The sequence below is a fragment of the Silene latifolia genome, chromosome Y, assembly GCF_048544455.1.
Source record: "Silene latifolia isolate original U9 population chromosome Y, ASM4854445v1, whole genome shotgun sequence".
Lineage (NCBI taxonomy): Eukaryota > Viridiplantae > Streptophyta > Magnoliopsida > Caryophyllales > Caryophyllaceae > Silene > Silene latifolia.
The window spans coordinates 390,310,167-390,382,255 of NC_133538.1; the positions used below are offsets into that span (position 1 = coordinate 390,310,167).

Here is a 72,089-nt window from a genome sequence, read left to right on the forward strand (position 1 = left end):
TCGATGATGAAATGCGTCGGCGTTATCTGGATGTAGACTATATTATATTATCCTTGATCTGAGACAGTTTTGTTTTCATTTTTGAAGGTTGTTATGTTTAAAGTGTGGAAAGACGAAAAGGATGAAGAGGTGAGAGATGGGAGTTAAGAGAGAGAGAGTATTTTTTTTTCTTATATGATGAAATATGAGAGGTTGGTTATCAACCCCAACGAAATTAAGTATCACGTGTCTTTTTTCTTCTCTAAATCGTAGCTGCTGATTATCTCATATCCTACGGTCCAAAAAGGTAGGACGGCTCATTTAAAACCCTGAACTCACCGGATCTCAGCGGTATATATATATATATATATATATATATATATATATATATATATATATATATATATAGAGGCAAGTTCAAATGAGTCTACCTAAAATGAAACTTTGATTTATGAGTGGAACTTTAATACTTTACAATTATAATTTTAATATTTAAGGTCATTTTATTAATACAAATTTAAATTTATGTTATAAAATTTTATTTTAATGATTTATAAATGTAACTTTAATATTTTACGAGTGAAACTTTAATGCTAAAAATTAAAACTTCAATTTTTTTTAGCAAATTTCTAATATAAAAATTTAAATTTATTTAATTTTGCACATTTATAAATGTAACTTTAATGTTTTACGAGTGAAACTTTAATGCTAAAAATTAAAACTTTTATTTTTTTAGACAATTTCTAATATAAAAATTTGAATTTAGTTAATTTTACTAATTTATAAATTTCATGGAAATATTGTAATTATATGAGTGAAACTTTAATATTTTACGATTGTAACTTTAGTCATAATTTTTGTAACTTTATTTTTCTTTAGGATTGTAACTTTATATTAATTTAAATTTATGTAATGTAATTTTAACGGTTTATTATGAAACTTTATTCTCTTGGGAATGAAACTTTAGTCCATGTCTTGTGAAAATTTAGTCGACTATCAGTGAAATAAATTTTAAATAAATTTTAGCCGTCATGTGAAACTTTAATGAATATTAGTGAAACTTTAGTCCATATCTTTGAAACTTTAGTCCATATCACCTATCATTACCACCACCTTCACCCCCAACAACACCACCACCATGTCGGCCCCACCTTACCCGAGCCACAACCACCACTAAGACACCCACCGAAACCGTCACCACCCCCACGACATACATCTCCAATCCGCAACAACAACCGCAACAAAAAAAATATAAAACGATACATTTACAAAAAAAAAAAGATCTGAAAACCTACACCACCGACATAAACCACACCCACAACACCTCCACACTGACCAATACCCATGACCCCATGACCCCACTACTACCACGACAACACACCCACGACGCCGGCCACCAGCAACACTACCGTCACCATCACCACGCACCTTTTCTCGCACGTCTTTTAAAAACAAACACGAACCCCACCACCAACCATCACCACGGCCAACAATAACAACAACCACCACTCGTCGCCTCCCTCTGAACCAGATCTGGAGAGTGGTTGTCGAAATTTTTTTTACAAAAAAAACAGATCCGACATGTTGGTGAGGAAATGAGCGACGGCGGTCGGTGGAAGGAGATAGTGCAGCGGCGGTGGGTTGTTGTAGGTGGATGTCGGGGGGTGGTTTCAACAGGGGGTGGTGAGGCGGCAGGAGGAAAGGAGAGGCAGGGGGCGGCGGAAGGAGAGAAGAGGCATAAGGCATGGTGGTGGCGAGGGCCGGTGGAGGCGGTGGCGGCGGGAGGAAAGGAGAAGCTGTGATGAAACTTTAGAATTAGAGAGAGAGAGTGTGTTTTTAGAGAGAAGAAAAGAAGAGAGGAAATAAAATGAGAGGCAGTGTATAATTAGGGTTTTTTTGTATTTATATCCCATCCTTTTTTTTTTAAATCTTAACCCTTTATTTTTTTGATCCAAAGGCTTAGAATGGGACTCATGGACTCATCTAATCTAAGAGGACTCACTTGAACCTAATTCTATATATATATATATATATATATATATATATATATATAGGATCCGGTGAGAACGACTATTCGGTGAGAACGGTAAGAACAACCCTCATCCCTTAGATTAGAGTGAATCAACGCCTGACAATAATTACAAACTAAACCCAATTTTTAATAGAGCCCACGCACCAAACAACCAATTCTGAACTCCCTCCCCTGCTTATGTCGTTTTATTGAAAATTTAATTGACAATTTCATTCTAATTCACCATTGATAACGATAAGTCAGCCACACATTAATTTCAGAAAATAATTTGGCTATGGACTTATAAGGATATTATTTTTGTCTAATGCAATCATTTATATACATTTATCAACGAAAAACATTTATCAACGATACTGAATGAGAGCATGAGGATGAGGGTTCAGCTATAACTGAGGGTACTTTGATCGATAAACTAGGAATCGGTATTTTCGCTAATGCTCTGCAGACTAACAATGGAGACTGAGCCCTTGGCTCAAAGAATCATCTATATCTTTTCCATAATTTGGTTCGAAAGTAGTGCTTTCTGGTGTATTGTTGCGTCTATGATTGGAGCCGTAATTCACAAAGTGGAACCCGAATCAAAGCTCGTTGTTGTCACATGAAAAGACGCAAAAGAATACTCTGATGAGAGACAGTAATGCTAATGCGTTGAGGCTGTGAACTTGGAAAAGATATCATCCTCTTCTTCGGCACGACCACCACCGTGAAGACCCCGTCAGTCAGCTCTGAAGACATTGTGGCATCACCGACGACGACCGGTACCGTCATCTAGCCCAGAAGTTGCGCTGCTCATCAGTTGGCGTTTGCGACCTACTAATGTATCTGATTTCTAAATCGATGTATCTCAAACCAATTTTAATGTACCTCATAACTAATTTTGTGTATATATGTTGAGATACATTAAAATAGAGTCTAGCTACATCAAATTTTGAAGTAGATACATCAAACTTTGAAGTAGATACATCACAAATTGGTGTTGATTAGTTGTTGCGACGACTTGTCTCTCACTAGTGTGAATCTCCGGCGAGTAAGGACGGAGATAATTGGAGATGGTTTCGATACAGTCGGAGCTCCAACCACCATCACCACTGTCATTTGTAAATCTGAAATCCACCAACGAGAAAGAAGGGACGAGAAGAGAAGCCTTGGGGTGGACGCCGAAATGACGCCGTGGGTGGCGTCGGCGCAGTTCGAGTAGGGGTACGACGGTGGAGCGCCATTTTAACGTCGTTCGAGCTCCGTTAGCATGAGATTTGAGATGTGGAATAAAGACGACGAGGGATGGGCAGCAAAGGTGACGACGGCGGTCGTCTCTCTGCCAGCGACTTGTCGACGGCGATGTGTGACGAGGTCGGTGTCGGCGGTGAGTGAGTAGGTCGCCGGAATCTGGGCTTTGGGTATTTTGCGTTGTGGTGGGATGATTGGGCTTTAGATATTTTGCGTAGTGTGTTTTTAAAAAAAGGTTGGTAGTGTCGTTATTTATTAGTGGGCTGGTAGTTTAATTAAGTAATGGGCTGGTTAGTTCGTTCTCACCGTTCTCACCGAATGATCGTTCTCACCAGATCCCACCTCTATATATATATATATATATATATATATATATATATATATATATATATATATATATATATATATATATATATATATATATATATAGGATCCGCTGAGAACGAACACTCAATGAGAACGGTGAGAACGACTAACAACCGTTAGATCAAACTAAAATCCTACGGCTGGTACAACAAACACAAACAAATAAAAAGAATGACTACAGCCACCCTTCCCCTTCTCTTACTACCTTTCCATTAAAATTTGGGGAGATTCTCCAACAAAACGACGCAGTTGTGGATCGAAATTGAATTAATTGATGCATATTATTCAACGAAATTGATAAACATCTCTTTTATTTTCAAGCTTTACTAAATAGTTTATGTATGTATAAATAATTGTTCCTGATTTGATTTCTTTTTTCTAGGGATTTATGGAGATTGAAGGTTCTAGTGAATTAATTGTTTCTAGTGATGCAATTATTCCAACTGATAGGAATCTTAACGAGAAAACGTCTACTGATTAAGGTATGTATCTATGTTTCATCTTTTCAATCTGTGTTAAGTTTGTGTTTGTGATACTCGCGTATCAATTGCGGTCAAATTCATGTGGTTCAATCGTGTTTGCGTTTCATCTATTTTCATATTTTTGTTTGTGTTAAATGTATTCCAATTTAGCTTTTTGTTAGTGCAATCATTTTGCCTTTGGTTTGTCAAACATATCATGTCATGACGTTTTTCGTATTTGATTAGCGTATCAGTTTTAAGAAATATTAACGATAATTCGATAAATAAGCTCTGATATTTTTGGTAATCGATTAGCGTATCTAGCGATATAATTGATGCTTATCAGGTTGAAAATCAGACGATAAATAAGGTATGTTGTTTTTCGTATCTAATTAGCCTATCTAGTGCTACAATTGATGCATATAATTTTTTTTTTAAAAAAGTAGACGATAAATAAGCTATGTTGTTTTTCGTATTTGACTGGCGTATCTAGTGATATAGTTGATGCGTATCAGTGTGAAGAAAATTAGACGATAAATCAACTCCGCTATTTTTTGTATTTAATTAGTGTATTTAGTGATTTACTTTATCCGTATCAGTTTGAACGATTAATAAGCACGGTTGTTTTTCCTGTGTGATTAGCGTATCTAGTTATGTAATGGTTACGTCTCAGTTTTCAGAAAAATTGATAATTCATGTACTCTTATAATGTATACCTTCATGGCCACATGTCTTTCCCAGGAACACACGGGCTTAGGTTCTGTTCAAAAGCGAATCAATCAGAATGGACGAAATAATGTACTTTCCGACTCAAGCAAGAGCACATTGACTACATCATCCTCTTTACCATTTTGGGAATTAAGAAGTTCAATGGCACCCCATAAGGAGAAAGCTATCCGAGAACATAAGAAACCACCGAGAAAATGCAATGCTTGTGGTGAAGTAGAATTCCAGGATAGTCGGAATTGTCCTGGGAGATTCATAGGCAGGTAATATATTCAATCTAGTATATTTTTTGTAAGTGAGGTATATTTGTTTTTTCTATATTTGTATTGTTGTATCTAATTAATTGTGCAATTTTACTTATGTTAGTCTTGAATTGTTGAAGGATCAAAGGGATAAAGATTACTGACATTAGGATTGAAGATTTGATTACTGGCACAAGCATTGGAGGATTTAAAGATTTTAGACAAACAATTTTTTTTTAATAAAACGCGCATCTACACGGATTATACATGTAACTACGTAAGGCCAATAGTGTATCTACCATAATTATGTATGGTAAGAAACATTTTTGTCGTTTTTTAGTACTAGTCATGGATGATTGTTCCTAGGTTGTGTTTTGTTGGTGTTATGATTAATTGATTATGCTTAGGTTGTACTATCAGCTTGTCTCATTGTGTTAATCGGATATTGCATTTAAATTTAAAATCGTATTCAGTTTGCCATTGTTTGGGTTATTTATACATAATAGCTTGAGTATGCTAAAGTTCAAATCGTCTGAGAAGAGTTTGGCACATTTGCGGCATATAACTTGAGGTGGCTGAGATTAACACTCAAAATATCTACCATATGTTCAAGGCAGCAAACACACGGTTCTTTCGGGTTTTTAACCCATATGACATTTTACAATTCTAAAAAAGAAAACAACACTCTAGACATCATATGTCAAAAATTCAATCAAGAAGACGAGAACGAAAAAGTTGGAAATTGTTTCAAACAATTCCAACAAAAAATGAGGAAAAAGGAACCACTGCCTTCATGCATATATGTAGTCTCTTTAAATTAATTTGTATTGAAAAATTGATATTTACGATGGTTCATGTGGCACAGCTCTTCTTGAATGGACAAAAGTCAATTGTCGCAACAATTCGCATTTTAAATTGCTAACGAGGTTACACTACATTTTCATGACAATCCTAAATGAAACTATTACAAAACAACGACCCTAATTGAATTGAAGAGCCATATTTGCCACCATGGCACATTTCGAAAAAGACGATCAATATCCTTGCTTAATTGCTTGTAGTCGGACTTCCACAAGCTCACACTTCCACATCTACTTAAAATATCTACAAAGCAACCATGTAAATGAAAACATCAGGCTATAATTTAAGAGATTTCAAAAAGAAAAAAAATGAGAATGGGAAAAAAAAATAAAAAGTTTATACCATCCTATTAATTTCTTGCCATCGTAAAAAGTTGTCTGCCACTGTCTTTCTATAGCACGCGAAAACCTGCGTATCGATAACAATGTTATAAATATTGTACTAATAATTAAAAATACCAAAACTAGACTTCTATTGCCAACTTTCCAGGACTAGACTTCTTGATGACTACACAAGTAAACAAAAATTGTAGCTACTAGTATATTTGAAGAATACACAATGTAGCACAACACAAAACTAGAAACGTACCTAGTAGATAATTAAACGTAAGTAGAACTCGTTAAAACGTATCTATTGGGTATAGAGCCCCTTAAATGTATAGAACCACTGAGAATTGGATCTCACAGTATACCCCACTAAAAATAGATGTTGTCACATCTTTTTGGTGAATTTTTATTCTTAGCAACTATCTCGCATAACTCATTTCGTTGAGAAACCAACCGACACTACCAATAACGACAACAACCTACGTTTAGATGCAGCAAGCAACAATCAATTATGAAGAAGACTAAAAACGTATCTAGTAATAAATTAAACGTAACTATAACCCGTTAAAATGTACCTAGTGGCTACAGAGCCCTACCTTGAGTGTATATCTCAAGGTATACCACTAAATATAGATGCTGCCACATCTTTTTGTTGAATTTTTATTCATAGCAACTATCTCAGATAATTCATTTCTTTGAGTAACCAACCAACACTACCAATAACAACAACAATCTACGTTCAGAGGCAGTAAGCAACAATCAATTATAAACAAGACTATAAACGTACCTAATAGTAAACTAAACGTAACTAGAGCCCGTTAAAATGTACCTATTGGCTAAGCAATCAATTATAAAACTAATATAACTTCACAATAGACAGGGAAAATTAAACAATTCAGCTAAAATTAAGTAAACTTATTGGTAGTGAATAAGCGAAAACAACATGTAAAGAGGAAAACATAGTAAATATACGAAAAATGGAAGTATAAATTAAATGCTAAGCAATTGATGAAACTAAATTCGCAAACAACGCAATTTCCAGGAGAACAACACAAAAACTGAAGAAATAATAAACATGACGGATAAGAGCAAAAACATCGACTATCAGAGTACTTTAACTGGAAAGAAAAGTATATGCAATCAGGAAAACAACAGTGAATACATAAATAAATTAAATGTATAAATTAAACAAACCGAGACGGAAAACTAATTAATCACGAAAATGAGAATATTACCTGATTAAGAAAACCTCAAAAGGAAAAAAAAAAAATTGATCCTGCAAGAGTGATTTAAAGCATGCGGAAGAAGTTAAAGAGATATTTAAGATCAAAATCATAAAATTGGACAAATTCGAGCAACACAATTAAGAATAAAGCTCAGACAAACACGATTACTTACAAAAATGAAAGAGATTGTTCGATTAAGGAAGCTAATATGAAAAAATTACGGATGATTGAGCGTGTTCGTCGCCGTCTGCGATCTATTATCTGGAATTTTGACAAGAAAATTGAATTGGGGGAAATATGGTAGAGAGAGATAGTGTGCTGGACAAATGAGAGGAGAGAGAAAGTAATATGAACAAAGTGATGTTTTATACGTAGAAGGTAGTTGTATATGTGTGCATAATCTCGGGCGTTGGATTTTTTAAATCCATGGTTGTAAATCGTTTCACCGCTTCACCGAAATGTGCTGTTCACCGGATATATATATATATATATATATATATATATATATATATATAGAGAGAGAGAGAGAGTCAAGATCCGGTGAGAACGATCACTCGGTGAGAACGGTGAGAACGCACTGCCACAATTACTAGTAACAATACGGAGTATCAACAAACACTTCCCCAACTTAATTTCCTTAACCTCATCCACCATCACCAGTAGACATTCCGATCAGCCACCACCACGACCAACCGCCGGCGACAACCACCACGAAGACGTCGGCGACCACCACCACAACCGAACACCGATGACCTCCGCGACCACCAGGCGGACATTTCCTTCCCGACACAACTTCTTCTCACATTCTCTTCTCTTTCTCTTCTCTATATCTACTCCGGCCATCATTCTTTTCACAGTCGAAATCAATTAACCGAACCTCTGTCTTCCCCAATCTCATCTCCGGCAATGAAATCAGATAAACAATCGTTAAATTGTCCGAGAGCTTTTCGGCTTGGTGTTCGGCGCTGTACGCCATCTTCGACAACCACAACACCTTCTTCTTTAATCCTTTGTTCGTCGGAGATGCGGCGCTGAAGAATCGACGGAGTCACGCATAACAAAGCAGGTAGTAGTACAAGCCGACATTTCAGCTTGAGCATTATCCACATGATTAATATTCTCACCTTCATTGGATAAGGGACAGTGTTGCTATTGGTAGTTGATGGGATGAATCAATCCCATTAATTTAATGAAGTTGATTACTTGTTTGAAGAATCTGATTAATTTAGTTTTTTAGTAAGCAAGAATTGATTAAATTAGTGAAGTTGCAAAATGAGGTTAAAGTTGGAAAGTTAAATGATTAAAGTGGTACTGGTAAGAGATGGAGATTAGAAGTCGGTAGTTGCGGGGTTAAATTTTGACTATTATTTTTATTTGAAACATTAAAAAAGCTAAGTATTTGATACTTTAATTATCAAATACATTAAATATATCTTGTAGACGGTGTACCTATAGTAGAAAAAAGTGTACCTACATTTTCAAAAGGTGGAAATGAAGTAAAAAAGTGTACCTACTATAAAAAAAAGTGTATATAAAATTCGAGTGAAAAGTGTACCTATGATGGTCAAAAGTGTATCTGAGATTTGGTAAAAAAAAAAAAAAAGTGTACCTACATTTTTAAAAAGTGTATATATAGAATTCAAGTAAAAAAGTGTACCTACGATAAAAAAAAGTGTATATAAAATTCGAGTAAAAAGTATACCTACGATAGTCAAAAGTGTATCTGAGATTTGGTAAAAAAAAAAAGTGTACCTAGTATATATATTCTAATTTATCAAGTGCGTTCTCACCGAAACGATCGTTCACCATGGATCCTATATATATATATATATATATATATATATATATATATATATATATATATATATATATATATATATATATATATATATATGATAAGATCAGATCAGTGAGTCAAATATGCTTACATTTGGTCCCACAGTTCTCCTTAGAGCCCTTGGATGAGGGAAAAGGATGGTTTGAGATTAGAAGGTAAAAATGATCATTATTAACCTAATTAGCACTCTATCTCTCTACTCAACCTAATCAATTACTAACCAACCTAATCAATCTCTAATTTATTATATATAGTTTTCCTTCAACTGTTTCTCTCTCTATCTCTCATAATTTCATACCTCCTCTCCTCTCTCTAAAACTTAAAAACCCAAAAATATTTACACTCACCACCACCGAAAATATTTAAAAACCCAAAAATATTTCATACCTCCTCTCTTCTTCCTCACCACCACCGAAACCCACACCCACCTCCTCACGGCGCCTCCCCCCACCACTCACCCCAACCGCCCACCCCCACCCCAGATCTGCCACCACCCCGCCACTTACGACCCACACCCTCACCCCTCACCGAAACCACCACACACCCACCCACCCCAACCTCCTCACGGCCTCTCCCCCACCCCTTCCCCAGATCCGCCACCTCCCCATTATCACCACTCCCTCACCCTAACGCACACCACAACAATCATTCACCTTCCTTCGTCGTCGTCCTTTGCTTGTATCGTTCCTGTAATCGATTTTTTTTTTCCCGTTGGTGAGGGTGGTGTTGTTGGAGAACTCGGATCTAGTTTCAGTTTTGTTTTTCTTTTTTGTATTTTTTTGTTTTCGTTGTTTTCGTTGGTGTTTATATGGTTGTTGTGGGTGAAGTCGGTTTTCAGATCTCGTTTAACTTTTTTTTTTTCTTTATTGGCTCGTTTTTTTGTCGGTGATGTCGTTGGTGTTGTGGGTTAACTCGTTTTTTTCAGATCTCGCTTGAATTTTAGATCCCACATTTTTTTCTTTATGGTTCTTTTCTTATTGCTGATGTTGATTTGAATTTTTATTTTTATTTGTCTTTTTATTTCTTTAAAACTTGGGTTCTTTTTTGGTTGTCTTAAAAAAGAGATGGTTCTTTTTATTTTAATTCTCTTAAAATATGGTTCTTTTTATTTCTCTTAAAAACGAGTAATTCTTAGATCTAATAAATAGATCTAAGGTTATTTGTTGATTTTCATCTTAGATGTGCATTTTTTTCTCCTAGAATTACTCTTTTTCCTGCTAGAATTACTCTTTTTTTCGTTGAAATTACACTTTTTTTCCTACTAGAATTACAATTACTTTTTTTTTTTTTTTTTTGCTACAATTACTCTTTTTTCTTCTAGAATTACTGTCTTTTTGGTTGGAATTACACTTTTTTTCATCTTAAAATTACACTTTTTTTCTACTAGAATTACAATTACACTTTTTTTCGCTATAATTACACTTTTTGGCTAGAATTACACTTTTTTCTGCTAGAATAACACTTTTTTCGACTAAAATTACACTTTTTCTGCTAAAATTACATTTTTTTTGTTAGAATTACACTTTTTTCTGTTAAAATCACACTTTCCTCCATTAAAATAATACTTTTTTCTGTTAAAATTATACTTTTTTTTGCTACAATAACACTTTTCTCGGCTAAAATTACACTTTTAGTTGTTAGAATTACACTTTTTTCTGTTAAAATTACACTTTTTTTTTTCTAGAATAACACTTTTTTCGGCTAAAATTACACTTTTTGTTGTTAGAATTACACTTTTTTCTGTTAAAATTATACTTTTTTTGCTAGAATAACACTTTTTTCGGCTAAAATTACACTTTTTGTTGTTAGAATTACACTTTTTGTTGTTATAATTACACTATTTTCTGTTAGAATTACACTTAGCTCTATTGGACTAATGTTATACTCTCAATGGACTTGGTCATATTCTCATATTCTCATTGGACTAATGTTACACTCTCAATGGCCTAAAATTACATTCTCAGTGGACTGAAATTATACTTTTCTGGACTAAAATTACACTTTTCTGGACTAAAATTATATTCTCCTTGACTAAAAATAACAATCTCATTGGACTGAAATTACACTTATCTGGACTAAAATAACACTTTTTGTCATTAAAATAACACTCGTAAAATGCTAAATTACAATAACTTGTGATAAAATTACAAAAATTCAAAATATTATTCGTTAAAATCACTCGGAAAAAATTGAAGTTAAACTTGTAAAACGCTAAATTCTCGAAAATATTCCTTAAAATTACACTTTTTGTTGTTAGAATTACACTCGTAAAATCCTAAATTGTCGAAAACTTGTCTCGAAAAAAAAACGAAAAAAACGAAACAGTCGAAAACTTGTCTTGAAAAAAAAAAACGAAAAAACCGAAACAGGAAAAATGTTAACAAAATTTTCATAAACTTTGAAGTATAAGACAAAATATGGTGTTAATTGTGTATGATAATGAATTAGTGAATGTATTATTAAAACTAGAGAGAGAAGTGAATTAATTAGTGTTAAGTGTGTTTTTTGCTTTCAATCTCAACCTTCCACCATGCATGATCCAAGGGTTGTGGGAGGGACTTATGGACTAAAAAAAAAAAGGGACTTAGAAGAACTTTGCTATATATATATATATATATATATATATATATATATATATATATATATATATATATATATATATATATATATATAGGAATGGGATCATGTGAGTATTACTTATATATTTGAGGATTGAGGATTAATACTATGATAGGTATTTAGGATGAAAATAAGCAAGGGCAAATTTAAAATTGAACACCTGCCTATATAAACCACTTTTTACACCCAAAACCGTTATTTCCTCCTTTTTCTTCTTCTCCCTTCAACTTCTCTCTCTACTGTAACTTCTTCCTCCATTGTTGAGCTGGAAAACCCTAGAATTTAGGCGTCATCTCCGTTTTTCGTCCTCATTCTTCACAATTATCATATTATTCCAATTAGTTCGTTTGCTCAGGTACGTAATTGCCGTTTTTCGTCCCTAAGTTTCGAATTCGTTGTAACATTACTCTGTTTGTTCTTCTTTCGTTTGAATAATTTGAATTTCATCTTGCTTTTGTTTGTTATTTTCAATTTAATTTTGTGTTTCCTAAAATTCGGTACGTTTTTGTTTTATTTCCAGGTTTTGCTGCTCATTCTTCACAATTATCATATTATTCCAATTATTTCCTTTATTCAGGTACGTAATTGCCGTTTTTCGTCCCTATGTTTCGCCTTCGTTGTTATCTTATTCTGTTTGTTCTTCTTTTCGTTTATATGCTTTGAATTTCATTTTGATTTATTTGTAATTTTCAATTTACTTTTGTGCTTCCTAAAATTCTGTACGTTTTTGTTTGATTTCCAGGTTTTCCTGCTCAAAATCTCTGCATATTCAATAATCATTGCGATGTCTGGTATGTTATTCTTCTTAATTTTGTACTTTCAGCGTATTCTCGAATCTCTGCGTATTCTCTCTTTATTTTGTACTTTCAGCTTTCAATCACATGTTCGTTATAGTTTTGGTACATATTTTTTGTTCATTGACGTTCTTTTTTTTTCTCAATATGTGATATTGTTTTCTACACCCGGTGATATTGTTTATGTTGATATGTACCATTGTATATTCACCTTTATGATATTGTTTTTCAACTTCATGTGTGATATTGTTCCATAGTACGTGATATTGTTTTCCTGGACATGTGATATTGTTCAGCCACCTGTGTGATATTGTTCCTGCAACATTCCTTGTGATATCGTTTTCCATCTTCATGTGTGATATTTTTCCCAAACAACGTGATATTGTTTTCCTGGATATGTGATATTGTTCAGCCACTTGTGTGATTTTGATTTCGTCCATATCTTTTAAGCCTTTTTCTTGTTATTTTACATTTAACTTTTCTTGCCAGATCCTACAAGTAATGTAACTTCTTCTTCCTGTAATGATCTTCATGTCTCTGCTATTACCTCTAAATATAGTAATGATATTGTTGAGTCTTCAATTACTTCTACTATTCTGATTGAACCACCTAATGCATCTAGTTCTACTCCACATGTTGAACAACATTCTGTTCCTTCTCGTGTGCATCAACTACTTTTGGACTCCACACCTGGTGGTAGTAAATTGTGGACAAGGAATGTTGCACCTGAGTTTAAACCTTATATTGGCCAGTTGTTTGGGACGTTGGAAGAAGTTATTAGTTTTTAGGATGTGTATGCAGAAGCATGTGATTTTGAACCTAGGAAGTCTTCTAAAAAAAGGTCTGTTTCTGGTGATGTGAAGTATAAATTTGTTGTTTGCAACCGTGAAGGTTTTAGAGATCGTAAGAGGAAGGCTACTGTTTTAGATAGTGGAAAGGAGCAGGCAACTCCCAGGCCTTTTGATATCAGGAACACTAAATTAACTAGGATTGGTTGTACTGCTATGATTGAGTTTCGCTATAATGGGGATGGTTATGTTGTTTTTCAGTTTCGTGAGTGGCATAATCACCGTCTTTGTTCACTTAGAAATCAACAGTTTCAAAAAAACACAGGCACCTCCATCTTTACCATAAAAAGACAATTATTGATCATTCAAGGGTTAATCAAGGGCCAACAAGGGCATTTAGAAATGTCAAGGAATATGTAGATGGCTATGAGAATGTTGGAGCTCAACTAGTTGATTTTAAGAATTTTGGAAGGGATATCAAATGTTTCATAGGAGACCAGGATGCTCAACTATTTGTTAACTATTTTGAGGATAAACGTGATACCACTGAAGGTTTTTACTTTGCTTATGAGGTGGATTCTGATAAATGCTTGGTTCGTGCGTTTTGGTGTGATGTAGAGTCTCATAGAAACTATGCTTTGTTTGGTGATTACATCACTTACGATCCAACTTACAGTACGAATAAGTATTGTATGCTTTTCACTCCTTTTATCGCGGCGTAGACCACCACAAAAGGTCAATTACTTTTGCTTCTGCCTTGCTATTTCATGAGGATGAAGATTCGTTCACGTGGGTCTTTCAAAAGTTCCTTGATGCTATGGGACAAATGAGAGCCACACCGTATAATAACCGATCGGTGTCTTTGGAATAAAGCTGGGTTTGCGTCTTTGTCTTCAAACATGCTAAGCGCAGATATTGCATGTGGCATATCATGCAAAAGTTTACTTGATAAGGTTGGGCTGCAATTTCGAGAGAGACCGATTTTGTCGGCCGTTTGAATGCTATTGTTTGGGATCTTTGAGTTAGAACCTCTTGAATTTGAAGAAAAGTGGTGTCAGTTGGTCAATGAGCATAATCTTGACGGTAATTTCTGGTTGTCAACCATGTTTAGAAAAAGGAGGAAATGGATCCCAGCTTATTTTCGTGATGTTCCTATGGGTTGTCTATTACGAACAACTCAACGTTCTGAGAGTCAGAATAATTTTTTCAAGCGTTTTGAAAATGCACATGGTACACTTGTTGAATTCTTGATGCGGTTTCAAAGTGCCATTGATGTACAAAATGAATACTCAAAAACAACTTGATAGAGACGATGATTGTACTCTTCCACAATTAGCGACTTCTCTTAAGTTGGAAGCTCATGCTTCCAAGGTTTATACAAATGCTTGCTTTCTCGATTTTCAAGTAGAAGCTTCCGCTTCTATTTGTTCCCTTAGTGTTGGTGGCTTCACACCACCTGCAAAACATGTTGAATTAATTGGTATTGCTTGATGCCGAACGCAGAAGACCTACCAAGTCGTCTACAATTCTCTAACGAATGACGCTGAATGTTCTTGCAAGTTGTTCAACAGGAAGGGTATTATTTGTAGACACATTATCTGGCTTTACTCTGGAAAACAAGTCCACACTTTGCTCGATAAATACATTCTTATGCGGTGGACCAAGAATGCACATAAGATGCCTCTTTATGGTCCACATGGTGAGTTAATTGAGGATTTTGACGCCACTGATTTACGAAAGATGGAAATGTGCAAGTTATGGTCAGAGTTCTACGCGACCATAAGTGTGCTCAAGAATGTGTCTACGAAGGACATCATTGATCTTGTTGACACACTTAAATAATTCAGGGTGAAACTCAATCCGCAATCAGAGTCAATGACCAAAGAGCAGGAGTTGGAGATGCTTCTTGGGTGCAGTTCCTCAACTGAGGTGAAGATTCTACCACCTCGTCAGGCAAAGAACAAGGGTAGCGGGAAGAGAATGATCTCCAAAAAGCAACAATGCATAGCTAAAGCGGAGAAGCCTAAAAGGCTTTGTCGTAATTGCAAACAAATGGCTCACTATGATAAACGTAACTGTCCTAATGCTTTTGTACCTGATGCCGACAATAAGGTATGTTCACCATGAACAGTCTATGTATGAAACTTTTTATCTATGCTGTATGGTCACGAGTCAGAAACAATACCACATGTTATTTAAAATAATATCACATCTTATACTAAACAGTATCACTATTTGACGATACCAGAATGTGATATTATTTGAGGATAACAGAATGGGTCAACACATCTGTCTCAACTTTCTTTTATATTTTCCTGGTAATCTTAGAAACAATACCACACCTTATTAGAAATAATATCACACTTTTGTAGTACACAGTATCACTGCTTGAGGATAACAGAATTTGATATTGTTTGTAATTGTTCTGAGATAGAAACAATATTACACTTCATTTGAAATAATATCACTCCTTATATAAAATAATATCATTGTTTCACCTTTTTGTATTTTCAGGGTAGTTCAGATGAGGATGACGCTGATGATGGTTGATCGGTCGAAGGAGTTTTTGTTGATGGCGCTCATTAATTATAGCAGCAACAAATAGACGACATTCTTTATGACTAGTATATTAATATAGACCACAACATTCATTAAAGTATAGATTATACTTTATTTTATATAGAAAATACTCGTACTCGGAGAATATTTGATTATTTTATTTTTCTCAGTTGTCTTGTTTTTGTATTTTGTGATACTGAGAAACAATATCACACCTTATATTTATATATTTCACATCTTACTCTAAACAATATCACTATATCAGGACTACTATATATGCCTTTTGCTTTAAGATTTTCACATCTTGTGTTTTGTGTGTTGTCAAAATATGGCAGTTCATAATATGCTTCTGCAGTTTTCTAACACAATATCAACTTGTGTACACAACAATATCACAACATAAGACAAGCAAACTAAGGGCATAAAAAAAATGAGAAACCCTAGAGAAGAGTCGTCTTCTACCTTCGTCTAGGGCATACTTTTTTCCACTAATTCTTTGCATATGGCACGTAATTCTTCCTGAAAAACAAAACAAAAACATTCTAGTAGGTTTATAACAATGCAAACAAGAGGCAGGAGTAGTGGTTATCAAGGGAACAAACTGAAGAAAGGCCCATCTGAGGAGGACGTTGTAAGGACCAAATCCATGCAGGAAGTCAATGGCATCCCTGGATTGCCATTCAATGATGAGGATGGGATTGAAAATGAGAACTTATGGATTACTAAACGTAAGAAAAAGGGGAAGCAGGTGGATGAGGATGAGTTTAATGGGGAACTCATTCAGTTTTCAGCAGAGGACACTAAGGAGGAAGTTGAGTATTGGAATCAGGCCGTATATTGTTTTGTATTGGGAGCAAATCCTCCTTGGGAGGTGCTTCATGGATATATACATAGAATATGGGCGAAATATGGTATAGACAAAGTATCTTTCCTCCCTAATGGTGTTTTCTTAGTCAGATTCAAGACAAACAAGGATAAGGATGCTGTATTGCAGGCAGGTTATCATATGTTTGACAATAAACCTTTAATTGTTAGATCTTGGACAGAGGAATCAGAGATTACAAAGGAGGAGGTGAAAGTAGTCCCTGCTTGGATCAGAATCTGTGACTTGCCTCTACGATTCTGGGGTAAATGCCTCCCTAGAATAGCAGGACTTGTAGGGAAATTCGTGAAAGCAGACCAGGCAACAGCGGAGAAGACAAGATTGGGATTTGCTAGAGTAATGATTGAACTCAATGTGGGTGCTAAGTTTCCCAAGGTTATGAAATTTCTTGATGAGAAAGGTTCAGTGATCACTCTAGATATCGAGTATGAATGGAAACCAATCATTTGTGATAAATGTAAAGGAATTGGGCATGATGGTGGACACTGTAAGAAAATTGAGCAAGGAGCCAAGAAGAAACCTGTAACACAAAAAATTTGGAAACCAGTTATCAAATTTGCAGAGGCCAGTACTGTGACAGTGCCAGTGACTGATACACAGACAGAAGCTGATGCACAGGTGGATCAACTAGGAACAAAACAAGGCCAGGAATTAACAGAAACACCTGTAGTTGAACTCATTACTCCTATTAAATAGAAAGATCAGGAGAATCAGCAGGTGATGGGTACTGAATGTACACCCCCACAAAGTTCAAATGGAATGAATTATTTGAAGGCATTAGGTGCCTCAGTAACCCCAAAAGTTGGGATTGGAATAGGTAACCCTGATCCAAAGCCTAATCATGAATAATATAGGTTTTTGGAATGTTAGGGGTCTCAATAGTGTACATAAACAGAAAGAAGTTAAGTGGTTTATATTTAATAAAGGGATAGGTCTTTTTGGCCTACTGGAAACCAAAATAAATGCAAATAATGTCTTCAACATAGCATCTCATATGTTGGATGGCTGGAGTGTTACTATAAATAGTAGGTATCATAAAGGTGGGAGAGTGTGGATTTTGTGGCAACCAGGATTGTTTGATGTGCAGATCTTGCAGTATGATGCACAATTTATCCACACAAAGGTTCCGTCCAGGATTACTCAGAAGATTTTTTACCTTACTATGATTTATGCCTTCAATGAAGGGAATGATAGGGTACATCTGTGGACTAAACTGGAAGAATTTGCACAACAGTGTAATGGACCATGGGCCTTAGCTGGTGATTTTAATACAGTGTTATGCCCTGATGAGAGATTGGGGGGAATACTAAAGAAGCTGACATGGATGATTTCATTAGGTGTATGGAAATTTGTGGTATGACTGATATTGCAGCTACAGGTGCCTTATACACATGGAATAATAAACAGGAAGCTAATACCAGAATTTACAGTAGATTAGATAGATTTCTCATTAATCAAGAATGGATGAACTGGTTTCCTGATATGATTGCCCACTTTTACCCTGAAGGCATATTTGATCATTGCCCCTGTGTTGTCAGTAACTGTAAGACTGGTACTCCTCAACATGCCAGTTTTAAGTACTTCAATATGTGGGGACAGGCTCCCAATTTTTTGGACAGGGTGAAGGAGGAATGGACAAGGAGTTATGAGGGACATAAAATGTTTGGTATTGTGAAAAAATTGAAGGCTCTAAAACCTGTTCTTAAAGGACTCAATTCAGAATGTTATTCTGATATTGAGAATAGAACTGTCAAGGCAGTTTAAGGATTGGATAAAATTCAGCAGCAGCTTGCCCAAGATCCTGCTAATTCTGAGCTGGTGTCTCAGGAAATTACATTGCTTGCTGAAGTTCGAAGCCTCACTGCTGCAAGGGATAGTTTTCTGAAACAAAAAGCAAAAATACAGTGGATTGAGAATGGAGATCAAAACACTGCACTATTTCATGGAGCTATTAAGAAGAGATATATGGCTAACAAGGTGATCCAAATTGAAGACCAGAATGGCCAACTCTGTCAGGATAGCCAGAGCATTCAGGCAGCCTTTTTGGATTATTATATGAACTTGCTAGGCAGTACTAAACAGACTGAGAAGGTAAGGATTGATATCTTGAACACAGGGAAACTATGCACCCAGGAGCATTGGAGCATTCTCAATAAGCCTGTCACTAATGAGGAGATTAAAAAAGCATTCTTTACAACTCCTATTGACAAATCACCAGGACCTGATGGGTACACCAGTGGCTTCTTCAAGGATGCTTGGGAGATTGTGGGTATGGATATTTGTAGTGCTATTAAAGAGTTCTTTACTACTGGACAGCTGTTAAATCAGCTAAATGCTACAAACATTACCTTGATACCCAAATGTGAAAGACCTACTTCAGTTAACCACTTTAGGCCAATTGCCTGTTGCAACATGATTTACAAGGTAATATCCAAATTACTTTGTAACAGGCTATCCCTTATTCTACCTGAGATTATTCATGAGAACCAAGGAGCTTTTATCAGAGGAAGGTCTATACTTGAGAATATGCTTATTTGCCAGGATATTGTCAAAATGTACAATAGGAAGAGTGCTTCTCCAAGATGTCTTTTCAAGATTGATTTGCAGAAGGCCTATGACTCTGTGGAATGGGACTTTGTGGAGCAGATGTTGCTGGGTTTAAAATTTCCTGAACTCTTTACTCAGCAGATTATGACCTGCATTAAGACAACCACTTTTACCCTAGCACTTAATGGAAATCACTTTAGCTATTTCAAAGGGAAGAGAGGACTTAGGCAAGGGGATCCCATCTCCCCCTTACTCTTCACAATCTGTATGGAGTATTTAACAAGAACAATCAAATATGCCACAGAAAGATGGGACTTTCAGTATCATCCCCTTTGCAAAGATTTACAACTCGACACACCCGATGTTTGCAGATGATCTGCAACATGTTCTGCAAAGGGACAAATTCAGTCAATTATGCTACTTGTTCGAGCTTTCTCCACTTTTTCAAAAGCATCTGGATTGATTATGAATAATGGTAAGTCCGAGGTTTTTTTCAATGGCATGGCAACTGAATCAAGGATGATATCGGCAAAGCTCTGGTTTTATAGAAGGACAAATGCCATTCAGGTATCTGGGATTTCCTATTCAACCAGGGAGAATTTCAAAAAGAGAGTGCAATATTTTAACTGAGAAGATACTGAATAGAATTAGGAGTCTAGGAGCCAGGAAATTATCTTATGCTGGCAGACTGACCCTAATCAATTAAGTTTTGAACACTTTGTACAACTACTGGGCAAATATTTTTATTCTCCCCAAAGGTGTGATAAGAAGAATTGAAGTTGTGTGTAGGAATTTTTTCTGGGATGGATGTGCTGAATACCATAGAGTGCCCCTTGTCAAATGGGACACTATCACTCTCCCAAAAAATGAAGGAGGACTAGGGGTGAAAAATGCTGCAATTTGGAATACTGCTACAGTGGCTAAGCTTGTGGATTAGCTCTATTGTAAAGTTGATAGATTGTGGATTAAATGGGTAAATCAAATTTATCTAAAGCAAGAAGACTGCATGACTATGAACCTACAAACATGTTACTTGGACTTGGAAAAATATTTGTAAAATTAAGGAACTCATGAAGCCTGCTTATGCAGATGGACAATGGATGCCTGATGCTCGGGGATATACTGTAAGTAGGGGTTATGACTGGTTGAGACTTCACCAAGCTAAACCAATCTGGTTTGAGACTGTGTGGTCCAATTGGAATACTCCTAAACACTCACTGATCTCATGGCTTATAAAGAATAACGGATAAATACAAGAGAGAAGCTTTTCAGATTGGATGTAGCAATTCGGCGACGATATCTTTGTGTCTGTGAAGCCGCACCGAGACTCGGGAACACTTGTTCTTTGAGTGTGGGTATAGTAAGCTTATAATGAACCGATAAGGGATTGGAGCAAGCTACAATTTATCGGATGGCGGAGATATACGGATCGGTAGGGTCAACAACACAACAAGGTGTGTATGCTCTTGTGCTGACTGATAGCTACTATCATGTGTGGACGCAGAGAAACAACGCAAGGATTAATGCTGTTCTAGTGAGTCCAAAAAGGGTTGTGCAAATGATTAAAGACAGTGTGAGACATAGGATCAAGGTCAAACGAAATGATCACATGTCAAGTGTTGACATGAATTGGCTGTGTACTCTAGAAAATTGAGTTGTATGGTTTGATCCTTCTGGGAATCGAACCTAAAGTCTTGACTATCATTCTTGTAATTATCATTTATTTTTGATATATATGATACATCTCACATTTTACCAAAAAAAAACAATATCACAACATTTTGAAAACAATATCAACGTAAGACTTAAACTTACATATTCATATTGTGATATTGTTTAGTCATCTGTGTGATATTGTTTAACATATTGTGCGATACTGAGAAGCAATATCAACCTGTGTACACAACAATATCACAACATTCTAAAAACAATATCAACGTGAGATTTAACAATCCATATCCATAGTGATATTTTAAAGTAAACAGTGTGGTATTGTTTTAGCCTGTGTGATATTGAGAAGCAATATCACAAAGAACTATTACACAATATCACACCAAACGTGAAATAATATCACACTTTAGCAACAGTTAGATGACATCCAAAATAGCCATCACTACTTTACCATTATAAAAAGTTACCATTAAATTCCTTTTTGTACTACCATTACATACTCTTTAGTTTAATTACAACTTCGTTCTAACAAATATAGTAGTCCTAATTCCTTCCTCTACCTCTACCGCGGTTCTTCGGATTTGCAACGGTCTTAATCCTACCACGTTTGTATGTTATTGCGGGCTCGTTCCTACGATCTTCACCATCTTTTCCTAATCGGCTCCTCTCAGAAAAGCATATCCATACCAACATCGCTTATTATTTCGACACCTTTGTCCTAATTACTATCTATCTTTTTGTATATACAATTGTAAATTGTTTTTACCTTTTCCTAGGAGATTGCCGAAGAATTGGCAATTATGTGTTAATAATCGGTTTCTTAGTACAATCCTCCTTTGCTGTTTCCGGAACATCTTCTTTATTTGTCTCCTCCACAACAACATCAGCATTCTCTTTTGTTTGAACTTCTACCATTGGTACTTCCTCTTTCTCCTTCCCTTTCGCCTTTTCGTTGTTCTTCCTCTGTTGCTTCAATGTCTTCCATATTTCATCCTTCCCATCTGAAAATTCTTCTACTTTTTCGATCAAAGGTGTTATGTTCTCATTTATGTCAGCTAAAAGCAATGCTGCTGCCATTTCTAGCCAGTAGTATCGCCTATACACTTTTTGGTTCAGGTCGGCTTCAAACATTACACCCTCATATCGAATCATGTGCATCATTAAGAAGTTCCTAGACTCAGTATTGTTCATCTCTGTCTTTTGCCAAGGGAAGTTGATGTTGACAACATCAAATGTTATTATATCATCTGCTCTTTCCACGTTCTTCTTTGCTAAGTAGTCGCTCATGTGCTCCGCCTACAATATTACGGTTCACCATTAGTAATAATTTCACAAACACAGAAATCCATTATTTCAATGTTACTATACACCAATACTTTAAAGAACTATCAATTAATCATACCACCAAATCTGCAACTTTGTGTATTTGTGTGTGCTCCCAGTCGGCGTACTCTGTGTTGTCTAGCACTTCCACTGTCTCGGTTTTGAAATTTATACAAATACAGAAATAATGTTCTTTCCATACCATTGGAATAAAAACCAAATCTGCTTGCAGGTTACAGGGAACTGTGTTTCTTCTAATGAATTCGTCCCATTCTTCGAACATCTTTTCTTTAATCAACTCCCTGTCTCCAGCTCCTTCGGTTTTAATTTCCTGTTTTGAATATATATGTTACAAGTCCTATTTTTGTTTTAAAGAGTGATTATATTTAATCAAACTAAATGGACAGCTTACCATGTGTCGAATCCCAAAAAATATCAAACTTGTTTCACATTTTTCTGTGTGCTCAATATGGTTCAGAATGAGGGACCAACATTCAATCACATTGCTACTGACGTGCTCATTTGGAAGCAACGACAATATATCGTTTCTGACAAGATATTGATCATTACTGAATTTGGCAACCACCTCACTGCTCCAAACATTAACACAAACCAAATTAAAATAGTGCAGACAATATCACACTTCTCTAAAAACAATATCACATCCCTTAAGAAACAGTATCACAAAAAATAGCAGTTATGATAAAATAAAAGTACCATCAAATTTAAATAGTGCAAACAATATCACACTACTCTGAAAATAATATCACACTCTTTAAGAAACAAATATCACGAAACATACTCTAATGGGAAATCGTGGTCGTCCAATAGGCAAGAGTCAAGCACTTGTTTCCTCATGGTCAACATCTTTGCACACAGTGATTTTTTAGCCTTCATAAACCTTGAGACGACCTCCACGTTAGAATCTGCCACACCACAGTTGTATGTGCTCCCAAGGCCATCTGATCTCCCCCTCCTATTGCTTCCCACCACACTGGCAGAACCATCTTCTACCACACCTACAAAAATATTTATTTTTGTTATTTGAATATATAATGATTATATATAATGAAAATAAGTCAGTGTTGAAGAAAATAACCTGTTTTTTTTTGTACAAGAGTTTGAACATTCTTTTTCCCACCTTTCCCTCTCTTTCTTTTGCTTGCTGCTTTCCTCTTTGCTAGTAATTTAGGAAACAATGTCCCTTTGATTGCATTAAGGTTTGTAACTTTTCTCAGGACTTGACTCCTACATTTATTTAAATCGCTCAACACAAGGATTGCTGCAACCTCCCCCCGTACAACTGCCTCTTGTTTTCATCATTCAGTTCACATTTAAAATCTTCACCCACAAAAAACATCATGTGGAACATCATGAATAATCCACAATCCAGGTTCAACTCTTTTGTTTGCCAATCAAAGGTGACATTTGTCAGCACATAGTCCTGTACTTTTGCCCCACTTTCATAACCTTTACTGTTGAGGTAGTGCCCGTAAACAGCTCCCTGTTTATGTTTATAATAAATAACTATCAAATTTCAATCTTTAGCTAACAAAAGCATTATATCCTTAGTTGTTATTTTTCAATATAGTACTTACAGTTAAATGAGCAAGGTGTACATGCTCCTCGTCCTCAAAATGATCATAATCTCGGTTGTCCAAGTAGAATATTTTTTCCCTCTTGGTGTCAATACAGACGCAAATGTAGTGGTCTTCATATAGCAAAGGTATGAACACCTATAGAAATATTTTATAGAAAATAACATTGTCATTCACAGACCATAGCATACAATATCACAAGTAATGAGTGACAATATCCAGAATATATAATACAATATCACAACTAAAATAGCTACCTGATTTAAGAAACAATATCAATACTTACTTATGACAATATCAGATAATTAACTTAACATTATCAGATAATTAACTTAACAGTATCAGAACTAAAAGGACTTTTAAATTCTTACCATATCTGAATTCAAATTCAGTGGCTGTTTATATTGATTTGACCACATATCCCATGTCCTCCATACGTCTTCCTTCAGTCTTGTTAGTTCATCAACATCTTCTTCATCTACAAGTAAGATTTTCTCCATACCACCCTGTTTGTTTATAACAGAATTGATTAGTCGTGTTGACACATTTTTACACGTAATTTAAAACACAAGGAACACATGAGGTTTATGTTTCCCATACCGAGTGGGCAAGGCCATAGAAAATTCTTGTCGGTCTGTTGCTATCTTTTGGCGCCATTTCAAACTGATTGAGCAATATTGCCCATGCCTCAATAACCACTGCTTCTATTTTAGTGTCAGGCAACAAAGACTCAATAACGCTCTTTGGTATGGAATGGTAAATACCAAAGTCACAGACAATGTCTCTGTACCATTTTCCAAAAAAATTAGCATATTAGTTTTTAAATTATTTTTATGTAGTAGATTAATTAATGTCTTACATTCAAAAAATAAACTTACGTCTTCTTAATCGCATGATCTGTAAGGAAGCAATAATCCATGACTTCCTTCCGACGCTTCAAGACAGTCTCAAATAAATGGTCCTGTCGACCATGAAATCGAGACAAGTGCAAAGATCCCCGTCTGGTAAACCACACCCATAGTACACCCCAAATTATGAGGTACCATATCTCGCGATTCGTATTTTGTTCATGTTGTCTGCGTGCAACAAATAGTCATTGATGCTCCACGTTCTCTCTGTTTCCAACTGAACATTTGGAACAACCTCCTTCATATGAGACCCCACACTTTTATCATCATTCTTCTCCCAAGCCTCTTTTCCACTGCCTTCTGTGCATGGGTTCTTAGTATTCAGGTCCTCAACAGTTGGTACATTGTTAACATTTTCCTCAACATCTATTCCAATTCCTTCCTTAACATTTGTTACGTTCTCAACATTTGATGTATTCCCATCCCTTTTTGCAGCCTCCTCATTCATTTCCTAAACCTCTTTTTCAATGCCCTCATTTGGTTTATCTGTGTTAACCTCCTCAACAGTCTTGGTCTCTCCTAAACCAACATTGATTACACCTTCATCAAGCTGTGTCAACACATCTGTCTCCTCATTTATTTTTCCACACACTTTTTCAACGCCTTCTTGATTAAGTGTATCACGATTCAACTCTTTATTGAATTCCACTGCAACGGGACTTCCTACTCCTACACCAATACTGGATATAACATCATTCAATTTTGAATTCATGTCATTATCCAGTCCATCATCTTGGTCTTCATCATCACCACTGTCCAAGTTAGTAACATCATTAATATCATCATCCTGTTGTTTGTCATCACATGCCAAGTCATCATCACTGCTTCAGATCTTTATCTCAGAAATCCACCGTATTTTTTGTTCAATTCCTTGTACTGCACTTTCAACATTTCAGTCCAAACATCAAATGATGGCATCCCTTCTTTTGCTTTCTTCATTTCATATGACCTTGCTATCAACATGTCCATCAAGTTATGATATCCAACCTCTTTCATGAAAGGCAACGTTTGAGTCTCCGTTGTACTGTTTTCAGGATTCTCAACCTCTTCTTCAGCAGCAGTATGTTCTTTAGGATCAACATCTTCCGCACCATCTACCTTCGCACCAGATTGTGTAGATGTAGTTACTTCACCCATTGAACTTTTTGCTTTCATAGTGATCAGTTTTCTCATGTTACGTACATACCTACCTATGAACAATTCATTGTCCCTCTTCATACGTAGATAAATTTCATGAGCACGCTGCCAAATTACAAAATAAATATATTAAACACTAAAATAGACTCTTTGATAATAAGAAGATATGACACAATAATAAGGTTATTTAATATCAACTTTCATAACAATATCACAGCCTACTACAAATAATATCACACTAGTGCAAAAACAATATCATAACAATTTTTAAATCAATATCACAACAATCTGTTATTCAATATCATTTGCTTTTCTAAACTATATCACAATTATCAATTAATAATATCACAATATCATACAATATATCAAACAATATCATATCTAAAATAATTATCAGATAGCAAATGCTTTTATTCAATATCAATATCATAATAATATCACAAAGGACTCAAAACAATATCACACTAGTTCAAAAACAATATCACAATAATATTTTAATATCATAGCTAAAATAATTATCAGTTAGGAATTTATTTCATTAGTGCTTACATCCATTGCCCTTGCTCTGGTTTGTTCATCAGTTTCAACACCACTAGGCAACTTCACCATCATATACCCCTCTTTTATTTCCACTTGACTTCATGATCGGGATGTCCGAGTCGAATATCTCTGGAGCTGCCAAGAATATGGTGTTTTTTAGGGACTTCTTGTTGCTTTGACGGATGGGGTACTCTTGAATCTTTGATATTGGAGCATTCCCCAAAGATCCTGTTTTTTCTCATCATCCACTCTCTTTGACAATTTTTTATCGTCCCAATGTTGGATGAGTGGTAAAGTGTGTTCCAAAACACCGCCCTTGAAATCGAACCTATGCATATATGCTAGCATAATAACTATTACGCATCCACCGACATTGACTTTCCCCTTCTTTGAACACCCTAACACTTCTAACCATTTCCTCAAATACGTATTCACACCAATCAAATTGGCTTATCCTTGTCACATGCTCAACACCTTTACCATTTCAAGTCCAGAGATTTATTTGAAGACGGTGCTAGGAAAATAGACATGTTGTAAATTACAAACATTCTTTTAAATTCATCTCCAAAGATCATTACATTCCATCACCTTTCATGTACATCTTTGACCATAATTGAGTCAAGTATTCTCCAATCCAAACTTTGCCCTCCATGCATTTTTCAGCTTTGTGTCAGTCACAGCAGTGGTGTTTCCCATGTGAGCGACGTTCACTTTCTGACCATGTCGAGGAAGTTGAAATATGTCATGCACATCGTCTTTTGTCAACAGGAAATCAAATTTTTTTGTTTTGAACATGTTGCTTGTGTGATCAAATGCCTTCAGCATCAATTTCAGAATTCCATGTGGAATTTTTGTTAGTTTCAACTCTAACAATCCACCAAAGCCAACATCAGAAACAACCTTCTTTTGTTCTTCATTTAAGTTGGCAATCAACTCAACAAATTTCAGTGGCCTACATTTAGTTTGAAATGGTTGCACCTTCTTCTTTTTGATCTCAGTCGCTCTACCTCTCGCATCCCGTACCACCAATTCGGCATATTTGTTTCTATCGCCTTTGATTTCTTTTTTGATGGTTGGCCCTTTTTTTTGTTGACGGCAAGATGCTCTTCAACTTCATCCTGTAACACCATTTCGTCAGCTTTACTTTTATTTTCATTACCATTTTTTGACCTCTTGCTTGGTTGTTCAACCTCATCATTTTTTGATTTCCTCTTTCTCCTGTATGTTTTTTCGGTTGTTTAGAAGTCATCAAGTCCATTCTCTTTGAATCAATATCACACTTCATTAGAAATAATTTCACACCTTATTCAAAACAACATCACTATTGTATGTCACTTTGGTAATAACTATTTTCAAAGGAGTATACAACAGTATTTACGTAAACACTATCAATAATAGAACTACACAAAATTCATGAAGATTGAGTACCACTAATATTCAGATTCAATATCAGACCATACAAGTAACAGTATTACAAGTTTGTCTTTCTCATTGCCAACACATATATCAATGTTACTCATTGTACTGAATAGAAACTCTCAATTCATGGATCTCATTGTCAAACAAATTCAATTCAAATTATGAAATTGTACTCGTTCACATTTAACCAAACGTTTAACCCTAATTTTCGCGATTCAAACAATTTGCAACCGTTATTTTGACAAATACACAATTTTGAACTTTCAATTTCACAATCGAACAGTGTTCAAACACGAATAATTAAACGGTTTAATATATTAAACAGTTTTTTAACCAGTTTTAACCCTAATTTTTCACAAATAAACAATGTCGAACTTTGAATATCACAAATAAACAATGGAACAGTGTTTAAACATAAATTTCTTCATTGAATAGGTTAAAACCTATTCTTAATTGATAAAAACAATACGAAATACTAATTTTGCACTTCGAACAATGTCGAACCCTAATTTTTCGCAGTCGCACAATATTCAACGCTAATTTAGCATATTTAAAGAGGAAAATATGTAATTTCAACTGTAACAGAAAAACATTCAATTAACAACTACGAAGTTGTACAATTATATGAAAATTATTGGAAATTAACGAAGTTTATCAATAATTTTGATACTTAAACTAACAAATACTCGATTTTAACAATGATTTCACTAAAATTGAAGTCCTCGAGAGAATTAAGACCGAAATTGTACCTGATTTTCAGTCAAAATGCAATTGAATTGAACAATGATTAGTATTTCTTCGTAAATTGTTGTTGATTCGCGTTAATAATCGGGAATTTTAGTGGTTTTTTGAGTTTTTAGAGAGAGAAAGTGAGAAGTCGAAAAAACTGATGCGCGGTTATGAATTTCAAAAGGCGTGCGTTTTTTTGTTACCTTTTTTTTTTAAGTGATATTGTTTAGTTTATTGCGCGATATTGTATCCGTTACTCAATCCTCAAATATTTAGGGGTTCTCACCGGATCCCGACTCTCTCTCTCTCTCTTTCTCTCTCTCTCTCTCTCTCTCTCTCTATATATATATATATATATATATATATATATATATATATATATATATATATATATATATATATATATATATATATATATATATATATATATATATATATATATATATATATATATAATCATCTGGTGAGTCTAGGTATTTTAGGTGAGTCCGTCCTATTAATCTTCACCATCAGATCTAACACAAATCAAGGGCTGAGATTAATCCTATCTCATACTATATAAACCTAAAATTATAACCTAGTAGCCCTATAACTGATTCCCACTTTCTCTCCTTTCTTCTACTCTCTCTCTCTCTAAATGAATTACGGTCTTCAACTTTTTTTTTCGCTGCAGTAACTCAACTTCCCCAAAATTTTAAACCTAATTATAATCACCCATATTTCGTTCTCCTGTAACATAAATTCCTTCAAATTATTCAAACCTAGTGTTAATTTGTAATTCAAGAATCAATCAATTGAACAATTCAATCAAACTCGCGTTTCAGATCATTGGATTGATCGCATACCTAATGTCGATTTACAATTTATGATTTACGATTCAATAAATCAGAGCAGTTTAATTAAACTCTTATTTCGCAAACTTCGATCGCTCTTCTTCAATCGATTTCCAGGTTTGTTCTATTTGCTTTCATAATTCTTATTCAATTATAACAAATCGTTTTTATTATTAAATTTCATTTTCTTTAATTGATGTTCAAGTTAGAATGTCAATTTTATCAATTCAAGCAATTCTTGATTCCATTAGTTTAATCAGTTCAAGTAATTCATGATTCAATCAAATCCAAGATTGAATCAGTTTAGTAATTTAAACAACTTAATCAATCTCTGATTTCAAATCTTTTAATTAAAATTGCATATTTCGATCGCATACCTTCAACTAATGTATAGGTTATTTCTAGATCTAGATCTTGTAGTTGCTTTTAAAATGCTTATACAATTACAGCGATTCGATTTTGTTGACTTTTAATTGATATATGTGTTTGCTTTGTCCTCGTTTTGTTTGATTTTTCAATTTTTAACTATTTATAGCGTTGTTACTTACCTGTTCATTAAGTTCGTTGCGGATTTCATTGCGGACTATAATATTATTACTGTAACATTATTACTTCATAGAATAATATAGTTATTATTCAGGTTTGAAAATCAACCAACAAAAAAGTTGAGTTGTGCAAAGAGACGATACAGACAAAAAACCCTAGTTGTGCAAAGAGACGGTACATAGCAATACAAGAAAGGAGGAAGAAACATAGAGATTGGGGCATGTTCTTCGTTTTAAAAGTCATCAAGAAGATAGGCGTGAAGAAGATGATATTATTCAAATTTCTTCCCTCCATCTCCCTAAATAATGTTTTGTTTTGAATGTCAAAAAATTTGGAAAAGAAGGTTTGAGAAATCAAACAACACAAAAATGTCGCCAAAAAAGTGGATGATAGGCCTATCTAGTTACTTTAAGATTGTATTTTAACATTTCTAACATGCCGTATAGTCTAATGTTGCTTATTGTATGGTCAATACCGCTTTGTTGTTTTAGTTTATTAGAGAACTTTGAGCGTTCCTCTTAATTCTGATACAACCAATCCTTATTCTACCATGTTACAGTAATAGTGTTACGGTAACATCAGTCATTCATTAGAGTAACACAGTGTTACTATAACATCTACGTTTCATTATTTAATTCATCAAAGGTAGACCAATATTATTGTAATAGTGTTACTGTATTAATATTACAATAAAAATTAATTATTTCGTTTATTATATAAGACAGTGTATAATATAGTTCTTAAATGTAATGGTAAATATTAATTTTAAACATATTTGAAGTAACGGTGTTACTGTAATATCATTTGTTCATTAAAGTAACAATGATACACTAATTATGTTACTGTAACAACATTGATTCATCAAAGTAACACGAAAATAATGTTTAAAGTTCAAACTTAAATTATTTCCACTACAAAACGCAAGTGAATACACACCAGTCCAGCCGACCATGATATGCTAAAATGTTTTTGCAATATCACATCACAATAATGTGAAAAGTTTACAGCAAATATACATCATAATCACACATAATGTTAAAAGTCTCTACTAGCATTTCAACTTCAATAAAGTTTCCTTTTTCACTCCTATATTCATAACTGATTTGTCAGCGTCTCTCTCTTCTTTGTATATACCGTCTCTTTGCGTGACTTGTTTTATGTTGGTTCATTTCTCAAACCTTCTTCAAATTTCCTGACATTCAAAACAAAACATTGGACCATTAATGATTAAAATATTTGTGAAAGCCGATAATCCATCATTAGTGATCAACATCTCTTGTGAATTAATGTCAATGTTATACCAACAAATTTAATTGGATTAAATCACACAATATCAAATATACAATGTTGTAAAAATATTTCAAGTTCAGTTCAACACTAACAAACGATTTCTCAATAATATCTACATCATGGCATGCAGTAACAATGTTACAGTAATAGGTGTTGAGTATTTTACGAAAGTTAATTTAATAAATCGCAATTTAACAAGTACAAAATAAAACGAACATTATTACTAAATTTTATCATGTCTTAACCCTAATTTTTTCGCACAAACAGTTGGAACACATAAAATCGACATTAACAACAACAACAACAACAACAACAACAACAACAATATGAAACGAGAATTAATTTATCAATTTCTAAGTTAGAAAAAACGAACATACAATCAATTGACAATTTATTTATATAATTCTAGATCTAGAACAGCAGCAGTCAAATTAAACCTAATTTTTTGGCGAAAAATCAATTACTCAATTCGAGCAAAATATTAACTTTAGATCTACAAGAGCAACAATCAAATTAAATATTTTCTTCATATCATTCAAAATCGACAATAAAAACTTACAAATTCAATTTAAAATTATGCGATAACATTAAACACAACAAAAAAATTCTAAAAAATTCACATAAAGATAATCGATTTATACCTCTTTATTATGTTTGAAACGGAAGTATTAGATAGACTCGCGATTGAACAACTTGAAGATCTTGAGTTGATGTTTTTGAAGATTTATTGAAAAATTTGGTTGCTTTTGGAGTTTTTTTTCCCTAGTAAGAGAAAGTTTAGAGAGAAAGTTGTTCAAAGATTTGACGAGCGTCTGATTTTTTTGCTTCAGTTAATGTTTAAAGAGAGAGTAGGTTATTAGAGAGAGAAAATTTCTGATTATTATGAGACTTAGATGACCTGCCTCTTTGCTTTTTATTATTGTGTCATATTATTTGGGGCGACGTGGCTCAACGAGAGCCCTTGGATCTTTAGATCCAATGGTTAAGATTAATAGGACGGACTCACTTAAGATGCTGGACTCATAGGACGGACTCACTTAAGATGCTGGACTCACCGGATGCTCTCTCTCTCTCTCTCTCTCTATATATATATATATATATATATATATATATATATATATATTTGAGTCCATGAGTCCATAAAACAATATCACGCACTATACAAAACAATATCATGAATTTTTTATTTTTCGATTTATTTTTTAGAAAAGTTTTTTTTTTTTTGTGTAAGTTGTGATATTGTTTTGTATAACGTGTGATATTGTTTAGCATAACGTGTGATATTGTATTACAAAACAATATCACGATTTTTTTTTGATTTTTTTTAGTGTAAACTGTGATATTGTTTAGTATAATGTGTTATATTGTAAGTTGTGATATTGTTTAGCATAACATGTGATATTGTATTACAAAACAATATCACGATTTTTTTTTTTGAAAGTTTTTTTTTTCGAATTTATTTTAGTGTATGTTGTGATATTGTTTAGTATAACGTGTGATATTGTAAGATGTGAAATTATTTAATATAACGTGTGATATTGTTTAATATAACGTGTGATATTGTATCATGGACTCACGGACTCAAAAAGATAGGGTGGACTCATGTGATCCTAATTCTCTCTCTCTCTCTCTCTCTCTCTCTATATATATATATATATATATATATATATATATATATATATATATATATATATATATATATATATATATATATATATATATATATATATATATATATACTAGTTGGAGAGCCACGTGCTACGCAAGCGGCATCCAACTCTTATTAGTGATAACAAATAGCAAGCGAAGATCGGATCATTTACTGCTCTGTGTGTGTGTGTATATATATATATATATATATATATATATATATATATATATATATATGCTCTTTTGTACAAAACCTAAACCCTAAACACTAAAAAAGACCGTAATAATCACCTTAACCCACGGAGAATAAACTGCTTTTAGCTCAGATTCATATAAAGGTAAGAAGACTTGCTCAGGTATTGTCATCATCGACATAAAAAAAAAGAGTACACAAGATTCACTTGAGGAAGTTCATCCAAAACTAATGTGCTGATCAAAACAAAGTGGAACTTGAGATAACGGACACCAACTTATTACACGCAGAATTTACAAACCCGCCATCTCTTCAAGACATCTAGTGATCTGGGTGGCCTAAGGACACCTCATTATAATTAAATCTTCATCCCTAAACATTAGGAGAAACCCAGGAGTTGTATCAATCTAATTTAATTTGCAAGTATGTGGCATATGATAAAGTGTTGCAATTCGACTATACAACACTAAAAATGAGAGTTGGTTAACTGTAACAATGCAAAGGAAGCTGGTAAATGGTAATCTCATGTCTACAAGCATCATAGAAGAGCAAACATCGTTTCCAAGTCATTTTACCCACACACTAAAAATCTTGCTTACAAAGAAGCAAAGCATGCAAATATCAACAGGGGAAGACGAAAGAGAAAAATGCAGCAACATTTAACAATTTAGCTCATATCAATTTTCCGCAGTGAGTAAAACAAAAAATTGCATCGCCAATCTCTTAATCTCCTTTGCAGCTAGTTTACATCAAATTAAGAAAATTTCTTATGTAATTGCTAGTCCGTGTAATTTCAGTAACAAAATGATTTACGGGTCAGAGTGCAAGGGCAATGAACATAGGGAAAGAGATAAGAAGGAAGATTGTTCCCACTAACGGTATAGAAAGGTAAGAGTTACTCCGTAGTACACTCTTACGTCTATTAAAAAGGCCAAGAATAAGCAAGAGTGGCATGACTGTAAATTCAGGTTTGGACAAAAGGGGATAAACAATCGCAAAACTCTGACTCACTCACTCACCTATAAAAGCAACCAAGGTTTAAATTATTTGGTCGTGTTTGCAATTGGTTGTCTACAGATTGTAGTTTCCGAGTTCAATATGCTACACCTCATTACAGTGTCGCAAAAAAAAAAGGTAATACGGTAAAGAGTAATCTCATCAAAGCTAAGTATTCTTAAAGGGGGTGGTGCTACGTTGCTACTTATGTTCGTGTTGTTTAGAAGGACGCAAACCAGAAAAGAATACAAGAAATAATTTGTCACATATTCTTATCTTTATATCAAGTAAATAGAGCAAGACTAATTGCCCCATTAATGGGTCACACATACAATTGGCAAGTTATTTTGTTATCAATAGATACAAAATAAAAACTAAAGGAATAGCTTTGACAATTTTACTGAACCCTTTGTAAACTACATATAGCGCTAGATGAGAAATCCGTCAAGTATGACAGTTGCTAATGGCGAAGTAGAGGAGAAAGCATAATAAATGGGGAAGAAAGAGTAAGCAGTGACATATAATAAGAAAATAAGTAGGAAGTTGACTGAATATCGACAAGCCTATAAGTGGCATGACTGCAAGGAGCTACGCTTCAACCGGGTTACGATATCTTTACCACTAACTCAGGCGTAAGGTGCAAGTTAAAGTGTGATACATCTTGGAGAATGGGAGGTACGTATAATTCATATTTAAGTTTACGAAATTCACATAAACACAATATTTCAAAACTTTAGAGTATATAATTTACTAAGTAAAATTCATGGAAGACCCTCATCACATATAATGCCTTAGGAGGCGAGCTTTCTTATGATTCAAGTATTCAACATTTTATTTTCTCCTACACATTAAGCACATTTTGCAAATTCAACACATTCGCGAACTTTTTGAGATTAATAAGACTATAAGGGTCCGTTTGGATACAATTTTAGGAGGGAAGGGGAGGAGAGGGGGAGTGAGGGGAGGTGAAGAGAGGGGAGAGAAGGGGAGGGCAAATGGGATGTGGATGTTTGGATAACAAAAATTATGAAGGGAAATGGAAGGGGAGGAAGGAGGGAGATGAAGAAATGATTGAGGATTGAAGGATGATGGTGGTATAATTAGAGTCCAAATAATGTTTTCTTTCCAAATCTTGCCACCCTTGGAAAGATTATAATTTGTTCTATATGAGGGAAAATAAGTCCTCTCATTTCTCTCCCCTTCCATTTCCTTTCTCCCATATTTTTTATCCAAACAAGGGAAATTAAATCCCTCCCTTTCCCTCCCCTCCCCTTCTCTCCAATTCCTTCAATCCAAACGGACCCTAAGAGTATGGACTTCAGCATTACAAATTTTTGGTTTGGCTATTGGTAAATAATTTCATGGAAGGCTGAATTTCCCAGTTGATGATCTCTTTTGAACGGGATGCTAAAGGACATGTTCTATCAAATAAACAATACTCTATATGTCAATCTAACCCTTATATGCAAGCAACGAATTTTCAAAACATCAACTTCATAAAGTAAATGATGCAGTTTCATAGAATGAAGTTAACCAAACTATAAAATACCAGCCATAGGGATTCATTCACTAAGTAACACAAAACATAGCTAGTCAATTTAGTAGTCGAATATATTAATGGAATGGAATACACACATAGGTAAATAGTGTAATTAGTTAATTGGTGGGATAACCTCTAACTAATTTTAATGTGTAGGACACTCTCAATTTCTCAGGTTGAGAAAGGCGAATTCAATTTTTCATCTCACAAAAACAGTCAGGAACTCGAAAATTTATAAAGCACATCTACTCGAGCTACCAGCACTCCAGCAAACCAAACTAACAAAACTAACAAAAATGCGCGGGAAAATTCCCGGATAATTAATTCACAATGATGAAAAGAATTACCAATATAAAAATAAGGTAGGTAGAAAAGTGGCAGCACAAACTCCAGCAAAAAACGCCGCAGACGTACAACCACCAAACAACAGAAAATCGAATTGGAAAAAAAAAATTAGGACAGAATCCGAGTCAGTTGAAATCCATTTCCGAACCAAAACACCTGACAGGCCACGAAATTTAAATTTGGTTCGCGAAAATTAAAAAGTTAAGGAAGTCAGCGTAAATGCAAAACGGTTAATAATCACTAAATTCCGAAATAACAAAATACATTTTTCTTAGGCTTTTAATTGAACATTTGGAATGCACTATAAGAAAATCAAAAACATGTAGAAATGCAAAAGGCAAGCGATTAAAGAAGCAAACGTAAATCAGACGAAGTGTCAAGTTTAATCTAATTAGGCAAATAATCACAAACTTACCAATTAATAAAGCATAATGAGGATCGGTAGGTCGGTCCAATATAGCTATCCGATATAGCTGCTATAAAAATCAAAATAGAAACAGGTAGTATATAATAGAATAGAATAAAGAGGAAGGTGATAGAAAGACGACATTGTAAGATAATAGTTTAAGGAAAGTCATGTCGATACCTCGTTAGATATGACTATCCTGTGAGAGTACCATTAATAACATGATGAGACATCATCACAACAAAATCTTGTCTTCAGAGTTTTCCATGTAAGAAGGGCAAAAATACGGTAGATGTAGAATCCACATTGGTACGTGTAGAAAAGTTTCAGAGGAATCATGTATTTAACAATGAAACGGGTTTGTCACCTATTCAACAAAAGGCAGTAAGAAATTTTCAATGGGTAATTAATTATATATTTTAAGCTTATTTTTTTAAAAAAAAGAAAACAAAAAAGAAAAAGAAAACAAAAGTAGAACAATGAAAAATTCAATTACTAAGAACAGCTAACCAGTTCATAGCATATTACAAAATTTCCATATTACAAACTTGGTGGCAATCAACTTTAGTTAAGACATAATCAGCGCCCATACAAACCAGCTAGAGGCTTTTGAGGGCGTACATGTATCTTACATGACACTCAAAGATTATCGAATATATACCTGACATTATCACATTGACTGTGAATGAAACACATAGTTATAATATGGTAATGTTTTTAAACCTATTCTCAAAATTCTCTACATTTTAGTTGAAAATCCAAATATTTCAAATCTATTACTCTTTTTTTGTCCTCTTAAGAGAGCCTCCAGGTCTAAAAAGTTTGTGGCATTAGAGTCTGACACAACTATTCAGTAAGATATGTACAAGAGTCCAACCATATCTTAGTCTAAGTAGAGCGCCAACTGAATTCTAAATCTTTAAGATGAACTAAATGCTCATGTTCTTGCGTAAAGAATTTTGTTCATCTGTGTTATAGAAGCTGATAAAAAAAGAAAAATTACTAAAGATGAGGCAATTGAGGTCTTTGAAGGAATGACAATTATTCTAAGTCTCGAGTTTTTCAATAACAAAAATACAAGCTATCATCCATACAAAAAGGCGAAACAAGTAAAAATTAGGCCCTTTTACCGGGAAAAATATACGCACATATCCATTCAGTGCCACCTTTACAAAGTATACGGACTCATCATAGTCAGGGTTCCAACTTCTTGTATGCATAAATTAGCTATAGACAATTCCTTCATTTTGTGTTGCATCCAATTGCATTATGCAGATCATGGAGTTGTTAACACATACCAGAAAGGGTATGGTGTAAATTTTATAAGTCATTTTTAACTATTCGGAATCTTAGTCGGTGGCTTGGTGCAAGGTACTAAAACTAAGAACAAAAAAAAATCTATGACACAAGTGTATGCATACAACAACTCCAATTTCATGTTTTATGGGGTAGTTTATTTTATAGCTGATTGCTGAAATCCCGCGTATATATAATTACATATACGTTGTAACAAAAAAACGACCAAAAACAAATTCTCAAGAAGAGGAAACCACAAAATTAGCAGTGGGATTATAGGTGTAGCAATTCATCGAATGGGTGGTAGGCAGATTCATAAAATTCCAAACCCATCAATAATTGGCGGAATCCTAAAATATATGTCATCCCATCAGACAAAATATATAAAAAAATTAAATAACGAAAGCAGGAAACTAACATTAAAATATGCACCTTGTTCAGTGTTAATCAAAGGACATGCATCAACCACGCGAATTTTTCTGGTAAAATGTGGAGCAATTTTCAATAGTGACGAATAAAGGCAGCTACTCGGAGATAGATATCGGTGCGGATGCAGGCACCACTGGCAGCGTTCACCATTGATAGCTGTGAAATTCTCGAATATAACTATTGATAATAAAGAAGGATAGAGAAAGCGTAATAAATGGGGAAGAAAGAGCGAAGCGTCGACCCACAAGAATTTGTGATAATTCTAATTAATTAGGAAGCTTATGAAAGGCCGACGACATTTTTACTGGGTAATCGACTAATCGTGGTGTAAATGGCGCAGAAGAAATAGAAAGAGGAAATAAATAATAGGTGACAAGGATAGAAGCACTGACAGTAGCGAAGTAGACAAAAGGTACGTAATGAATGGCAAGACCGTAAAATCTGATGTCACATAGGGGTATAAGCAGTCTGAATATGACCAACTCCCCTCATTCTTTTTTTATATATAATACTCCGTCCACAAACCTATTTTCATCCCATTTGCTTTATTGCGATCTCCAAGATGACACTTTGACCGTATTTTTCGAAGTCTATATGTTACTTTTTTTCTTGAAATTTTTTTAGTGAAAGATGTCATGAAAATAAGTGTAAATTTTTTTGTTTTATAATCTAATAATTTTTATTCTCCAATTTCTTTACGGTCAAAGTTCAGAAACTTTGACCTTCCAAAAGATAGTGTATCCTCACATGATTTCATTAATATATATATATATATATATATATATATATATATAGAGGCCGGATCCGGTGAGGCACCTCATTATGGCGAGGCGGACGGACTCACCAAATTCCTTCATTAGACTTAGAATGGATCATTAGCGAGTCCAAATTGGGCTGAAATTTTGGCCCAAATATTTTATAAATCTGAAAATTTGGCATCAATTATACTATTCTTCATGGATAAGCTATTCTTCATAGACAAGCTATATCATTCATGAAATTGCAAAAAACGTGATTTTATTTGCGAAGATGACCACTTATAATTATAGCTTCTTAATCTCGAAATTTTTGAAATTTAGGGATTTTATTTGCGAAGATGTTTAACGGTATGATGGATCCTGAATTATTTAAGCTTGCACAAGAACAGATGAGTCGTATGTCTCTCGATGAATTAGCTAAGATTCAACAACAGGTTTGATTCGAATATTCTCCAAGTTTTTGTTGATTTTGTTGATTAATTTTGCATTGATTTTTGTTCTTGTGTTGATTTTTGCTTGTTTGATGATCGTTTTATTCGCGAGTTTAGAATCGTGATTCAAAGAGCGATGATTTGAAATGTGATCATCGTTGTTTGTGATTCGTGTTTGAGATTTGTTACTGTACTTGTTAGTTTGATGTTCATTGTTACTATTAGTTTAATCATGATATTTATTTGTATAATTGAGGGAAACGACACCGAAATTTGTCGAATTTGGTGTCTTTGATGAACATGTTGCGAAAGATCTAACTTCAAAGACATTGCTTTCTATTGGCTTTGCTTTTCTGTTTTTCTCACCGAAAATGCTAATTGTGTCCAAGAATCCTTCTCTTGACCGTGTAAAAGACATTGGTCGCATCATTCTTTTAATTAGTTTAATGTTCTCTGTATGCCTTTAATTGACCAAGATTTTCTTTCCTCATTTCACTAAACAACCTTTTCCCCTTTATCTTCTTTTGTGTAATAGCTCCAAAAAGACCAATTGACAAGCCACTCGTTTACGGGAGATACCAACAAGTGCATCAATCCGATATCATTGTCACCCAAAGTCCTGAGCCCTCTTCCTCCCGATACCCACCTACACCGTTGAAATCATCAATGCCCGTGTCTCTCGGTTGTGACATTTCTAACATACACATCCACCGTGGGTGGTTTAGCTCGCTTTGTCTCATTGACCCTCGCATCTTCAAGCGTATCAATTACAACGATTGCCTTGTCAATGGTGGCCACCCTCTCCCAAACGGCAATCAATTTCATTCCAAAGATATCTTTGACACTCGGAGTTACCCGCTTTGGTTATTTCAAATGCCATGAGTTGCTTGTGAAGTCCTTAACACGTATGATTAGCGATTAATTTTGCATTTTGAGTTGTTAAATTTTGTCCATAATTAGTCTTCTTGCTTGCTTTACGGTTAGTCTTGAAATCACCCAATTATATCGAGTAACCAAACCGATTCTTTGTGAACCTGCTTGGGGCTCTATATAGTTGTCGAGTCGTTGATAATCGTTTGTGTTGTGGTAGAATACACGAGGCTTTTAGTAGGGAGAAAGCCCTGATTTTGATGCGAAAATTTTGTGATGTAATTAGTCTACAATCTAGAGAGCATTAATGTCTCAATTCAGTCACAATTGTGTCCTATGGGCATATTTTTTCCTTATTTGGTGAATTTCAGACCTTATTTTGTGAATCTCGGACCTTGTTCAAAGAATCGAGAGCTTGTTTTGTGAAACTTGGTCATCAAAAGTGGTTAAAATCACCTTTTTTGCTCTTTTCCTTATTTGGTGAATCTCAGACCTTATTTTGTGAATCTCATACCTTATTCAGTGAATCTTAGGGCTTGTTATGTGAAACTTGATCATCATAAGTGGTTAAAATCACCTATTTTGCTCTTTTCTTTATTCGGTGAATCTCAAACTTTGTTTTGTGAATCTCAGACCTTGTTCAGTGAATCTTATAGCTTGTTTTGTGAAACTTGGTCATAATAAGTGGTTAAAATCACCTTTTTTGCCTTTTTCCTTATTTGGTGAATCTCGGACCTTATTTTGTGAATCTCATACCTTATTCAAGAATCTTAGGGCTTGTTTATTAGGTGAATCTCGGACTTTGTTTTGTGAATCTCGGACCTTGTTCATGAATCTTAGAACTTGTTTTGTGAAACTTGGTCATCATAAGTGGTTAAAATCACATTTTTTGCTCTTTTCCTTGTTTGGTGAATCTCAAACCTTATTTTGTGAATCTCATACCTTATTCAGTGAATCTTAAGGCTTGTTTTGTGAAACTTGATCATCATAAGTGGTTTAAATAACCTATTTTGCTCGTTTCTTTATTAGGTGAATCTCAGACTTTGTTTTGTGAATCTCAGACCTTTTTCAGTGAATCTTAGAGATTGTTTTGTGAAACTTGGTCATCATAAGTGGTTAAAATCACGTTTCTTGCTCTTTTCCTTATTTAGTGAATCTCAAACCTTATTTTGTGAATCTCATACCTTATTCAGTGAATCTTAAGGCTTGTTTGGTGAAACTTGATCATCATAAGTGGTTAAAATCACCTATTTTGCTCTTTTCTTTATTAGGTGAATCTCAAACTTTGTTTTGTGAATCTCAGACCTTGTTCAGTGAATCTTAGAGCTTGTTTTGTGAAACTTGGTCTTAAAATCACCTTTTTGCTCTTTTCCTTATTTGGTGAATCTCGAGACCTTATTTTGTGAATCTCGTACCTTATTCAAAGAATCTTAGGACTTGTTTTGTGAAACTTGATCATCATAAGTGGTTAAAATCACCTTTTTTGCTCTTTTCCTTATTTGGTGAATCTCAGACCTTATTTTGTGAATCTCATACCTTATTCGGTGAATCTTAGGGCTTGTTTTGTGAAACTTGATCATTATAAGTGGTTAAAATCACCTATTTTGCTCTTTTCTTTATTCGGTGAATCTTAGACTTTGTTTTGTTCCTCAACATGAAGGTGGGAAAAGATCAGAAGCTATATACACAACTATACTAGTAGAAAGCCAAATAACAAAGTGACAACTATTTCTTTTCAAATAGTAGTGATTAACCAAAAAATGGAAAGTTCCAAGGTAAGGACTAGAGCACACCTCGAGAATCAATTTCTTCAAATGCGTTCCTCTAATGGCAGGGAGAGCAGAGATAAGGGAACAACTCACATGATAAAAACTAGTTGAATGATTTAATTATTTTAAAACCAATTAGCTCAAATGGCAGAGCGTTGTGCAATGCACAAGGTGTGGGTTCGACTCCCATGTTGGTTATTGACTCTCAAGTACTTTCAAAGCCTAATTGGTATTTCTCTAGTGGACTTTTGGGTTTTGGCCTTTTCTCATCATGTCCAATTGCACCCAATTTAGATAATTTCTAACATTGACTTTACAAAGGACTCAAAATTGTAATCCTTTGCTCCTTTAGTGGCTCTGCACGACGTTTTGGCTTATGCACGCCGTTTGTGGACATCTAAGTTTGAGCTTCTTCTACTCTTCCTCAATTTTGCACATCTCGACGGATTTGGCTAACTCATCCTCAATGTTATTGTATTTAAGTTTAATACACTAGATTCTTAAATTAACTAGGCTATATGAGATTCGAACTCATACCTTTGTGCAAGATTTGCACATTGCTCTCCCATTTGAGCTAATAGCCGTTAAGATATACGAGTACATAACAAAGATTAAATAAGGGGGACCTTAAGCTAATAGCCTTTAGATGTGCAACAATGAAAAGTCTTTGCCAAGCTTAACATCCCGGTTTAAGGAGTCTCTTACAAGAATGATGAAAACACCGCCACTTTTATAGTATGCAAGAAGTTAAGTGTCCATGATAGCAAAACATTTCTGGTAGAGACACTATGTAATCTGCAAATGGCGAAAGTGTCCAATTTTGCAGAGCTGGTAATAAAATGGCTTCCAAGACTTGACCGTATACACAAAGTGAGTAGAGATAGTATGTATTCTAAACCAGTTTGGTAGGAAGAAGTCGAAAATGGTGAAATGACAATAATTGGAGAGTAGTAGCTAAAAATGAGTCACGTATAAAAGTATAAAAGACTCAAAGTTGAGTGGATTTCACTTATTCACTACAAGTATCCATTAAAACTAAGATGATATCATGACATGCAAATCAAGCAAATGCTTCAAAATCAATAGAACCACAAAATCACAAAACTAACTAAAGAATGCAATGTCAAAGCCAACAATCTCTCATAATGAAAAAGTAACAAAGAACTTTGACCTTCACCACTAAAGTTGACAAAAAAAAATAACGAGTTGCATTAACTATCAAAAAAAGCGACAAATTGGAAACATCCAATGCACACATAAGGAATTCTGAATTGTGCTAGGAATAAATTTTCCTTTTGGCGAACTTACCAAAAAAGAGCATATAGAAGCCGTGAATCCAATTCCAACCGAGATTCGATGCATCTTGCCCTTTGTTGTCCTTGGCTCTAGACTTTTTTCTTCTCGTAGGAACTGTCAAGGGCAAGGGCACCCCAGCAGCATGTAAGGTAAAGGTAAATTTCTTCTGTGTAGGAAATATAAAGGGCAACGAAGTTCGAAGAACACACAAATTAAATTACTTACTTTGAACGCGCATTGATCCACAATCTGTCTAAGACATTTTAAACTCATCTCGCACTTTTTTCAGCTCAAGCTTCAATTTCTCAGTACCAGACATGTAATCTGGATGGAAGTACTGCAATGTTGTTCATAGTTAAGACATTTTTTCATCAAATCATGATCACTTTAGCTCTCTCAATTAAGAAGCTATAAAATAGCGTTGAAGTAGCTTACCAGCCACCTATAGCATGTTAACGGTTAAGAAGCAAAAATAGAGGACGAATTGATATCTGAATACCCCAAGAAAATACCTTAATGAAATACATATAACAAATAATTACCTTTTCAATTAAATGTTCCCGGGAACCCAACCCGGACTATGCAATTTCTGGGCTGCAAAAAATAGAAACCATGAGTATCTATTAGTGCTCTTGTTATTCTATAAGCTATTGAGCGCCATCAAAATGAGCCAAGCAAACAATCTCGGTTAAATCAAAACCTGAAATATACAAGAGCAAGTATCTTGGAATTCCTAGCAAATCTCATAAATACAAGACTGAAATGCCTACTCCAGAAAGTTAAATTCCATACTACAAAATGGAAATGCCCAACAAAGAATTTATCTCACTCTCAACCCATTTATATTGTCCTTACTTTACTCGATAAATCAAATTATGTCGACTTTGACCAATGTTTTCTCGTAGTATACTATACATACACCTTTCACAAAGATACTCGATAAGTCAAATTATTGTCCTTACTATACATACACCTTTCAAAAATGATAAGGTGTATGATTCACGAAATAAGAAATAAATAAATTTCATAAGTAAACGATTTCACACATTGAGTTCCAAATTTCACAAATTAAGGTGTAGGATTCACAAAATAAGAAATTAAAAATTTCATAAGCAAACGAATATGCAATTGATTCTACGGAGTATTATACTAGCGATCTCAAAGTTAAACAAAATTAAAATACGTTAATTAAAAAAAATGTGATCGTGAACATATAAATCAAGTCGTCAAAGCAATTAAGCAAAGGCAAGTTGTTTACTCCCATCATTCCGAAGTGAACCAATTTGTAAATATGCAATTGATTCCAAAAATATTTTGATACATGATGCTGCACTAGACCTTTAGTTGCCTAAAACTTACAAGCTGTCAAGTGAACCAAAACCAACAGCCATACCGAACCTAATCGAAAGAAACACGACATAGATAACAATGAGACCGATACCCAACACCTTATTCGGCCGCATATCATTTTGAGGCAACACAATCAACGCATAGATGAGGCCGTCTGTGAGAAACCCGATTGTCAAGAACAAACCAGCGTCTTGAGGTATCACATATGGTTGGAACCCGTAGACCAGGCTCCAAGCACTAAAGAAACTCTCAATCCTATGTGTTGAACATTGGACCTGCATAACATCCTGACATTACGATCCAGTACTCCATTACGCTGCTCATTGCAAACGATGAGTTTAACATTAGATCATTCATCGAGTTTGCCCATGCTAATATTGTTACGGCCAACATTAAATCAACAAAAATTAAATCAAATTAAAAACTTAATTAGAAGCAAATCAAATCAACAACAAATACGAACTAATCAACATCGAAGAAATGAAATGAAATGAAATGAAATGAATCAACATAATCAAAATCGAATCGCATAAACTATCAATCAGCCACGCTAATGCATCATCATAGTCGATTTCAAAAAATCAACAATATGCAAATTCACTAGAACATCAAAAACTATGTTGATAGTGCAAAAAAGAAGAAATGGAGAAGTGAAATTGTGTACCGTATTGAGCAACATCGAGGTTGAATTCATCGAAATTAGGATGAATCGAAATTACCTAGATCGGAAATTTAGGATGATCGAAATTAGGATGAATCAAAATTGCCTAGATCGGAAAATAAAATAGATTGACGATGACAATCAAAATCGAGGGCGAAACATCATTAGATAGAGTGAATGACGATGAGTCAAGAGAGAGAAAGTGACAGAGCGAAAATGAGTGAATTTGAGGCGAAACATCGATTAGATAGAGTTTTGTATGGAACACGTGGAATTATCTTGTTGTCTATAGGTTTTAGATCCGACGGTTTAGAAGGTGTCCAGCCGCCTCACCCTAAGAAGGGTGCCTCACATGATTCAATCTCTCTCTATATATATATATATATATATATATATATATATATATATATATATATATATATATATAGGCAAGTTCAAATGAGTCCACCTAAATTGGTGAGTCCACTAAGTCCTAAACCTAGCCATTGATCTTGTAAGATTGATGGTTGAGATTTTAAAATTTTAAGATTGGAACTTTAATGTTTTATAAATGAAACTTTAGTTTATGAGTATAACGTCAATTCTTTACATTTACAACTTTATTATTTAAGGTCATTTTATAAATAACAATTTAAATTTATATTAAAAAAATATATGTTAAAAATATAAAAAATGGTTTTTGAATAAAACTTTAGTGTTTTACGAGCGAAATTTTAATACTAAAAATTAAAACTTTAATTTTTTTAGACAATTTATTATATAAAAATTTGAATTTATTAAATTTATCTGATTTATAAATCTAACTTTAATGTTTTACGAGCGAAACTTTAATAGTAAAAAGTGAAACTTTAATTTTTTAACATAATTTCTAATATAAAAAATTGAATTTTTAACACAATTTCTAAAATAAAAATTTTAATTTATTAAATTTTACTGATTTATAAATGTAACTTTAATATTTTACGATTAAAACTTTAATGGTAAAATTGAAACTTTTATTTTTTTAGAGAATTTTCTAATATAAAAATTTAAATTTATTTAAATTTATTGATTTCTAAGTGTAATTTTAATGTTTATGGGTGAAACTTTAATGCTAATAATTGAAACTTTAATGTTTAACGGTTGTAACTTTAGTCATAATTTTTGAAAATTTATTCTTTTAGAATTGTGTCTTTACATTGATTTAAATTTGTAATTTAAGTCCTTGCGTATAATTAGTCCCTATCAACGTAACTTTTGTCCGTATAATTAGTCCATATCAACGTAACCCGACCCATGACCACCAGCCACCACCACCTCTGACCCCCAGCCACCACGCACCACCAATTTAAAAAAAATAAGGAGAAGGCCATGACATCACCACAATAATCCTCATCCCCACAAATGACTCGCCACCAACAACAAACACAATAGATCTGAAAAAAAAAATAAAAAATAAAAAAAAAAGAGAGAAAGGAGAAGGGACAGGCGGCAGCCACAACCGCCACCAAAACCTCCTTTGTTGCCGCCGCCAACAACAACAAACTTACTTTAAAAAAAAAAACACTGAAAAAACGAGTCCACCGGCGACTCCTCAAACCATCGGCTCCCCTAATGCGAAAGGGAGAAGACGAAACAACCAACAATAAACACTTTTTTTCAGATCTGAAAAAAAAAAGCAAAGGGAAAGGACGAAGGCGCGGCTGTTGGTGGTGCGTGGTGGTAGCAAGTAGATAGGCGTAGTCGTCGTTAGTAGTGGTGATGTCGTGTCGGCGTGGTGGTTGTGTATGGCAGTGGTGGGTGTGGGGCTCAGGCGACTCGGTGGTGGGTGAGGCGTGTGCGGCCGCAAAAGGAAGCGGGTGTGGGGTTCAGGCGATTGGATGGTGGTGGAGGCGTGGCCGGCTATAGAATGAGGCGTGGGCGGCGGTGACAGTCGTGTTTGGTGGCGGGATATTGTAGTTCACTGTAGTGGCTGCGGAGTTTTAGAGAGAAGGTGGGGAGGAAGAGAGAGAAGTGAGAAATGTGTTTGTAAGGCAGGGAAATGAAATATTTAGGGTTTGGTTGTGTTTTTATATAGGGCTTTTATTTTGATATTTAATCTTAACCATTGATTTTGTTATAATCTAATAGCTAGAATTAGGACTTATGGACTCACCTAAGAGAGGTGGACTCATATATATATATATATATATATATATATATATATATATATATATATATATATATATATATATATATATATATATATATATATATATATATATAGTCGGGATCCGGGGAGAACTACTAAATATTTGAGGATTGAATAACGAATACAGTATAGCGCATTATGCTAAACAATATCACTCGCAAATAAGGTAACAAAACAAGATGATTATTTGTTCAAAATTCATAAACGCGTGACAATTTTTTTTACTCTTTAATTTCTCTCTCTAAAAACTTAAAAAAAAAACCAAGAAACTGTCAATTATTTTGGCAAATCACTAACAGTTTACGAAGAAATACTAATCATTCTTCAATACAAATTACGTTTATAGCACAAATCAGGTACAGTATCTACCTTAGTTCTCTCGAATACTTGAATTTTAGTGAAATAATTGTTAAAATTGAGTATTTATGCAGTTGTTAATTTAAGTATGAAAATTATTGCTAAACTTGGTTAATTTCTAATATTTTTCATATAATTGTACAAATTCGTAGTTGTTAATTACATGTTTTTCTGTTGCAGTTGTTAACTACATGTTTTTCTATTTAAATCTCCTAAATTAGGGTTCATAATTATTTGATTATGAAATTTTGGCGTCTACAGTGTTCGAACTTGAAAATTAGGGTTTCGTATTATTTTTATCTAGTAAATTAGGTTTTAAACAATTCAATTGCGAAATTTACGTTTCAACACTATTCGATTGTGAAATTGAAAGTTCAACCTTGTTTATTTGTGAAATTTTAGGGTTAAAAACTGTTTAATTGCTCTCTCTCTCAACTTGAAAAGGTTCAAAATTGTTTATTTGTGAAAATTACGGTTTCAAATTGTTTGAATTGCGAAAATTAGGGTTAATTGTTTGTTAAATGTGCACAATTACAGTTTCATATTACTGAATTGAATTTGTTTGACAATGCGGTTCATGAATTGATGGTTTCTGTTCAGTACAATGAGTAATGTTGATATATGTGTTGGCTATGATAAAGAAAACCTTGTAATACTGTTATTTGTATGCTGTGATATTGAATGTGAAAATTAGTGGTAGTCAATCTTCATGGATTTTGATAAGTTGTAATATTGATAAAGTTTAACAGAAATACAAAATTGTATACTCCTTTAAAAATACTTATAACCAGTGACATAAAATAGTGATGTTTTTTTGAATAAGGTGTGAAATTATTTCTAATGAAGTGTGATATTGATTAAGCAGAATGGACTTGACAGCTTCCGAAAAACCTAAGAAAACATTCGGTAGAAAGAGGTCATAAACAAATGATGAGGTAGAACAACCACCAACCAAGAGGTCAAAGGCTGCTAACAAAAATAAAAGTAAAGATGACGAAAGGGTGATACAAGATGAAGTTGTAGAGCAGCCTGTCCTTAACAAAAAAAAAGGGACAACTATCAACAAAGAAATCAAAGTCTGCTAATAAAAATAAAAGCAAATAAGACGAAATGGTGATACAAGATGCAGTGGTAGAGCAGCCTAAGGTCAAAACACGAAGGGACAACCATTTAAGACTAAGTGTAGGCCACTAAAGTTGGTTGAGTTGATTAGCAACTTAAATGAAGAACAAAAAAGTGTTGTTTTTGATATTGGGTTTGGTGGATTGTTAGAGTTAAAACTAACAAAAATTCCACATGGAATTCTAAAGTTTCTTCTGAAGGCATTTGACTACACATGCAACATGTTCAAAATAAAAAAGTTTGATTTTCTGTTGACAAAAGACGATGTGCATGACATATTTCAACTTCCTCGAGAAGGTGTTAAAGTGGACGTTGCTCATATGGGAAACATCACTGCTGTGACGGACACTAAGCCGAAAAATGCATGGAGAGCGAAGTTTGAATTGAAGAGTACTTCTGCTCCAATTATGGTCAAGGATGTGCATGACAAATTGATGGAATGTAATGATGCTGGAGATGAATTTAAAAGAATGTTCATAATTTACATAATGTCTATTTTCCTAGCACCATCTTCAAATAAATCGTTGGGACTTAAAACTGGTAAAGGCTGTTGAGCATGTGACAAGGATAAGCCAATTTGATTGGTGTGAATACGTATTTGACGAAATGGTTAAGAGTATTAAGGTGTTCAAAGAAGGTTGACACGGCTGTCGCAACCCTATCAAAAATAAATCCAACTGGCTCTAACTTATGCAGCAGAGGCAAGTCGGGTATCGTATCCACAGGGAGGCGGTCACTATCTACTCGTTATTCGGTCTGTCTAAGGTCACAAAACGGGGGGTTTGAGTTGATTCCCGAACTAAAAGCAATGAGAATAGTAACAAGGCAAAAGTGAAAGGGATTGAGAGAAAATATAGAAAGAGATACTAGGATGTCGGTTCACCATGATATCACACAATTCTGAAGAACATAGGTCAGTCGGTTTGATGTGAGAAGGGTAAAGGAAAGGTCCTCTCGGTCCGCTATCCGCCCTAAAGTACTACTAGCTTAGCTTTCACCCTCACTAGTGTAATCTATTGTTCATAGCAGGTCTGTTCATTCCAATATCTCGATCTAGGTCTGAATTTAACCAGGTTAACTAATTCAGTTGCATGCATTCAACTAAACGATTACAATTATATTGCTATCAAACAATTCTCACAACAATACCTCCTAACCAATTAAAGCATCAACGATTTACTATCATGGCTCACCTAATCCTAGCATTAAGGAATTAGCTACGCATAATAACTAATGCAACGTTGGAGAAAGATAAAGCAATAGCGAGCATAGTATAAAGCTGAAAGGAAGAGAAATAATCCTAGAATAAAAGGGGAGAAGGAATTACAAAAGTTCAGATCCGGAAAAGAGGAAAGTAACGTCTGATTAATGCCGAATGAAAAGATAATTAAACCTAATTCTGCCTCTCCTATTTATAGGGGAGATATTTATTAAACCTAAAACACGACGTATGATAGTAAAATCTCGCGTCTAATAACTTGTCACTCGATCGAGCATGTCAGAACCACTCGATCGAGCAACTTCCTGCAAAAACCTCTCGATCGAGGTACAGAAGTACAGGATCGAGGAACTCCTATTTAGCACCTCTCGATCGAACATGGAAGTTATTCGATCGAGATCTTCTCATATGTATTCCACTCGATCGAATAGAGTAAATCAACAAAAGACTTCGATCGAGCATCTATCACTTAGCCAGCTCATTGCTTCGTTGATTTAGCTTCCAAGAAGACTTCACGCATCCCGAGGCATTAGTATTTCCGCTCCAAATCCACTCATCGCCTAAATTCAAGCTAAAAGGACAGTAAAAGGCTCGATTATGCTACATTCGGTTCCATTCCGGCAATTAAAGCCAAAATAACCAAAGTAGAATATTCGGGGCATTTCGTAGCATAAAACTACGGGAACCGCATAGAAATACGTGCATAAGAGGCCAGAAAGGACTATACAAAATGCACGTATCAAATCTCCCCAAACCAAACCTTTAATCGTCCTCGAGTAAACCAAATGCAAACTAATGGAACGGGATAAAAAAACTCAGAGCCAACTACAAATGCCCACTTAAACCGATTTAATGCAAACAAACTGACACTAATAGCAAAACAGTCAAGTGCAAACGAGTTGTAGGATGTTTATAAATAAGCTGAACTGTCGACCTTGCAAGACCTTTAATGATGGACTCTCACGGGTCACTCTTCTCTCATGAAGCAAAGGGTAAACAATTAAATGTAAGAGAGAAAGAAATATAGTCGCTCACCTAAACTACGACCCACATAAACATGCATGCAGCTAATATGATAAACAATTCTAACTACCATACATACATTCCAACCGAACAAGGCCCCATCACATCCGAGGGCTTACAAAAATATGGTAAAGTGAGGCAATGGTTAAGAAAAGGCAAAATATTCTGGAAATGTGAGGTTTATCAAGCTAGCAACCTAATCAAAACCAAGCTAAACAGTATCCGATTCTTAATCATTAGAAATAAGCATAAATGCCCTCGATTGGCATTAAAAACTCACCCAACCGAATAATATCAACTCCCCATGAAATCAAAATAATGCATAGGAACAAAACCGGAATTAACCAATCTTTTTTTTTCTTCAATTTTTCTTTTTCTTTTCTTTTTCACGGTTTCTTTTTTTTTTCTTCTTCATTTTTCTGTTTTTTTTTTTTTCGAATTCTTTTTTTAACTTCTTTTTTTTTCATTTCATCCTCCTTCTCCTTCATAAATTACCAACTCCAAATAAATACAATACAAACCAAACTCGGCACGATAAATTATATACCACAAAAACATACACTAAACTAGCTTGATAAGGCAGGCTAAATTTGGAATGTAGTTAAGGGTCAAAAGGCAAATTTGGCTAAATGTGGGGTTAAAAGGGTAAAAATGAAAGGAAAAGGGAATATAAGCACCTCCCTGCATGTGACACCAACCACTAACCCGAATGTATGTAGGCAAAAAGTAATTGAATTTCATATATGTGCAAATTAATGATACATGCTATGCAAGGAGTAACTACTCATAATTCTACATGAACTGGTCATAAATGACACCAGTTTTTAAGGCTCTAAAACTTAAAAAATATGAGTGGGTTGCCCAAATTTCAGGTCAAGTCTATTTGTTCAGCTAAATTTTAACATAAACTCGTAGATATGCAATGAGACAAAGCTAATAAGATTTCAGTTTTTCACAAGGCTTAAGCGAAAAAGGACAAAATGTAGTGCAATTTCATCATTGAAATCCACCGTTCCGACTCAACCTATATGCAAAAATAGACGTGAATTTTTTGAATTTTTTCGAATTTTATAATTTAATTTTTTTTTTTTGAATTTTCCATCATTTTTTGAATAAAAGACAATGCATACAAAAATTAAACGTGATAACAAAAATTCAATAATAACAAAATGCAGACACAGATATGGATGCATACCCTCCCCAAACCAAACTGTACCATGCCCCCATTGTACCAAAAATAGGGAGAGGAAATGCAAACTGAAAAGAAGAGTGAAGATGCGGAAATCATACAAGATAGCGTGAAGTAGGGACCTCCCCAAACCAAACAACATGGGAGGTCACAAACAGCTTCATAGCAGCACTGGAAGCGAATCAAAACAGCGAACTCGATTGAGAGGATATAGTACTCGATCGAGTACAATGGGTTGCGGAAGTGTTTGATCGAGGAACAAAAGAGCTCGGTCGAGATGTACCTGCAGACTACAAATGGCGACCAAAAACTAAGTCTAAATTGTTCACAGTCTATGGTTTGAAAACCAATTATTGCAAGTCCAACAAAAATGATGATGCGTATGACGAGACGGCGCATCATAAAATTCAAAGACAAGTTTGTGAATAATTGAGTAGTAGTGAAAGAGCTGTTGAACCCAAAAATTCAAGAAGTATGCATGATCTCGACTCAAGAAAACGAGACCCGCATGGGAACGCACTAAGAACCGTGGGGTCCAAATGTGCCGCCCGAAAAGAAGAGGCGTAAATCAACCCTATAGAAGAGGTCGTGTTTAATTTAGAAGACCGAGTGATCTCAAGCCCAAGTAATGCATTATTTAGACATAAAATTGGATGGGCTCAATTAAAGAGAAGGAAATATGCGCAATTAAGACCGAGTTTCGTGGGAACTGGCGTGAAGACCGTGTGAAGGCATGAGGCTGGCGGCACCAACAAGGGGCGAGGAATTCCCATTTAATTTTTAGCATTTTTAAAACTAGGTTGAATAAAAGTTGACAAAAGGGTCTAGGTTGGGAGTTCTATGTGTTCATTCATCCTTGAACTTACAAACTAGCATTAAATGCTTGCTTGGAGGCCAAGGCTTTTGTCCTATATAAAGGACCTAGCCTCCTCATTTGTAATGATCAAAGAATTAAGAAAACCTTTTAGAGAGAGAAACTTGTGTTTTAATCTTTTCAAAGAGTCGATGCTTTCGAGTCTTGTCTTGAACTAAGGACGTGCTCCGCAGTTTAAGTCGAATTACTTGACGCGTTTTCGAGTAATTCCCCATTGTTATCGCTATAGGTCTAGTGATAGCAAATATCCCATTGGGTTGATTTTCTTCACAAGAAATCGAAACAAATATCCTTTTTTCTTGCACAACATAAACACAAAAACCAAACAAAAAGACTTCCGCTTCGCCAATATCAAGCCAAGTGACACGAATTGGTCGGGTTGCACCTAGTGCATCCGGGTCTTTCGCCTCACTTGATTTCACAATTAAATCTTCTGCTCCGTATACACATCAAATGAAATGTTTGAAAAATCAACTAAAAAGCTTAAACTTCGGGTTGCCTCCCAAACAGCGCTAGTTTCAGATAGGTCCCAGCTCGACCTTCTTTCTTCATCCAGCTGCTCTAGTTAGTCACAATCAAAGCAACTCAAAGCTCTTAGTAACCGATCATATATCTGCGCATGTGCTACACAAAAGCATAAGTAGCACCATAATGTAAGAGGAGCATAACACAACAATCTGTGGTACCGTCTCAATCTAACAAATTTTCGATGACAAATGTGGTGAAACATTATTAACTTATTTGTCCAAACGGGGGAGGGTAGAGCATCAAAACAGAAAGTATAAGTCAAATGAGATAGTTTACTATCAGAAATAACAATAATAATGACATTATTATTAACTACCTCAGCTCGGTCGCTCCTAACGTCACAATCATTGGCAAAAGAATATAATACCTCTACCGTGCTAGGAACATTCACTGACTCAGCTACCTTCTCGTTTTCCTCCCTTTTGGGTTTTGTTCCATATATCGCGGCCTCTAAAGCATCCAGCTCGGCTTTCCAAATGGGGGATTCACCATAATCATTGTCTTCTTCCAAATCGTCATCCGAAACGGACCTAGATGACATAGCATTGCTCTCCATGGCCAAATCACTCGATCAAGAATGAATAGTGTTCGATCGAGTGATTTCTTCCTCAGTAGTACTCGATCGAGCACTCACATCTGGTCGATCCAGCAAATCCTCCTCCAAATTGTTCGATCGAGTATAATAATCTGCTCGATCGAACTCCTCCTCATATAATTGACTCGATCAAACACTATAACTAGTTCGATCGAATTTTTGATGCTGAACCGTGGTCAAGTATTCGAGAAATGCTTCGTCTTCATTAGCACCTTCAATTTCCGAGTCATACATATCTTCATCATCAATAGACAACTCAGGTCTTTCATGGGAAATACTACTGTCAGTAAAAACCAGCATATACCGTCTCTAAGTCCTTAGAATCTGACTCGGCAACTAATTGAGCTAGTTGAGATTCAAGTAGCTTGAGGTGAGCCTCTCTAGATTTCTCAGTTTCTTGCATTTGAAGTGCAAGTGCCTTCACCAAAGGCTTCAACTCCGCAATTTCTTCATTCTTTTTAACGGGAGGAGGGGTTTGTTGTTGCGGTGGCTAGATAAATGGAGGCTTTTGGTAGCCTCGTTCCTGAAACAGATGTGGCGGCACATATGTAAAGGAATGGCTAGCTTGTCTACGCTGCCTAAACGCATAGACTTCGTCGTTCTCTGCCAAACAAATAATAGCATTGTGCCCCGCAGCACCACATCTCTCACAGTAGACCACCTGTTGTGCCACAGGATGGAACACAAGTGGAAGATCAAGGGTACTCAAGCCTTCTCTTTGATGATCATTTACCTAGAACAGTCTAGGTAGGACCTGTAGGACCTATCAAAACAACACTAGAGAAAAAGATAAGAACTGCCTCAAGCAATAAATTCCTTGAGGCTAGAGACAAGACAAAATTAAAACAAGCAGATAAAATAGTTGCCTCCCCGGCAACGGCGCCAAAATTTGACACGGCTGCGCAACCCTATCAAAAATAAAACCAACTAGCTCTAATTTATGCAGCAGAGGCAAGTCGGGTATCGTATCCACAGGGAGGCGGTCACTATCTACTCGTCATTCGGTCTGTCTAAGGTCACAAACGGAGGGTTTGAGTTGATTCCTAAACTAAAAGCAATGAAAATAGTAACAAGGCAAAAGTGAAGGGGATTGAGAGAAAATATAGAAAGAGATACTAGGATGTCGGTTCACCATGATATCACACAATTCTGCTAAAGGTAGGTCAGTCAGTTTTATGTGAGAAAGGTAAAGGAAAGGTCCTCTTGGTCCGCTATCCGCCCTAAAGTACTACTAGCTTAGCTTTCACCCTCACTAGTGTAATCTATTGTTCATAGCACGTCTGTTCATTCCAATCATTCGATCTAGGTCTGAATTTAACCAGGTTAACTAATTCAGTTGCATGCATTCAACTAAACAATTACAGTTATATTGCTATTAAACAATTCTCACAATACCTCCTAGCCAATTAAAGAATCAACGATTTATTATCATGGCTCCCCTAATCCAAGCATTAATGAATTAGCTACGCCTAATAACTAATGCAACGATGGAGAAAGATAAAGCAATAGTGAGCATAGTATAAAGCTGAAAGGAAGAGAAATAATACTAGAATAAAAGGGGAGAAGGAATTATAAAAGTTCAGATCCGGAAATGAGGAAAGTAACGTCAGATTAATGCCGAATGAAAAGATAATTAAACCTAATTCCGTCTCTCCTCTTTATAGGGGAGATATTTATTAAACCTAAAACACGACGTAAGATAATAAAATCTCGCGTCTAATAACTTGTCACTCGATCGAGCATGTCAGAACCACTCAATCGAGCAACTTCCTAAAAAACCACTCGATCGAGTTACAGAAGTACACGATCGAGGAACTCCTATTTAGCACCTCTCGATCGAACATAGAAGTTATTCGATCGAGATCTTCTCATATGTATTCCACTCGATCGAATAGAGTAAATTAGCAAAAGACTTCGATCGAGCATCTATCACTTAGCCAGCTCATTGCTTCGTTAATGTAGCTTCCAAGAAGACTTCACACATTCCGAGGCATTAGTATTTCCGCTCCAAATCCACTCATCTCCTAAATGCAAGCTAAAAAAACAGTAAAAGGCTCGATTCTGCTACTTTCGGGTCCATTCCTGCAATTAAAGCCAAACGAACCAAAGTAGAATATTCGGGGCATTTCGTAGCATAAAACTCGGGAACTGCATAGAAATATATGCATAAGAGGCCAGAAAAGACTATATAAAATGAACGTATAAAAGGTGCAAAGTCAGCTGTCAGCGGATGCATAATAGTTCTTATGCTAACGTATATGCATAGGTTTAATTTTAAGGGAGGTCTTTTGCCACACACTTTACCACTCATTCAACATTGGGACGATAAAAAATTGTCAAAAAGAGTGGATGATGAGAAAAAAACTGGATCTTTGGGGAATGCTCTAATATCAAAGATTCAGTACCCCATTTGCCATCAAAAACAAGACCCTAAAAAAACCCCATATTCTTCAGAAGGACAAGAGATAAGACTTACACGGGCGTATGATCATGAAGCTGACGGTGAAGATGAAGTGGAAACAAAAGAGGGGTACATGATGGTGAAGTTGCCTAGTGGTGTTGAAACTGATAAACAAATTAGAGCAAGGGCAATGGATGTAAGCACTACTAAAAACATTTGCTATCAGATAATTATTTTATCTATGATATTGTTAAATAAATTGTGTGATATTGTTAATTGTTAGTTGTGATATAGTTTTTAAAAGCAAATATATTGAATTAAAAATTGTTGTGATATTTTTTTTTTTTTTGAGAAAAGATCATTATCATTAATAAAAAGTCATACGACATCTACAACATATGCCAAGCTCAATCGGATACAAATTGATTACAACCATAGAAAATAAATTCTTGTTCAAAGAATGAAACACTGCAACATAGTCTCTATCATCGATTCGCCGCAAAAGGCTTTCATCCATAAGAGGGTCTCCAAATCTTCCTTGACGAGTATCCATTTCTTCTGACGTGATTGATTGTAACCATGAATCGGACAAAATATGTAAACCCATATAACGATCTATAACAACGCTGATCTTCTGCTGACTTATTGGAAAACTGCAAACGAACCAGAAAACGAAATCTCTCAAACTGAGAGAAGGACACCACCGATAGACGGGGACAGAGCCCTCGGTAAGAGAGACGAAACAAAAACGAAAGCGGAAATTAAACAAAAACATAAAGGAATCAAAGCGGAACACAGAAAAAAAACGGAAGCCACCGCCTCCCTACCAACCCACAACACCGCCAGATCCAAGCACCACCCTGCCACCCTGCCACACCACCTCAACAAACTCGTCCGATAAAACCCTAACAACCCACATACACCACGCATACCGAGAGGAACGGGTAGACCCGTACGATCCAGAACCGAGTGTGGGTAAGAAAAAGGAGGAGGGTTAATCGGAAGAGAGGAGACGGGTCGCCGGAGAAAGGTTTTGAGAGACCCATCCCCGGCGACATGGTAGGGGGTTGATGGGTGGCGGTGTGAGGAAGGAGGAGAACGGCGGCAAAAAAGGGGGAGGATTTAGGGTTTTGTTTTTTTAGAGAGAAGGAGGAGAGCTATTTTTTTAGGTTTAAAAAAAAAAAATTGTTGTGATATTGATTAAAAGATTATTGTGATATTGTTTATGTCATTGTGTGATGTTGTTTTTAGTTAGCTTTGATATTGTTATGATATTGATATTGAATAACCTAATTATTGTTTGACATGTCCTTATTATCACATATCATAGAGTCTATCTTAGTGTTTAATATATTTATTTTGTAATTTGGCAGAGTGCTCATGAAATTTATCTACGTATGAAGAGGGACAATGAATTGTCCATTTGTAGGTACGTACATAACATGAGAAAGCTGATCACTATGAAAGCAAAAAATCCAATGGGTGAACCAACTACATCTACACAAGCTGGTGCCAAGGTAGATGGTGTTGAAGATGTTGATCCTAAAGAACATGCTGTTGCTGAAGAAGAGGTTAATAATCCAGAAAACAGTACATTAGAGACTCAAACGTTGCCTTTCATGAAAGATCTTGGCTATCATAATTTAATGGACATGTTAATAGCGAGGTCATATGAAATGGAGAAAGTAAAACAAGGGCTACCATCATTTGATGTTTAGGCTGAATGTTGAAAGTGCAGTACAAAAAATTGCACAAAAAAATGGTGGATGTACGGATAAAGATCTTCAGAACAGTGATGATGAGTTGAGATGCAATGACGAACAGCAAGATGATGATATTAATGATGTTACTAACTTGGACAGCGGTGATGATAGAGACCAAGATGATGGGCTAGATAATGACCTGAATTCAAATTTGAACGATGTAATATCCAATATTGGTGTAGGAGTAAGAAGTGCCATTGCGCAACATTTCAATGAAGAGTTGAATCGTGATACACTTAATTAAAAGGGCATTGAAAAAGAGAATGAAATAATAAATGAGGAGACAGATGTGTTGACTCAGCTTGATGAAGGTGTATTCAATATTGGTTTAGGAGGAACTAAGGTTGTTGAGGAGGTTAACACTGATACACCAAATGAGGGCATTGAAAAAGAGGTTCAAAAAATGAATGAGGAGTGATACCGTCGTAGAGTACCAAAGATAATATTTATAGTCCAAACTACTACTATAGATAGTGGCAGCCAGGGTCGAACCACAGAGAGGCGATGCAATTATTAGTTGTCTAATTTTAGTCTTAAAGTAACAAAAGTGTGGGGGTTTGTTTTGGATTGTTCTATAACTAAAGTAGATAAATGAATGATAAAAGAACTTGATGAAATCAAATAATAAAAGGGTACTAAGATGGTCGGTTCACTCTAGTTTCGGCGGCAGTATACTAGGTAAGTCTGAGATAATCACGTGAGACGGGAAAATAAGAAGTCCTCTCGGGCCATTCTTAACAGGTAGCATCTTTCGATCTAGCTACAGGTCCCTGATATCACTAATACTAACTTTCGTCCTGAAAAGTGATTTAAAGGTCTAAATTAACTTATCTCTCGATCTTATTAATTTAGTCGTCTTAATTAGGTAGTCTATTTTCCTCCCCTATCTTTCGATCTTATAGGGTCGGTCGATTCCTAAACATACAACTAGTCGCGTGCACTCGATTCGTCAAAAATAGCAATTAAAATAATTAAAACAAAACTAATTCTCACGTGGCCGGTCGATCGACCATGGCGCGACTCAGGTCTACCAATTCTAATGCCGCCTACACTACAGATTCCCTACATCCTAGCACAAGGGGTTTAGCTACTCATACTGGAAATAATAACAACAATAAAATTAACTAATAAAGTAAACGAATTCATGATTAAAATAACTAAATAAACAATTAACATGAAACGATAACTTGGCTTTGGGAAAACTACTCTAGCAATTTCTAGTCTATGAACGAACAAAGTAAACTGAAATAGGGAACCAAAATTACCAGTAGAAAGCAGGAAAAAGAATCCGAAAGTATGAACGGAAAATAAATTGTATTGAATGAATGTGAATACTAATGCCAAACTCAATATCGAACCCTAATTATTCGATCCCTAAAAACTGATGATAAAAGACTTGATGATATTATGAAAACATCAGGTTACGTTATATAGGAATATAACGTAACACTTATTCCTAAAACCTAATTACAATGGGCTTTGTAATTCTCGAAATTTGCGTCAGATTCACGGCTTGGTCGATCGACCATACAGCTCAGTCGATCGACAAAGGCTCGTTGTACAGTAGCTTCTTATCTTTGTGCTCTGGTCGATCGACCATGGACACCGGTCTATCGACTGCTTCATCAGGTAGTTGCTCCAAAAGCTTTGTAAATTCGTCTTTCGGGCCTCGATACGCGCACCAAGCTCACTTCCCAAGTAAATACTTCTTGTCAAATGCAACATTAGGTACTTGGGGACAAACTCGGCTCGATTTCCGCTGAATTCTTCACATTTCTGCAATATTATACAAAAACACAAAAGTAGATGGAAATAGGGAAAATAGTGGCTTATACTACACAAATGAGCTCTGAAATGCGTGTAAAATAGGATGTAAAACAACATATTTAGGACACGCATTAAACTTCCCCAAACCAAACCCTTACTTGTCCCCAAGCAAGAACTAGACTCGATCCTAAAACCTAATGGAACGATTTCAATCTCAGAGCGAAATGCAACTTGTAAAGCCTAAACCAATTTAATGCAACAACTAACAATCAATTAGTAATATGAATCATGCAAACGAGTTATGTAGTCGTCAAAAACTGCTGAACCGTAAACTATAGAGACTTATCATTATGGACTCTCACGGGTCGCTCATATCACACATAAGCGCAGGTGAATATATGTAAAGATAGAAAGAAGTAATTTCGTACAGACTCTCACCTAACTACGACCTATAAGAACATGCCTGCAATCTAATATGAAAATAATCTCTACAACCGTACATATGCATTCCAACCAAACAAATGACCATGACACATGCCGAGGTAAATATGGATATGTGAGGTTATGGGCAGGAAGGGGCTAAGATAAATTTGGATAAAAACAGAGTTAAAAGCCAAGCTAGTAACTAAGGGAACCAAATTAATAAACCATTCCAACTTCTTGCTCAAGATTTCAATCGAAACGGTGCTAATAGTAAGCACAAATCTCACAATTTCCATAATTAGTCAACTCTCTATAAGATACAAATACAGCAGGGGAGCAAAAATCGCCATTTAATAAAGACTTTGAATTATGCGATTTTGATTCTTTTCTTTTCTCGGGCTTCAGTCGATCGACCAATGAGTCCAGTCGACCGACCATAGATCGAACTTGTTTTTCCCTTTTTCTTTTTGTTTTCTTTTTTTTTTTTTTCAATTATATTTTTTTCTTTCTTTCCTTCCTTTTTTATCTTCCCAACATCATCTGAAAATGAGCATTAGCTACCAAAAACAAAGTAACAATCCCAAGAACATAAACTAGTAGCTTGACAAGGGTAGGCTAAGTGTAGGATGTAGTTAACGGGACAAAAAAAGCTATTTTTGGCAGTGTGGAGCTTATGGGAAAAATGAATAAAGGGGTGACCTCTTACACATGTGTCAACTAGCCACGAACCCGAATGCGTACAGGTATTAAGCAGATAAAGTTCATATTTATGCATATTAATGTAATATGCCTCATAAGGAGTAACTACTCACATTCCTAGATAAACCGGTCATGGACGACACTAGTTATAGGCTCTAAATCTCAGAAAATGATGTAGTTTGCCAAAAATCTAAGTCAAGTTTAAAGTTCAGCAAGAAATTTAACGAAAACTCGTAGACTATGCATATATGATTCTACTAATAACATGTCAATTAAGCACGGCTCAGGCAAAAACAGATGAAAATGCAATGTCATCATTGAAATACTACCGTTCCGACTCGACCTATTTGCTAAAATAAACGTGCAATTTTTTGAATTTTTGAAATTTTTCAATTTTTTTGAATTTCGTATATATATGGGAAATAAAATAAACAATGCAAACTGAAATGCAATAAACGTGAAACAGAAATGCAATAAAAACATGTGAATGCAATGCAAAACCCTTCCCCAAACCAAATCACACAATGTCCTCATTGTGCAAAATCATGTAATGAAATAAAAGGGAAACGGGATTCTGCGACAAATAATAAGTAAAATTGACATAAAAGAAACTCGGAAACTCACAAGACTTTAAGCGCAAAAAAAAAGGAAACCTCCCAAACCAAATGGCGTGAGCTAGGAGGTTTCAGTAGCCAGCAGTGCTACCATAAGTACCTGAAAAGAAACAAAATACCGCGCGTAATTCCGATAAAACAATTTATTAAACGTAAAATTATGTGCAAATAAAGAAAACGGAAGAAAACAGAAATAAATCGGAGAATAAAGTGGAGAAAAGACTCCCCCAACTCCGTAAATCGACCAAACACAGCAGGGGAATGGTCGAGAACAGGTATAGCAGCGGGAGTGGTCGATCGACCATAGCAGGAAGTCAACCGACCAGAGCGAACAGGAACAGAAGCTCCTGGTGTCGCGGCTCAGTCGATCGACCATAGGAGGCAGTCGATCAACCGGAAAATCTGCTGTAAGTTCTGATTTTCTTCGAATTAGCTCAATAAATTGAGCTAATATGGTTTATGAACCTGCAAATACACATAATAACGCGCCCAAAATTGCGCAAAACCCAAATGTAAAGACTAAAGTATTTAAATCCCAAGCAAACTTATTAAAGCGAAGTCTCGCGCACACAAAATTAATAAAAAAGTCTAACAAAAGCAAAAAAATGAATGTTTGTGCAAAAAAAGTCTTGACCAACTAATAATTGATCAAGAATGGCCACGGAATGGCCCACTTGCTCGGCTTCTGGCTACAAGAGGTAGCCTCCACAGTGCTCATCTCAGCGGCACTCCTAGCAACTCCAACATCCGCCGAATTCAACGGATCGACATCTTGAACATCCTCCCAATCAATGACCTCGTCTGGCTCGTCAAAATCCAAATCGGACTCCTTCACCTTGGCTGGCTCCTCATCAGGCTCCTCATCAGTGCCATAGCTAAGACATCCTAAACCGCCTCTTTGAACAATTGGCTCCTTCACAGCTGGAGCAACATGCGGCTCTTCCTTCCCCGAACCATTTCCTGCAATATCTAAAACAGAAGAATATTCCTCCAATTTGCTCCCAATCTGGAGCGGAGGTGTTACAACAGGAGTAGGCATAGGGCAGGCATATAAAAAAGCACAAAATAAGATTTCATCTCAGAAATCGTATTACAGGTGACTGGCCACATAAGATCTTTCTTCTTAGTGGGCTGGGCAAAAACAATGGACTGTTTTCCTACTTTAAAGGTCAATGTCCCTGAGCCAACATCTATAATCGCACCAAAGAAGCAAAGTGCGAAATGGTCTACCCAAAATGATAGGAATGTGAGCATCCTCGGGTATATCTAGTACAACGAAGTCAACTGGGAAAAAGAACTTTCCTATTTGCACGGGAATGTCCTCTAAGACTCTTATAGGCTGGACCGCAGAACGATCAACCATCTATACTGTCATGTTAGTAACTGCAAACCTAGTCAATTTCAATTTCTTAGCTAGACTCAAAGGCATAACGCTAATGCTAGCTCCTAGATCACATAATGCCTTCTCAATTGAGAAGGTACCAATATTACAAGGAATGTAAAGCTACCGGGTCTCGCTAGCTTATGAGGTGCAGTGTGAGTCAAATAAGAACATGACTCCTCAGTTAGTGCTACAGATTTCACAGTATCAAGTGACTTCTTTTAGATAAAAGCTGCTTCATAAATTTCGTGTAAGCAGGCACTTAATTAACTAATTCAAGGAAAGGAACTTGCACATTTAAACTACGAATAACATTTTCAAATTTATTAAACGATACTGCTCCTTTGTCGGCACCAATCTCTCCGGATAAGGGGTCAGAAGAAGCAACTTAGCCCTCTCCTCTAGGTCTCTCATACCGGTATCAGTGGACTTAGGCTGAAAATCCACTACCTTCTCCTTGTTGAAGCTCGAACCTTCTTCGACCGTCCTCAAGAATGAGCCATTAATCGTCATTGGGTCATACTTTGAACCGAATGCACTCCCATCAAAGCATTTGGGTCTTGCCTCAATAATTTCGGAGTCGTCGTACCCCGAAATGAGTGGTCCCTTAAGTTATCTGGCATTGGAGGACGAAAAGGTTCAACATCAGCAGCGTTTTCAGTTGATCGACCATGTATGTCAGTCGATCGACCGGCTTCTACAGGACCATAAGCTGTGCTATTTCGCGGACTGGTCGATCGACCGGGTATGTCAGTCGATCGATGATATACCTTCGATCGTCTTTTTTGCTCTTGTTCACATCGCCTTCTTCTTACTTGGTTTCGCCTCATCTTTTCCAGTAGCCTCCTCGACCATAGCGGACCCATCAAGGGTAGACCCACTCCTCAAAGTGATAGCATTTAGGATCTATTTTTGATCCGGCTGCGACGGTAATTGCCCCAGAGCTCGAGTTGCACTTTTGCTTGCCAGTTGAGCAATTTGACTCTCCAACATTTTTGTAGAAGTCTCTCTAGCTTGAGACTCCTTTTGCAAAGAAACCCGACGATTTTGAACCATGTTTTTCAACTCGAAATGTCGAACTTTGAAATTGTTGTCTTTCTTTGAGGCACATAGGGAGGCTTTTGAAACCGTTGTTGCTTATGAGGGGGCACATAACTTTGCTCTTTGCTTTATTCTTCTTGTGGACCCGGATTAAGGACATTCTGGTTAGACCACCTCAAATTGGGGTGGACATTAGAGGAATTGGGATATGTAAGTCTGTCTATAATGTTGAAAGGCAGCACATACTTCATTCGAACTAGGACAAAAATCCGAAACATGCCCCTCAGCTCCACATCTTTTGCATGTAAAGGGACCGTCTGAAATAGCATTAACTTGGTAAATACCTCCCTTTTGAGATCCTCTTCCAAGCTCATACTTATAAAATCTCACCGTAAGAGCCTCTAATGCAGATACAGAAGGGGATTCAGTAGCTCTCCTTTGATTTCCCCTGGAATTTCCATGCTCAGCTTTATGGGTGGCCATATCATCAATGATTTTCCACCCCTTAGTTTCTCCAACATTCTCCTGTAATCTGCCATTAGCTGCAGCATCCAGGATAGCCCTCTGATCGTCATAAAGCCTATTATAAAACTGATTTCATAGGCTCCATTGCTCGAACCCATGGTGCGGAATAGTTCGCACCAGCTTCTTGAAACGGACCCATGCCTCATGAAAATTCTCATCAGGACCCTGTTTAAAGGTCGTGATCTGAGCTCTAATGGCATTGGTCTTCGAGGCAGAGAAATATTTCTTTTAGAATGCTAGGGCCAGCGAATTCCATTCAGTGATCCCGTTAGCAGCTCGATCCAGATCTGGGTACCATTCCCTTGCGGCATCACGAAGCGAGTATATGAACATCGTCTCCTTCACCTGGTCCTGGGTCACACCTGCTGGTGGGGGTATGGAGCAGCAATAGTCAATGAATGTCTCCATATGTTTAGCTGCATCTTCATTTGCAGCTCCCCCAAATTGGTTTCTCTCAACCAAGTTAATATAAGACGGTTTCGGTTAGAACTTTCTGTCCGTCCCTGGTAATGCGAATCCCTTATAGAGATTCTCAGCTGTTGGCTCGGAGTGACTGACTATACTTGCTTCTTCAGCCATGTCTGGAGATGTGACGGTCTCAGCTGAGGAAGTAGAAATAGGTGACGAAGGTGGATCCTCCTCAAACAGCTCGTTCTCGTAGTAACTAGACAGAGTACTCATCTCTTCCTCTGTCGGCAATACTCTAGATGATCGTCTCAACTCGCGCAAAGTCCTTTCGATCTCAGGATCCAATGGTCTCGGTACACCACCCTGTGACCTGCGCATAAGAGGAAACTACAAGTAGAATATGAGAATAGTTTAAGGAACAAATGTCCCTTAAACTAAGAAAAAGATTAAAATAAAAAAACTAAAAATTAAACAATTGCCTCTCCGACAACGACGCCAAAATTTGATACCGTCGTAGAGTACCAAAGATAATATTTATAGTCCAAACTACTACTATAGATAGTGGCAGTCAGGGTCGAACCACAGAGAGGCGATGCAATTATTAGTTGTCTAATTTTAGTCTTAAAGTAACAAAATTGTGGGGGTTTGTTTTGGATTGTTCTATAACTAAAGTAGATAATTGAATGATAAAAGAACTGGATGAAATCAAATATTAAAAGGGTACTAAGATGGTCGGTTCACTCTAGTTTCGGCGGCAGTATACTAGGTAAGTCTGAGATAATCACGTGAGACGGGAAAATAAGAAGTTCTCTCGGTCCATTCTTAACAGGTAGCATCTTTCGATCTAGCTACAGGTCCCTGATATCACTAATACTAACTTTCGTCCTGAAAAGTGATTTAAAGGTCTAAATTAACTTATCTCTCGATCTTATTAATTTAGTCGTCTTAATTAGGTAGTCTATTTTCCTCCCCTATCTTTCGATCTTATCGAGTCGGTCAATTCCTAAACATTCAACTAGTCGCGTGCACTCGATTCGTCAAAAATAGCAATTAAATTAATTAAAACGAAACTAATTATCACGTGGCCGGTCGATCGACCAGGGTAGGCGGTCGATCGACCATGGCGCGACTCAGGTCTACCAATTCTAATGCCGCCTACACTACAGATTCCCTACATCCTAGCACAAGGGGTTTAGCTACTCATACTGGAAATAATAATAACAATAAAATTAACTAATAAAGTAAACGAATTCATGATTAAAATAATTAAATAAACAATTAACATGAAACGATAATTTGGCTTTGGGAAAACTACTCTAGCAATTTCTAGTCTATGATCGAACAAAGGAAACTGAAATAGGGAACCAAAATTACCAGTAGAAAGCATGAAAAAGAATCCGAAAGTACGAACGGAAAATAAATTGTATTGAATGAATGTGAATACTAATGCCAAACTCAATATCGAACCCTAATTATTCGATCCCTAAAAACTGATGATAAAAGACTTGATGATATTCTGAAAAACATCAGTTACGTTATATAGGAATATAACGTAACACTTATTCCTAAAACCTAATTACAATGGGCTTTGGAATTCTCGAAATTTGCGTCGATTCACGGTTCGGTCGATCGACCATACAAAATTTCGATCGATCGACCAAGGCTCGCTGTACAGTAGATTCTGATCTTCGTGCTCTGGTCGATCGACCATGGACACCGGTCTATCGACTGCTTCATCAGGTAGTTGCTCCAAAAGCTTCGTAAATTCGTTTTTCGGGCCTCGATACGCGCACCAAGCTCTTTTCCCAATTAAATACTTTTTTTCAAATGGAACATTAGGTACTTGGGGACGGATTCGGCTCGATTTCCGCTGAATTCTTCACATTTCTGCAATATTATACAAAAACACAAAAGTAGACGGAAATAGGGAAAATAGTAGCTTAAACTACACAAATGAGCTCTGAAATGCGTTTAAAATAGGATGTAAAACAACATATTTAGGACACGCATCAAGGAGGCTAGAAAAAGGCATGAGGATACAACAAATGTTGACAACGTACCAAATGTTGAGGAGCGAATTGGAAAAGATGTTGAGAAAAATGTTGACAATGTACTAAATGTTGAGGAGCGAATTGAAAAAGATGTTGAGAAAATGAATGTGCATGGCATTGATGGAGAGGCTGAAAAAGGTAATGGGAATACAAATGTATCAGATATGGCTGAAATTGATAAAGATTTGGATACTAAGAAACCACACACAAAAGGCAGTAGAAAAGAGGCCGGGGAAAGGAATGATGATAAAAGTGTGGAGACTTATTTGAAGGAGGTTATAACAAATGTTTAGTTGGGAGCGACGAGAACGAGGAGCATCAATGACTACTTATTGCACACAGACAAAGAAAACATGAACAAAGTACCTGACTCAGCAGATATGGTACCTCATAACTTGGGGTGTACTTTGGACTGTGGTTTTCCAGACAAGGATGCTTAACTTGTCTCAGATTCAATGTTCAGACAAGACCATTTATTTGAGCCTGTCTTAAAGCGTCGGAAGGATGTCATGGATTATTGCTTCCTTACGGATCATACAATTAAGAAATCGTAAGTTTATTTTTTCAATGTAAGACATGAATTAATATGCTCCATAATAATACTTTAAAACTAATATGCTAATATTTTTGGAAAATGGTACAGAGAGATTGTCTGCAACTTCGGTATTTACCATTCCATGCCAAAGAGTGATATTCAGTCTTTGTTGCCTAACACTAAGATAGAAGCAGTGGTTATTGGGTCATGGGAATATTGCTCAATCAATTCCAAATGGCACAAAAGAACAACAACAGACCAACAAGGATTTTCTACAACCTTGCCCACTCAGTATGGAAAACATAAACTTCATGTGTTCCTCGTGTTTTAAATTAGTTAGTGTAAAAATGTGTGTCAATAAGACTAATCAGTTCTCTTGTGAACAACAAGGTGTTATGGAGAAAATCTTACATGTAGATGAAGAAGATGTTGATGAAATGGCGAGACTTAAGAAAGACGTATATAGGACATGAGATATGTGGTTAACTCAGTATAAGCAGCCACTGAATCTGAATTAGATATGGTAAAAATTTAAAAATACTTTTAGTGGTGATACTGTTAAGTATATTATTTGATATTGTCAAAAGTAAGTATTGATATTGCTCCTTAAATTTGATAAATATTTTAGTTGTGGTATTGTATTATATATTCTGTGATATTGTTACTCGTTACTTGTGATATTGTATTATATATTCTGTGAATAACACTTGTTATTTTGTTTATAATATTTCTATAGGTGTTCATACCTTTGCTATATCAAGATCACTACATTTGCGTCTGTATTGACTTCAAGAGGGAGGAAATGTTCTACTTGGACAACCGAGACTATGATAATTTTGAAGACGAGGAGCATGTACACATGACTCATTTAACTGTAAGTACTATATTAAAAATAAGAACTAAGGATATAATGCTTTTGTTAGCTAAGATTGAAATTTGATAGTTATTTATTATAAACATATACAGAGGACTATTTATGGGCACTACCTAAACACTAAAGGTAATGAAAGTGGGCTAAAAGTACAAGACTACGTGTTGGCAAATTTGGCCTTTGATTGGCAAACGAAAGAGTTCAACCTGGATTGTGGATTATTCATGATGTTTCACATGATGTTTTTTGTGGATGAGGATTTTAAAAGTGAACTGAACAATGAAAAGAAAAGACAGTTATATAGGGGGGTGGTTGCAGCGACGCTAATTTAAATAAAAGTAAGAGTGAGGTCCTGAGGAAGGTTACAAACCTTAATGCCATCGAAGGAACATTGTTACCTAAATTGTTGACGAAAAGGAAAATAGCAAGCAAAAATAAGAGAGGAAAACGTGGGAAAAGGAATGTTCAGACTCCCGTATAAAAAATAAAAGGTTATTTTTTTAACACTGACTTATTTTCATTATAAATACTCATTATGTATTCAATAACAAAAATATATATTTTTCTAGCTATAGTAGAAGATGGTTCTGCCAGTGTCGTGGGAAGCGGTAGGAGGGGGAAATCAAATGGCCTTGGAAGCACGTACAACTGTGGTGTGGCATATGCTAAGTTTGAAGTCGTCTCAAGGTTTATGAAGGCTAACAAATCACTGTGTGCAAAGATGTTGACCATGAGGAAAGAAGTGCTTGACTACTGCCTATTGGACGCCCACATTTTCCCATTAGAGTATGGTTCTTTAAAGTCTATGAAAATATCAGTACTGTTATTTTTTGTGATACTTTTTCTTTAATGGTGTGATACTATTTTTAGAGTAGTGTGATATAGTTTGTACTATTTTGATTTGTTTTGTGTTAATGTTTGGAGTAGTGAGGTGGTTGCCAGCTTCAGTAATGATCAATACCTTGTCAGAGACGATATATTGTCGTTGCTTCCAAATGTGCACATCAGTAGCAATGTGATTGAATGTTGGACGCTAATTCTGAACCACATTGAGCACACAGAAAAATGTGAAACAAGTTTAATGTTTTTTGGGATTCGACACATGGTAAGCTGTCGATTTAGTTTGATTAAATGTAATAATTGTTTAAAACAAAATAGGACTTTTAACATATATATATACACAACAGGAAGTAAAAACCGAAGGAACTGGAGACAGGGAATTGAATAAAGAAAAGATGTTCAAAGAATGGGACGAATTCATTAGAAGAAACACAGTTCCCTGTAACCTGGAAGCAGATCTGGTTTTTATTCCAATGGTATGGAAAGAACTTTATTTCTGTGTTTGTATAAATTTCAAAACAGAGACAATGGAAGTGCTAGACAATACAGAGTACGCCGAGTGGAAGCAAACAGAAATATACAAAGTTGCATATTTAGTGGTATGATTAGTTTATATTTCTTTAAACTATTGGTGTATATTAACATTGAAATAATGGATTTGAGTGTTTATGAAATTATCACTAATAGTTTTGCTTAATATTGTAGGCTGAGCACATGAGTGACTACCTTGCAAAGAAGAATGTTGAAAGAGTGGATGATATAATAACGTTTGATACTGTCAACATCAAATTCCCTTGGCAAAAGACAGAGATGAACAATACTGAGTCTGAAAACTTCTTAGTGATGCACATGATTCGGTATGAGGGAGTGATGTTTGAAGTCGACTTGAACCAGAAAGTGTATAGGCGCTACTACTGGCTAGAAATGGCAGCAGCATTGCTTTTAGCTGATATAAATGAGAAAAGGACACCTTTGATCGAAAAGGTAAAAGAATTTTCAACTGGAAATGAGGAACTTTGGAAGACATTAAAACAAAAGAGGAAGAACAACAAAAATGCAAAAGAGAAGGGTGGTAAGATAAAGGGGAAGGAGAAAAATATTGAGAAGGAGGAAGTATCAAATGTAGAAGTTCCGACAAACGAGAAGGCCGATGTTGTTCACGAGGAGGCAAATAAAGAAGATGTTCCACCGACAGCAAAGAAGGATTGTACTGGGACACCGATTATTAACACAGAATTACCGATTCTTCGGCAATCTCCTAGGAAAAGGTAAAAACCAAAACCTAACATTTACAGCTTTTATGCAAAAAGGTAGAAAGGAATTAGGACTTACTGTAATTATTGGTATACAAAAATAAAAAGTGTCCAAAAATAATAACTGACTGTTATTATGTATTTTCTTTACAGAGGAGCTGATTCCGGAAGAGATGTGAAGATGGTAGAAAGGAGCCCACAGTAACATACAAAAGAGATAGAGTAAAGACCGTTGCAAATCGTAAGAACCAGGGTAGAGGTAGAGGAGGGAATTAGGACTACTAGATTTGTTAGCACAAAATTGTAACTGGAACAAATGGTAAACATTCCGGATGTAATGTTTGTAGGACAAGGAATCTAATGGTAAACTTTTTATAATAGTAAACAAGTAGTGATGGCTCTTTTGGGTCTGATATAACTGATGGGGCATATTCTGCACCGCTGACCAAGTCAACATATTGAGCAAGGTCAAATATATCCACAGCAAGTCAACGACTTAGATAACCCAGCCGATGCAGCCCATCGGCCGGTCAGCCTGGGTCTCGGCATGACAACCTGCCAGCCGGGACACATACCCGCGTACTCATATCCAAGACCCCTCGGCGGTGAGTCAACAGGGCCCGCCGGCCTGCCATAGAAACCTCGGCCGAGGGGTAGATCAGTCTTTCCACCTGCTAGCCACTTGGCCACTTGGCCACTACGTGACAAAAGGTGAAAGCCTATAAATACTCCTCAACCTTCATTGAGGAGAGGATCCACATAATACACAACTAAACCTAAATACACTATTCATCTGGTAATATCTTCCTTATCTCTCTACAATATACATTCAGCCAAGTAACAACTTATACTTTAAGTTTATTGACTTGAGCGTCGGAGTGAGTACGCTTGGCACAAAGCCAAGCCCTCGCCTGCTCATTTGTTGCAGGAGAGGCCGAGAGGAACGATTAAGACCAAAGGAGAATCTCACTCAAGACATCATT

The 72,089-nt window shown here is 35.6% G+C and overlaps 1 protein-coding gene and 2 long non-coding RNA genes across 4 annotated transcripts; 1 reads left to right on the plus strand and 2 right to left on the minus strand.

Moving 5' to 3' along the window:
• Window positions 1-5,860: 5,860 nt before the first annotated feature.
• Window positions 5,861-7,833, minus strand: LOC141634370 (uncharacterized). Its single transcript, XR_012539097.1, has 4 exons — window positions 7,619-7,833; window positions 7,456-7,496; window positions 6,237-6,302; window positions 5,861-6,137 (listed from the first exon to the last, which is right to left on the minus strand). It is a non-coding gene; the product is annotated as an uncharacterized LOC141634370 (long non-coding RNA).
• Window positions 7,834-17,767: 9,934 nt separating this feature from the next.
• LOC141632064 (uncharacterized) lies at window positions 17,768-18,286 on the plus strand. The gene has a single exon (XM_074444649.1). The coding sequence runs from the start codon at window positions 17,768-17,770 to the stop codon at window positions 18,284-18,286; it is 519 nt and encodes a 172-aa protein (XP_074300750.1).
• A 12,811-nt stretch (window positions 18,287-31,097) lies between these two features.
• Window positions 31,098-38,680, minus strand: LOC141634372 (uncharacterized). Of its 2 annotated transcripts, XR_012539100.1 has the most exons (4): window positions 38,326-38,680; window positions 36,778-36,964; window positions 36,607-36,667; window positions 31,098-31,369 (listed from the first exon to the last, which is right to left on the minus strand). It is a non-coding gene; the product is annotated as an uncharacterized LOC141634372 (long non-coding RNA). The 2 variants fall into 2 exon arrangements; XR_012539099.1 differs by lacking the exon at window positions 31,098-31,369 and having other exon boundaries at window positions 36,445-36,667.
• Window positions 38,681-72,089: the final 33,409 nt, after the last annotated feature.

Excerpts from the sequence above, each read along its gene's own strand:
- LOC141632064 (XM_074444649.1), top strand. The coding sequence starts at position 17,768 with ATGAATAATATAGGTTTTTGGAATGTTAGGGGTCTCAATAGTGTACAT.